We start from the raw sequence: 72,089 nt of genomic DNA, 5'->3' as shown, positions 1-72,089 counted from the left end.
AATAGCGCGTGAAAGAGGAAGGAGGAGAGAGAAAAAACGCAGGAGTTTTGTTTGACCGGGATTTAATTGTGGCCGTTGCATGTAATTGATCCAACGGTTATAATTAGTCCTCACATATAATAGGGTTCTCACATAAGGGATGTGGTCTCATATGATCCCATTTCTATATATATATATATATATAAAATAAAATATATAACCAAGTCGTGTCATAACCCAAAAAAATAAAATAATACTCACATGGTATACAATAAAAGAGTGCCTAAATTTAATTAGTGACTAGTATGTTCACCAAGATGTTAAAACAACACTTATACAAAAAAAAATCAGCTCTGAGAGGTCAGCTCTAAAAGATACACAAAGACATCATGTTACAATACTAATAGGGTTGGACAAAATATCTCAGAGTTAGTAAAAAAAAGGAAAAAAAGAAATAACCCCTGCCCTCATTAGATGGTACATATAAACTTACCCAAGCATATCTAAACATACGACAAAACCTTATACATATGAGCATTTCAAATAATAACCCTTACTAAAAAAGTAGATCGTATAAACTCACAAGATTGACATGGTCAACGTGAAAATATATCATACAATATTAAGTCATACAACATGAATTTAAGGTGGTCAAGAGTAAAATATATTCCCTTGACCAAATGACCTTAAAAAAAAGGTGAACTCTTATCTTGCTTTACTCTACTAAAACACAAATTTATATCTATCATAGTCGTAAAAAACAAAGACAAAAGATACAAAACTAGATCAAAACAACAGAAAAACAAATAAAACGGAAGACCAAATTCACGTCGGCAAAGCAAATTAATGTAACGGAAATTACTATTTGGAATAGTGTCAAATAGTGTTTGAATAGTGTCAAATAGTATTTTGAATAGTGAAATGCAATACATGACACGTCTGAAATCTACCTGTCCCAACTAGAGTCAGATAAATATTGATGCAATTGGTCCAAATTGAAATTTATTGGATACAATATTAACCGCGGGGGATAAAAAAAAGGTGACGTTATTTCACTATTGACAATTGCTTATCAAAACTGAATAAAGAATACACAAACTAGACTGAGTAAACAAACCATAAAAAAATAAGACAAAAAAAAAAAATGTGAATGTCAGAACTCATTTTTGTTTTTGTTGAAATAAAAGTCAGAACCCATAAGTTATAGGAATTCTCAGAGAAGCAAAATGTCATTGAAATGATACGAAGCACGATCCTATTTTTTAGGAACAAACACTATTCATCTATACGTGCAATTATACATTTGTTAGGAAAAATAATCAAAGCGACGTGAAAATCACTGTCCTTAAAGTATTATTTGCGCCCACTATGTTTGCACTTGGGAGATGGCAAAGATACTTCCAAGATTTCCCTAAGAACTAGTGTTTTATGACTGCAAAAATCAATACACACTGCATGAACGTTTTTCAGAAATTTTATAGAGAAGAAAAAGAAAAAGAACGTAGTTTAGTAAAAACAATCATGTTTTATTTATAGAGAAAAATAAATCAGATAAGAAGATACAATTTTTTTTTTAAATCTTATCTTCTTAAATCACCAACTAACATCATTATCCATAATTAACTAATTAATTACGAATTTATTTAAAAAATAATCAAATAAATGAGTATTTACGATTAGGCGAGTCTACTGCAAAATAGGCGTTGTATAAATTTTGTCGCAACATTATTGAGGTATTTGGCGGGCGATACTTAAGGCGACCCAATGCAAAAGATGTCCAACGCTTACTCCGTATTCTTTATGAGCGCCATGGCTTCCCTGGCATGTTAGGTAGCTAGCCTTGATTGCATGCATTGGGCATGGAGTAGTTGTCCAGTTGCATGGGCTGGTCAATTTACTAGAGGCGATCAAGGGTGCCTTACAATTATGTTAGAAGCTGTAGCTTCACATGATCTATGGATTTGGCATGCATTCTTTGGAGTTGCAGGCTCTAACAATGATGTAAACGTTTTAAATCAATCTCCATTATTTAACGATGTTTTACAAGGATTTGCCCCCCAACAAATTTTACTGTTAATGACACATAATATGCACAAGGTTACTATCTTGTTGATGGTATATATTTATCCAGAATGGGCAACTTTTGTTAAAAGCTTTTCACATCCTGAAGATCCAAAGAGGAGTTTATTTAAACAAAAGCAAGATTCTGAAGAAAAGATGTCGAAAGAGCATTTGGTGTTCTCCAGTCTCGATGGGAAATTGTACGAGGTCCATGCAGGGTATGGCATCGAAAAATAATCAAAGATATAATGTACGCATGCATTATATTACATAACATGATTGTTGAAGATAAAGGAACAACAATAAACGAATAGAATGAAGGAGGTTCCTCTACTCCATTTCCAGCAAATCATGGGTCGATTCAACAATTTCAGCAAAGTTTACAAAGACATGTTCAATTACGTGACCGTGAGGTGCACCACCAACTCCGAGTTGATCTGGTTGAACATATATGGGCAAAATTTGGAGGAAACTTTGACCAATAATTGTTAATTATGATTTGTTGTATAATCGTGTTTTTATGCTGCATTAATGTAATTCGCTTTAATGATAAGTATTAAAATTATGCATTTTGAGTTGTCTAATGATTATAAGTAAAAATGAAACTAATTAAAGACACGTATGGATACACAAAGGTTCGTATAAAAATTGTTTAAAAATATAGTAGCTGATTTTTAACCAAATTTTATGCTTAAATATTTAATACATAATTAATCAATTTATTAAAATAATAATTATTATATTTAAACATTATTTTTCTTTACTTTTGGTTTGGATGAATTAATGAGTTGTATTGAAAGTGGGTCCCCTACATAAACTTGTAAATAGGTTTATCTATTGTTAGTGAAAGGTTTGTTAGCAGAGAGGTTTGTGTAATGATGACATGTCAAGTGAAGAGGTTTGTTCTATTGTTGATGCCCTAAGTTTAGATACTCAAATTTGAGTCTCATTTTACAAAATGTGTGGGACCCTTGTCACTATTCTAATATATTTTGTAATTTATTTAAGTTTTACTTTTTTTTTTTCATCTTTTAATCTTATAATATTTGATATTAAAAAATAAATGGATTCGGTGGGCCATAAATTAAAAGTGACATTTGTATATTTTTTAGTGAGTCACACCATTGGGAAATTAGACTTTACATGAATTGCTAAGTTGAGAAGTGAGTATGGTATCATAATTGGAACTAATAAAAAACAACTCATTTTGTATTTCAATACTCAAACTTGAGTCTCACCATTGGAGATGGTCTTATAGAGAAACCTTACCACAATCATGTTCCATACATCAATTAAAACTTCAATGAATAAATACCACACTTAATACCATCTTAGCTACAACCAAATCATTCTATACATCTACATAATTATATAAATACATTTTACCTCATGCTGGGTAAAAGAAAGAGGAGCACAGAAGTGAAATATATAAGGTGGGAAGTGTTTCGGGGGTTTTAGTCCCTTGGGAGAGTTACAACACTGAGACTGGATTCAGCAAAGGACGCCTGTACCTGCAAAGCAAACGGACCGTCGGATGGTCGGTAGTCCACCTCCGATGATTAAGTTAGTAAGCGTTCGGTAATAAAACGTGCGGAAGTAAAGTTTATCTGCTCGGATTCCAAGCTCAGGTAAAGTGTTGTCTGTTCTTTGAAAATGACAACTCTGTAGTAAGTGACGTATTATCTCGTATTGCGTGTATATCCGTGTATATCCGTCATAAATGTAAGAATGTCCCTATTTATAGGGTCCTTTTGGAAAGTATGCGCTCCCTAGGATCTGGTGACCTAGGAATTAGGTCACGCCGCAAAACGGCGCCTCAGGATTTGGGCCCTTGAAGGCCGCCATTCTAGAGGCAATGCCTGAGTGACACGTGTCACTAATCCCAAAAGGCCTTTGGGCATCCTTTGGGTGACACGTGTTGTCGTCTGAATGGTCCATGCTGGATCATCAGTCTGTTTAGGACAGAAGAATGTCCACCCTCCACGTGTCATCATCTCATAGGTCCAAATGGCACCTTTACTGAGGACACGTGGCGCTTTCTGATTGGGCCACCTGGCCGGGTAAAAATACCCAAATCATTTGCCCCTCACAGGGGTCACGTGCATTGCACATGGCGCCTGTGACAGATGTCATCATGTGACTGGGCGAATTTTCAAATTACATTTTGGAGGGAAAAATTAGGGTTTCCCCTTTCTATAAATAGGAAGGTTTGACTTCATTTTTGTTTTCACACCTTTGCGAATCTTGGAGAATCTCTGGACTTTTGACTCTCAAAGACTCTTAAAGACCCTGACTTTTGTCAAGCATCCGACACTCGGCCTTTCCTACCGACTGCTTCAGCCAACCAGGCGTCTCAAATACCTTCTTCTAAGGTAACCGCATGCTTTTTTCTTTTATTTTTTCTTGTATTTTTTGTTTATTCAAATGGTTTCCCAAACGTACACGACACGACCTAGGTTAGCGATCAGCCGGTCACCGAGGACGGCTGAATCTAGAACTAGGAGTGTCGAATGCTTGTTCGAGAACTTTCCTTTAAGTACATCTCCAAATCCGACAGTGTCTCTGCATCTGCAGGACACGATGGCTCGAACAAAGCAGACAACAAGGAGATATAGGCCGGATGGTACCTTTTACCATTCGGACAGTGAGACTCCAAATTCAGATGGCTCCATTAGGGTGCCAGCTAGTGAGATTTCAAAGCACCCCCCAAACCCCTCTCCTGACCTTCCCCCAACTTCAACTTATTATTCTCCCTCTTCTTTAAGCGGCACCCCCAGTGATACTATACTGCGGGAAGCCAACAGTCAGTACCAGGCCGAGCCTTCAGGACAGGCGCCTGAGGAGAGTCTAGGGGAGGACCCTGCTAGCCCTAGCCGGCAGTCCCTTAGCTCTGAGGAAAGCTCTGATGACGATTCGACCTCGTCATCTTCTGACAGCGCCTCTGTTGAGTCAGAGGAGGTCCGAGCAAAAATAGATACTGCAAGGGAGTCCTTGTCAGTAGAAAAGGGGGAAGGCTGGGCGGAGCCGAGTGCTTCCAGGCGCTTGGAGCACGCCCCCTATTTTCACCATGTCCCGCAGAGCAAGCGGGCCTCCATGACATCCGGCCTTGCCAATTACAGGCGCAAGGTCGTAATGGGGCATGGCTTCTCCTTGAACGTCCCCAACAAGGAGGATACTATAACCTGGCCCTCCCTGGCCAGCTATAAGGACAAAGCCTTCGGCTATTACGAGGCGGTCCTTCAGGCTGGCTTACGCTTCCCTTTCCATCCGGCCGTGGAAAGGATACTGGATGGATACCAACTGGGTATCTGGCAACTCGTCCCGAATTCATGGATAAATATAATCGGGTACGTTGCCGCATGTGAAATGCTGGAGGTGGATCCCAGCTTTGAGGCATTCGCCCACATGCACTATCTCAGTCGAGCGCCTGCCAAGGGCGGCGAAGGCTGGTACACCCTGACCACCTGCAAGGGGTACATGATGGCAGTCGGCAAAGAGAACAAATGGAAGGATTGGAGAACTAAGTTCTACATTGTCCTTTCACCTGAAAGCCGACTGAACCAAAAATACTATCGGTGGAACAAGGATCCGCCCCTCCTGGCTGGCAAGAGTGCCTTGCCCCCTCTCCCTAGGCGGGCCCAGGAGGAAATTTTTGACCAGGGTCTGTTTACAGTGTCTGTTCGGACAAACGAGCATGGGGAGAAAATAATCGTCCCCCAGAGCTACATTCCCCTTTACAAGTGGCCAGAAGATGGGGTGTTCTTGGCCGCTTGTGGTCTAAGTTCTGAGATGCCGAGAGGTAGTCGGCCGTCTGTCTTTAAGTAAACTTAAAATTGTTTTCAGTGTATGCTTATAAAGCCTAACTTCCTCTTTTTGGTGCAGACAAAGCAATGGAAAAGCTCTCGGCAACAAAGAAGCCGGATGCTGTCTCTGCAGCTAAGTACCGTACCAACGTCCTCAACAGGGCGAGTGACGAGCAAAAGGCAGCCGGTACCCCCAAGGTAGTGATTTTATGATACTTGGTATATTTTTTCAATAGAGGTTACATTTTGCCTGCCTGCTTTTCTGACGCTTTTCCTCTAACTCATGCAGAGCGTTTCTACCAGGCCTTCTCCCTCCAAACAACCCCAACCCAAAATCCAAAAAACAGGGGCGGGTGATGTGAGTGCATCCGGCAAGAACCGGAAACACATCGCTCACAAGCCCAAAAGAAGGGACGGCTCTAATCTCGAAGCTGACAGGGAGGTCAGCATACCGGATGCCACTTAGGCATCAAAGGGTGGATTTAAGCAACCCAGCACTGCTCTCGGTTCAGCAGGAGAGAAGAGACGTCAGGGGAAGGAGAAGGAGGAGGAGGCCCAGCCGGACGGTATGAGCCGCATCTTTATTAAACTTCAATGCTTAATTTTGCTTCTTGGAACTTGACTTACATATAATTTTGCAGCCCCCCCACGAAGGCCGACCGTCGTCCAGATGGCCAAGGAGATGCTACGGTCGCTTGATCTTGAGGACAAGGCGTCCGTCAGGGGAGTCGACACCCTTAACTTGGATGCCATCTTGGGGAACCTCTGCGAGGTAAAAGAGTTAGCTAAGTTTTCCTTCACTTTTAATACATATCCGACTGGTTTTGACCATTCGGTCTTTTCTTATTTCCAGGCCATGCTGCGCGTCCAAGGGCTCAGACGGCCAATCTAGGAAAAATCAAAAGAGGTAACAGCCGCTAAAGCTCGAGCCGAGTCCGCCTTAGACTGAGCTCAATTTGAAATTGCTCAGAATGAGCTTCTAACCCTTGATATGATGTATTCCCAGGCGGACGCCAACTTGCAGGTGAAGAAGGACCTGGATTCGGCCCGCTCAAGAATCAATGACCTTAAGGCCGAAGTTAAAGGCCTTAAGGAAAAGCTTGAGCCTCTTCAAGAGGCCAAGAGGCCAAGAGGGCCAAGGAGCGGGTTAGCCGCCTGGAGGGGCGTCTGGAGAACCAGCAGGAGCAGCTAAAGGCCAAGTTCCAATCTCGGGCTGAGGAGGAGAAGCAGGTCCTTGTCAAACAAATGATGGAAGACTACGAATCCATCATGCGGGCGACATGGGAGGCGGTACAGCCGGGTGCTGATTTTGGCATCTGGAAATCCAAGTTTGATAAGGCAAACGAGGATTAAAATGATGAACTCCTTCGCAAGGCTGAAGAGGAGGATGCGGATGGTGAAGAGGTCGACTCCTCTTCAGGCTCCTCCGGGGACGAGGACGGGGAAGAGGATGGTGATGACAATGAAGAGCAGCCGACAACTGATGATGCGGCTGCCAATGCTGACAATCCCTCTGCCCCTTAAAGCTTTTGGCAGTTATTTCTGCGGCCGAATGCCATTCATTTCATCTTCCGGCCTGCGTGCCGAGTATTCATGTATCTTTACCGACCGAGGGGTCGGGTGATTTGACAATTCCTTTGGCTTTGCCAGCTAACAATCTTACCCAATCGTCTGATGGCGGTTGGGCCTTTTTAATTTAAAATCATTTGGCCATTTGGCTGAAGTTATTCATATTGTTGTTCTTAAAATTTTTTATTGCATGTTTTTTGGCTAAGTATTATAACCTGTATAGCATGCGAATGTTCTTGCCCCTGGACGAATGTCGAGTGGTTTCGGTTGAGTGGATTGATTGACTTAGAAATTATTGATACTTAGAAGAGTATACATGGTTTCTAAGTCAATCAATCACTATGGTGATTGCCCCAAACCACGCGACAGACGGCCATCAGGAGCGAATGAATAATTATTTTCATTCAGCCACTGGCTCAATCGAAATACAACATTTTGACTTAGCAAATTTTGCTAAAAAGAAATCCCTCGCCTGTTTTGTTCCAAGAACTAAAAGCAGGCGCATTCGGCCTTAGGCTTTGACGAGATAAGGTGCTAAATTTTAACTTAGTCTTAATTTTACTTTAGAATAATCCGCCTGTCTTTCCCCAACAGCAAAGAATAGGCGCATTCGACCCACAAGTCTCTTTTTAATCTGCTAAGTGTTTAGGGTAATTTTACCCTGCCACGTGGCCCAATCAGAGGGTGACACGTGTCAGCCTCAGATTGGTCCAGAGCGGACCAACCCCTGCTTGACACGTGTCACTCCAGAAATAAAGGGAAAAAGGCGGCCTTCAGGCCTAAATCTCGAGAACGCCGCAAAACGGCGCAGCCCACCAATGATTAGGGTTCAATGACCTAATCAGGGGCACAATTCCCAAAGACCCTATAAATAGGGAGATGTCCCTCATTTTGAGGGCACGTTTTACCATTTATTACACTTGCACTCTCTTACATCAGAGAAACACCTGAGCTTGGAATCCGAGCAGATACCCGCCTTAATTTCCGTTCTCTTTATTCCGTTTCAAGTTACTAACTTGACCGTCGGAGGCGGAGCTCCAACCACCCAAAGTCTCCGTTATTTTGCAGGTACAGATCGGCCGGATCAGACTTCGTGACGTAACTCTCCCGAGGGACAAAAACACCCAAAACATTTGGCGCCGTATGTGGGGAGAGTACCTCGAAGATGGTTCAAGAGTCTGTACCACCCCCTAACCGTCTGGGTGAAGACCCAGAAGTTTTTACAGACCATGAGGAGGATGAAGACCCTCAGGTCGAAGCCTTTACAGCCGAAGACGACTCTCTCAGAACCAAACGCATCCGGCCCTAAGACACTCTGGAGCGGGGTGCCTCCCAAGCGGGTCCAAGTCGACCCTCTGGGCAGCCGAAAGGGGAAACCCAAACGGCCGCTGGATCAACCCCTGTCACTCGAGACGAACTCATGAGATTTATGACAAGTTTCAAGGGTGAAATTACAGAGCTGATCACCAAAAGCCGGGCTGGCCCAAGAAAAGGTCAGTCGGCGAAGAAGACTCCTCCAGATAAGGGGAAGTCAGTCAGAAACCGGCAGCCCACTCCCTATCCAAAGGAGAAGGCAGCCGGGACCATTGATTGGTAAAAAATTCTCCTTCCTGAGAAGAACACCAATAACACTCGCCGGACTCAACAGCCGGTGAGAAGTAAAAAATCAACTATTGATGCCCGGGAGATCATCAACCGGAAGAGAAACCAATCGCTGTCTGAGTCGGCTTCAACGTCGAACTTTCCAAGCAGCTTCAACAACATTTCTGCAGGGAGTGCACCCTCCTTCCATGAGAGTCAGACAGGCGGTAATACCGTCCATTCTGGCCCTCATATGATTGGAGCTGTACTGTATGTGCCTACTCAGGCTTACGGACAGTATCCTCCTCACTTCATGCAGCCGACCTTCTTTGGGGGTCAGGCGGCATATCCAAATGTCCAGCCACTGGACTGACAGCTTCGTCTGCTGCGCCTGGGTGAACAACCTTCTGCGTTCACTCGGGAGATAACCGAGGCTGCTTAGCCAGCCAAGGTTAAGAATGTGTTGGTTGGTACCTATGATGGTACCACCAATCCGGAAGACCACCTCATGGCTTACACCAACCTCATGTACCTGCAGGGGTTAGATGATGCCACTTGGTGCCGGTGCTTCCCGGCTACATTGAAGGGCATCGCCCAACAATGGTTTGGCAATTTGCCAGCCGGGTCCATCGATAGCTTCAGGAAGCTCGCCTTCCTGTTTGCTTCCAACTTCTCAATGAACATCCCTGCTAAGAACACAAGCCTTGATTTGAGCACTATTAAGCAGGGAGAGAGAGAAGGGCTGCGCTCATATGTCAGGCGGTTCAATCTGATAAGAATTCAGATTCAAGGACTGTCTGACGAGGTAGCTTTTACAGACTTTTTCAAGGGTCTGAGAGACAGGTCGACTTTTAAGTTTGACCTCGTCAGAAAAGGGGCTTTCACCTTACAGGCGGCCCTGAGGGAGGCGGAAAGCTATATCCAAGCTACCGACCTCTGCTCGCCTGGAAGCCAGTCGGACTCCAAGAAGTCCGACAAGCAGAAAGACAGCCGGTCAGCTCAGCCGGCCAAAAACAAAGAAGAGAGCAAGAAAAGAAAAGAAGTCTGGGCGGTTACTGACTCTGACCAGCCGTCCCAGAAGAAAAAGAAAGAATTTAAACCGTACGTCCCCAAGTACGAGTTTAATAAAGACTGCAACACAATCCTCATGGAAGTAAAGGATCAGCTGTACATTGAAAAACCGAATCCAATGAAGAGTTCTGTACAGTCGCGGAACAAAAATAAATTCTGTCAATTCCATGAGGAGGTTGGCCATGACACCAACGACTGCTTTAGTCTTCAGCGTGCGTTGGACTGTCTGGCTGACAAAGGGCTGTTGAAGTCCTACATTTCTAAGTCTCCAGCCGGGGCAAAAAAGAAAAACAAGGGTCAGTCCTCCAAGACTACCCCCCAGCCTGCTAGTAGTTCGGATACCGATAAGGAGCCGGTCTACACTATAGCAGGCGGGTTCTCATGTGGTGGCCCTACCATCCGGGGCACCAAGAGCCATCTTCGAAAGATGGACAAAGATGATGATGAGCAGGTGTCTGCCAGCTCCTCCTTCCCAGACGTCTTGATTACGGAGAAGGATAGGGGCAGCGTCCGCCACCCGCATGATGACCCGATGGTCATTGAATGTAAGGTTGCCAACCAGCTGGTTGGACGGATCCTTATAGACACCAGCAGCTCATCAGACATCATCAGCCTCCGGTGCCTGCAAAAGTTGAAATACAATGTCAGCAGCATGCATCCGGTCACCCACCCCTTGGTTAGATTTGGGGGTGGGATGGTCTACCCAGCCGGAAGAATTGACTTACCCATCCGGCTGGGGGAGAAAGGCCAGGGACGGCATATTGTCGTCAGATTCTTGGTCGTTGAGGAGCTAACCGCCTACAACATCATCCTTGGCCGACCAACTCTCAACAAAGCCAAGGCAGTAATCATCCCGTCCCTCATGCTCATCAAGTATGAGAGAGATGACGGCTCTGTTGGTTCCTTGAATGAGGATCAGAAGACGGCCCGAGAGTGCAATCTCTCAGCCGTCCGAGATACCGTGGCCCCAGGCGGTCAGGAACCAATAGACCTTGACAATGTCAAGGATGCCGACCCAGCTCCTGCCCCACCAGCAACCGGAAAGAAAAGAAAGGCACCTCTGCTGGTGGAGGTGAAGAAAGAGAAAAAATAGCAATCACTGACCGGTGAACGGTCAGATGAGCTCCGTCCCCAACCGGCTGGCGAAAGCATTGATCTCGTTCTGGATGACAGCCGTCCAGAACGTACTGTCATCCAGAACGAGATCAATACGGTCTTCATTAATCAGATTGGGAGGAATGTGGAGGCGTACATTGATGACATGATAGCCAAATCCAAGCAGCAGGCGGATCACCTTGATGATCTCTGAGAAACCTTCACCACACTCAGGCGGCATAAGGTTATGTTAAATCCTAAGAAATGCGTCTTTGGTGTTGAGTCTGGGAAGTTTCTCGGATTCCTGATTGATCAAAGGGGGATAGAGGCTAACCCCGAAAAGATACAGGCGGTAATTGACATGAAGTCACCCCGTTCTGTCAAGGAAGTTCAGAGACTCACCGGTTGTCTGGCCGCCTTGGGGAGGTTCCTCAGCCGGTCAGGCGACAAATGCCTCTATTTCTTCCAAGCAATCAGGAAGAAGACCAGATTTGAATGGGGGGATGATGCTGAGGCGGCGTTCCAGAGGTTGAAAGAGCATTTACATTCTCTACCTAGGTTGGTCAGTCTTTTGCCTAGGGAGACGTTGTACATGTACTTAGCCATCTCAGACCATGCCCTCAGTGCCGTTCTCCTTGCTGAACGAGACGGCGTGCAACTCCCGGTTTACTTCATTAGCCATGTTCTTAAAAATGCTGAACTCCGGTACCCCATGGTTGAAAATTTGGCCTTGCTTTGTATATGGCATTCAAAAAATTGAAGCCTTACTTTTTGGCACATCCGGTGGTGATCTACACTGACCAGCCACTCAAGCGGCCAATGTCCACCTTGGACTCATCCGGGAGAATGCTGAAATGGGCTATTGAAATGCAAAGCCTTGAAATCACTTACGAACCCAGAAAGGCAGTGAAGGGTCAGGCGTTTGCCGACTTCATTGTTGAAATGACTCGTCCGGTGGCTCCGGATAATCTTGATCAGGTTTGGAAAGTGTACGTAGACGGGAGCTCTACAAAGAACGGCTGTGGTGCAGGCGTAATTTACGAGTCTCCTGAAGGAGACAGATTTGAGTATGCACTACGCTTCAAGTTTCAGGCCTCTAACAATGAGGCAGAATATGAAGCCCTGCTAGCCGGCATACGCATGTGTAAGGCGGCAGGGGCCATGAAAATTGACGCCTACTCTGATTCTCAATTGGTTGTTAGCCAGTATGAGGGAAGTTATGAGGCTACCCATCCGGCTATGATCAAATATCTTCAGGCAGTCAAAGAAGAGGCCGGGGCACTTGAGGAATTCCGACTAAATCAAGTGCCTAGGTCTGAAAACAACCAGGCGGATGCATTGTCAAAACTAGCGTCTTCCGCCTGCCATGATACGCCTCGGTCTGTCTTTTGGGAAGTACTTGAAAAGAGAAGCATCTATGAAGATCCCATTGGAGTTCTGGACCGAAGCTCTACCTAGATGGATGGCATCCGGGCTTATCTTTCAGACGGCACACTTCCTGATTCGCCACAGGAAGCAGTCGTCCTGAAGAAGCGAGCTGCGAGCTTCGAGTTGAGAAATGGAGAACTCTTCAAGGCGGGGTTTCTTAAACCCCTGTTGAAGTGTGTCACCCCAGAAAAGGGGAGGGAAGTTCTCGAACACTTGCACTCGGGATTCTGCGCCTCCCACATAGGCGGCAGGTCCCTAGCCGTCAGAGCCAGACGACATTACTTTTGGCCCACTCTTGAGGCAGACGCCAAGGAGTTGGTGAAGAAATGTGACAAGTGCCAAAAGTTTGGCAAACTTATTCATCGCCCGGCTACTGATCTGACGGCCATCCACAGCCCAATCCCGTTTGCAAAATGGGGCATGGACATTCTAGGCCCTTACACGCCTGCTCCAGGCGGAAAGCGCTACATTTTGGTGGCTGTGGACTATTTCACCAAGTGGGTTGAGGCTGAGGCGGTTAAAAACATCAAGACATCAGACGTAATTTCCTTCATCTGGAAGATTGTTATCACCCGGTACGGGGTACCTATGTCTATGGTGTTTGATAATGGTCCTCAGTTTGAGACGCCTCAGCTAAAAACTTGGTTGGGAGATCAGGGGATCTCAAGCTGTTTTGCATATGTTGGCTGGCCCCAAGAAAACGGCCAAGTTGAAGCCTTCAACAAACTCATCTCAGACGAAATTAAGAAGAAAATAGAAAGAGCCGGTGGCTTGTGGGCAGAAGAGTTAATCCATGTCCTATGGGCCATCCGGACTACAGAAAAAGGGGCAACCGGTGAAACCCCATTTCTCATGGTTTACGGTGCTGAAGCTGTCTTGCCCATCGAACGTTACGAACCGACTCTTAGAGTCATGCTGTGTGATGAAGAGGCAAATTGGGAAGCAATGCGCCTGGCATTGGATTCACTCCTAGAACGCAGGGGCAATGCTGCCTTGCGTCATGACATTTACCGTCTGAGAATGACTAGAGCCTACAACAAAAAAAGTACACAAGCGTCCTTTAAAAGTTGACGAATTAGTGTTACAGAAAATGGAGGCAACCGGTAGGGCCAATGAGCTGGGAAAGCTAACTCCAAATTGGGAAGGCCCCTACCGGATCTATGAGGAAGTAAGGGACGGCACCTACCGCCTGGAAACCCCAGACGGCAGGCGCCTGCCTAGAACTTGGAATGTAGACAATCTCAAAAAGTACTACTTCTGAGAATGTAAATTTTTGTAAACAAATAAACCAATCAATGAAATCAGACTTTGTTTGCAAAATTGAGTTATTGTTTGATTATCCATCCGGGTAATACCCAAGCGGATTCTTCTTTACCTAACTAAGTTTGACACGTAGTAAAGGTTACATTTGTTGGACCGCCTGGGTAATACTCGGATCCCTTGTTTATTTAAGTTTGATACTTTGTTTATTCAACCGCCTGATTATCCGCCTGGGTAATACCCAGACTGACCCGCTTGCTTAAAAAACTAAGTTCGATACTTAGTGTAAATTCAATACTGACTAAAAACTAAGCACAAAAACGTTTAGTGGCTATACAACCGGTCTCAAACAAGACCTGAGGCTAAAATGGCCGGATGGTTGCCCATTTTATAAAATCGTCTGTCCCAACATGGACAAAGGCGTCTGACGACACCCCTCTAGGTGCAATCGTCGCAGAGAACAAACTATTTGTCGGTTCTACATATCCATGCAGACGACAAAAATTGAACGACCAAATTGGTTAACTCATAGCCGTCTGACCAAAATAACCTACGAAGAACGAACAAGTTTCCAGATACCGGATGCCCATAGGCATCAGTCGGTAACCGGCTGAAGTTCTCACTTAGGTTATTTATTCCTAAATTGCACTTCCCACCCCAATTGGGGCAAAAGAGTTGTTCAATGGCTATGAAATCGCTACCAAGACGGACAAACGCCGTCTGTGTAGTGACTGAAACGCCTGTTGGTGTACGGCTGTGCACTTGGTTTGGGGCAATCACTACTGTGATTGATTGACTTACAAACATATCATGCTCTTTGCAGCATCAGACGTTTTCAAGTCAATCAACCAACTCCACTCGAAACCAATCACACAGCCGTCCAGGGGCAAGGACAGCCAGACTATTGACTAGTTAGGTAAAAAATCGCCGTATGCCTTTGATAAGTTAGGCAAAAACGAAAAATTAAAAATTTTGCACAAAATAAAAATTCAAACGCAAAATGATCAAAACCGACTTAGTCGGTGCAATTCATAAAGTCCACCCAACCAAACGGTTGTAGTGGATTAAAATGTTAACCAGACCCCGTCCGGGAGAAAGCAAGAAATTGTTAATTAACACGGCTCCACAGCCGGTAAATACAAAGATACTCGGCACGCAGGCCGGAAAAAGTAAGTTTTGGCATACAGCCGCTGAATAAAAGAAAAAAGAAATAAAAAGCAAAGATTGGCATACTGCCGCAGAGTGGTCACTTCTGGCCTGCAGACGGAGCCTCCTGGTCCTCCTCCTTCTCCTCATCATCTGAGGGTATCTCCTGCGCTTCACCAGGACCAGGAAGCTCAGGCGCGGACGGCTCGTTGGAGTTGACCCAGGCTTCGAAAGAGGCAGGCTCTGGCTCGCCTTGCTCTCTCAAGTACACCACGTACTCGGCATATCTGTGCGCCAGTTCCCAGATGCTATAATCCGCGTCTGGGTACAAGGCAGCCCAGGCAATCTTCATACGGGCGTCGTTGTCAGCGTCACTCTTAGCAACAAGGCGGTTTTGCTCCGCCTCCAGGGTTGCTGCAAAGTTTGTCCGAGCTTGAGCAGCCTCCTTCTTCAACCTCTCAACCTTGGTCTTCAGTTTGCCAAAGTCCGCCTGGGCCTTCTTGAGCGCCTCATTAGCCTTTTTGGCGCTCTCGTCCGCCTTCTTCTGGGCCTCCTCCGCCTCCTTCTTGGCCGTCTCAGCATCCATCGCCCGCTGGTTGGCCGCCTTCAGATCAAACTCCAGCTGCTGGATTTTAGACGCCTGTGTCATAATTATTGCTTTAGTTTCAAGTTCATTCACGATAGTCGAGTGTAAAGCAATATTATCAGCGTCTATGGCGGACTTCTTGGCCCGTTTTACCTCTTCCCGTTTGCGGGAATAAGGACGTTTGAGCCCGTCCACCCGCAGCATGGCCTGCAAAAAGTTAGGCGGCATAAGTATTGCAGGCGGGATAAAACACTTGGAAAAAATAAAATTGAATTAACAACTCTTACCTCAGCCAGAAGGGATAGAATGCGTTCAAGATTGAACGTCTCTATCCTAGGGATATTGTCCTTATCCCTCTTTCAAACGGCTTCCAGCATGGCCTTGGCATGCTTTTGGACGTCTGGCCAGCGGGGAGATTGATCTGCACCACAATCAATACGTGATGAGTGCGAAACTAAGGCAGCACCTATTTGTTGTCGGCCGTCTGAGGATAACGTCTGTTGGGAGTGGGATTTCACCCGCAAAGGCCACCCCAGCTCAAGCGGGGATTCAAAAGGGTTCTTACCTTCAGAGTCGGCCAAGCGGGAACCGCTTGCAGGCGTGGAGAACCCCCCGGTTGCTGTAACGAGGTTAACGAGATCGAGGCCCAGGCTGCCGCCTACCTTCTCGTTACGCCCCGCTATCCGCATCTTCTGAGGTCCGGCTAAGGCGCCAGGAGTCGACGCAGAGGTGGACTTTTTTATTTTGTTGAGAACGGCTGGGGCCTCCTCCCTAGCCCGCTTGAGGGTTTTCTCAAACGACTTCCCAACTTCTCCCCCCTACGAAAAATAACCAAGTCAAGTTAGCATCCGGGCAAAATAGTTTTTAAAATCAATTTAAGAAAGGGTCAGGCGGCTAGCCCTAGCCCGCAGGCGGCTAGGAAACATTCGTCCCTAAACCAGGCGCTCTTGGGAATTCAATTCTTAGGGACTTTTATTGTTTCCCCGGTTGACAGAGTTGCGTCTGTGAGGCCGAAAAAGTCTGCCTCAATTATCTTGTCAAAATCTTCCTCTAGGATCCGGGGAAGAGCGCACTTCCTGCCCAACAAGTCAGGCTTCTTATTGTACAGACGGAATTCATAATTTTCCCGTCTGGTTGGGGCTGACATCAGGTAGAACCTGTGCTTCCAGCCATCGAACTTTGAGACCTTGTCCAAGGTCATCATATATTGCGGCTGCGTGGTTAGAGTGTACCACGCCCTCCAGCCGCCTGGGCTTTTGCTAAGACAGTGCATGCTAGCAAAAGCCTCCCAGCCGGGGTTAAGCCCTTGAAACTCGCAGGCGGCAACATACCCCAGAATGTTGGTCCAAGAGTTGGGGGTAAGTTGCCAGACCCCAAGGCCGTAGCCTCTTAAATTTGCCTTCACCGCCTGGTGAAGGGGGAAGCGAAGGCCAGCTTTGAATGCCGCCTCATAACAGCCGAAATAGCTGTTGGCGTTCTGTTGATCGTCCCCCCAGGCGATGGTGCCCAGCTCAGGCGGCACCCGAATACTATACCCGTCTCCTAGCGGGTGCATTTTCTTAAAATTTTCTAAGTTTTCCTCCATTTGGATCCGGTCCTTGGAGGAGACGTGGATGCTGAAGGGATCATCTTTCTCGCTCCACTTTTTCCTTTCTTCCTCCTCGCTATTCGGAAGAGGGCGTAAGTCATCACTGCTCTCAGAGGTAGAGGCGGAGCTGTTACTCTCCGTCTCCTCCTCACTTTGACCCAAGGGGGCAGAGACGGCCTCGTCGCCGCCTTGGTCGCACTCTTCCAAAAAAGAGTCAGCAGGGGTTGAAGGGGCACGTAGAGGGGATCTCTCCAGAGCCGTCTGGTCTCCCTGACCAGACGTTTCTCCCTCAGGCGTTTGGCCGCCTGAGCCTTCGCTCCTGTAATTTGGATCAGTGGTCGTCTGCATTGTCCGAGCCATGATGTCCTGCACAGACACATAACTGGTCGGAATCCGTGGCAAAGGGCGGTCCCAACACCCCGAGACGGCACTCCCAGTCCTAGACTCAGCCGTCCCTGGTGGCCGGCTGGACTCTAACCTAGGTTGTGCCGTGTGTGTTGGTGATGCATCCATTTATTGCAAGAAATATGTACAAGCGGTGAAAAAAGAAAAGAGCTGAGAGAGACAGAGACGGTACCTTTAATTTGATATCTGAAGGTAGGCGGGTCCGGCTGGGTCGCTGAAGAACAAACTTTCTTGCTCGCGTCGGACTCAAACGGATGACTTCTGCTCTCTCAAAGTTTCTCTCTAGAAAATTTTTGTAAACGTACAAAATTATGAGGGTAAAACGGCTATATATAGAGGGTAAATATGGGGGCATTTTCGTAATTTACTCGGAAGGTGAACGGTTACTCTGTAACGGTAAAATCACCGCCAACCGGAGCGTGACATGTGTCACAGATGCCACGTGGCGTGCCACGTCACATCTGTGAGGGGCAAATATTTAGGGTAATTTTACCCTGCCACGTGGCCCAATCAGAGGGTGACACGTGTCAGCCTCAAATTGGTCCAGAGCGGACCAACCCTTGCTTGACACGTGTCACTCCAGAAATAAAGGGAAAAAGGCGGCCTTCAGGCCCAAATCCCGAGAACGCCGCAAAACGGCGCAGCCCACCAATGATTAGGGTTCAGTGACCTAATCAGGGGCACAATTCCCAAAGACCCTATAAATAGGGAGATGTCCCTCATTTTGAGGGCACGTTTTACCATTTATTACACTTGCACTCTCTTACATCAGAGAAACACCTGAGCTTGGAATCCGAGCAGATACCCGCCTTAATTTCCGTTCTCTTTATTCCGTTTCAAGTTACTAACTTGACCATCGGAGGCGGAGCTCCAACCACCCGGAGTCTCCGTTATTTTGCAGGTACAGATCGGCCTGATCAAACTTCGTGACGTAACTCTCCCGAGGGACAAAAACACCCAAAACACTAAGTATTTTAGCTTGTGTTCTTGATAAGTAATAGTCCGCCTGTCCTGTGTTTGGGCAAAAACAGGCGTATCAGGCCAAGGGCCGCATTAGTTGTCTTGTAAATCAGTAAAGATTTTCCGCCTATTTTGCATTAGAGCAAAAACAGGCGCATCCGGCCTAATGCCTCAATAGCCTCTACTTATGAAACAGTGACCCTTTTCCGACTGTGCTAGAACAGTTAGAAAATTTCTGGCCTTTTAGATCTCACTTTCGATTAAACCAAACGACTGTGAATTCTGCCTTAGCATTCGGTAGGGCCGCTTAGTGTATTTGTAGAGCAATGTGCCACCCAAATGGGAGATGCTTCTCCTCGACGAATTCGCCCGAATGGACGTCGTCGGTTATCTGACTCATGTTGGAGCAGACGGTCATACTCATGTTGGAGCAGACTGTGACCATTCGGCCTCTATTGTGACTATGTTTTTCCTAATATCTGGCCATTGGCCTCAAAATGATCTTATCTGGCCTTAGGCCTTCTAAAGAGTTAAGCAAACATTAGTTAAGTGTTGGCGTAAATTTAAAGAGTTTCGTAGAAACGACTGTTTTAAAGCAGTCGGCTTCTTCAGAGGGATTGGGACGTCTGGTGTTGGGACAGACGCCATCCAAATGCATTGGTCGTCTGTATTTTGTACAGACGCCACTAATAATAAGAAAAGACAAGCTGGAAATGAAGGCATATTCTCATTAAACAAATTTTTAAATGACAAAATTTGAGGTATTTACATTCGTACTTAGAAGTAGTACTTTTTCAAGTTATCTACATTCCAAGTCCTAGGCAGTTTCCTGCCGTCTGGTTCTTCCAGGCGGTAGGTGCCGTCTCTTACTTCCTCATATATTCGGTAAGGGCCTTCCCAATTTGGGGTTAACTTTCCCTGCTCATTCGCCCTACCGACTGCCTCCATTTTCCGTAGCACAAAGTCCCCCACTTTGAGAGGACGCTTGTGTACTCTCTTGTTGTAAGCTCGTGTCATTCTCAAACGGTAAATCTCATGGCGCAAGGCAGCATTGCCCCTGCGCTCTGGAAGCGAGTCCAATGCCAGCCGCATGGCCTCCCAGTTAGCTTCCTCGTCATATAACATGACTCGAAGAGTCGGCTCATAGTGTTCAATGGGCAGGACAGCTTCTGCACCATACACCATGAGGAACGGGGTTTCTCCAGTTGCCCCTTTAGCAGTCGTTCTGATGGACCAGAGGACGTGTGGTAATTCATCCGCCCAAAGACCACCAGCCCGTTCAATTTTCTTTTTAATCCCGTCTGAGATTAACTTGTTGAAGGCTTCAACCTGGCCGTTTGCTTGGGGCCGGCCGACTGATGCAAAGAGGCTTGAGACCCCTTGCTCTCCTAGCCAAGTCTTGAGTTGAGGCGTCTCAAATTGAGGACCATTGTCAAAAACCATAGACATGGGCACCCCGAAGCGAGTGATAATGTTCCTCCAGATGAAGGAAATAACGTCTTTTGTCTTGATGTTTTTGACCGCCTCCGCCTCTACCCACTTGGTAAAGTAATCCACAGCTACCAATATGTAGCGCTTGCCGCCTGGGGCCGCGGTGTAAGGCCCAAGTATGTCCATGCCCCATTTGGCAAAGGGAATTAGGCTGTGGATGGCCGTCAGGTCTGTGGCCGGACGATGGATGAGCTTGCTAAACTTTTGACACTTGTCACATTTTTTGACCATTTTCATAGCGTCCAACTCCAGAGTTGGCCAGAAATAGAGTCGCCTGACCTTGGCAGCTAAAGACCTTCCGCCTATATGGGAGGCGCGGAAACCCGCATGCAAATCTTCGAGGACCTCCCTACCCTTTTCTGGGGTAACACACTTCAATAGGGGTTTCAAGAAACCAGCTTTGAAGAGTTCTCCTTGTCTCAGCTCGAAGTTTGCCGCTTTCTTTTTCAGAGCAGCCGCCTCCTGGGGTGAATCAGGTAGCGTGCCGTCTGCAAGATAAGCCCGGATGCTATCCATCCAGGTAGAGCTTCGGTCGAGAATTCCAATGGGGTCATCATTAGATATACTTCTCTTTTCCATAACCTCCCAAAAGACCGACCGAGGCGTTTCACAAGAGGCGGATGATGCTAATTTTGACAGAGCATCCGCCTAATTATTTGAAGACCTAGGCACTTGAGTTAGATGAAATTCTTCAAGTGTCCCAACTTCACTCTTGACCGTCTGCAAATATTTTATCATGGCTGGATGAGTGGCCTCGTACGTTCCATTAACCTGAAGTACGACCATTTGAGAATCAGAGCAGGCGGCTATCTTCTTTGCCCCTGCCGCCTTGCAGTACCGAATGCCGGCCAGCAGGGCCTCATACTCGGCCTCATTGTTAGAGACCTGGAACTTGAACCGTAGTGCGTATTTGTACTTATCTCCCTCAGGAGACTGACAGATAATCCCTGCACCACAGCCGTTCACAGTGGAGCTCCCATCCACATTCACTTTCCAAACCTGGTCTGTATACTCCGGTACAACCGGCCTTGTCATTTCGACAATAAAGTCGGCGAATGCTTGCCCCTTTATTGCCTTCCTTGGTTCGTAAGTGATTTCTAGTCCTTGCATTTCAATAGCCCATTTAAGCATTCGTCCAGAAGACTCCAGGGTTGTGAGCGGCCGTTTGATCGGTTGGTCAGTATAGACTTCTACCGCATGCGCCAAGGAGTAGGGTTTTAGCTTCTTGATGGCCATGTAAAGGGCAAGGCCGAATTTCTCAGCCATGGGGTACCGAAGCTCCGCGTTTCTCAGAACATGGCTAATGAAATACACCAGGAGCTGGATGCCGTCTCTTTCAGCTAAGAGAACGACACTGAGGGCATGATCAGAGACGGCTAAGTACATGTAGAGCTTCTCTTTGGGCAAAGGGCTGACAAGCCTTGGCAAAGAGTGCAAATGAGTTTTCAGCTTTTGAAAGGCCGCCTCTGCATCATCCCCCCATTCAAAGTTGGTCTTCTTTTTGATTGCCTGGAAGAAGTAGAGGCACTTGTCGCCTGACCGACTGAGGAATCTCCCCAAGGCCGCCAGACAATCTGTTAGTTTTTGCACTTCCTTCACAGTACGGGGCGACTGCATGTCGATTACCGCCTGTATTTTCTCAGGGTTGGCCTCTATTCCCCTTTGGTCAATAAAAAATCCGAGAAACTTCCCAGACTCAACACCAAAGACACACTTTTTTGGGTTTAGCATGACCTTGTGCCGCCTGAGTGTGGCGAATGTTTCTCGGAGATCAGCAAGATGATCCGCCTGTTTTTTGGATTTGACTATCATGTCATCAATGTACGCCTCTACATTCCTTCCGATTTGATTAATGAAAACCGTATTAATCATTCGTTCGAAAGTAGCGGGCGCATTCTTCAAACCAAACGGCATCACCATATAACAGAACAACCCCTGATCAGTGACGAATGCCGTCTTTTCTTGATCTTTTTTCCACAGGGGGATCTGATGGAAACCTGAATAGGCGTCCATAAAACTCATCAAGGCATGTCCGGCTGTTGAGTCGACCAGACTGTCGATCTTAGGCAATGGATAACTATCCTTTGGACATGCCTTGTTGAGGTCTGTGTAGTCAACACATATCCGCCAAGTTCCATTCGGCTTTTTTACTAACACAACGTTAGCTACCCACTTAGGGAAATTGCGCGGCCGAATGAACTTGGCATCCAGCAGCTTTTTTACTTCGGCAGCTGCCGCCTGACTTCTTTCTTCGCCGTGGTTTCTTTTCTTTTTCCGGATGGGCTTCTTTTTAGGATCCACGGCGAGTTTGTGGACAGCAAGATCCGGGCTGATGCCTGGCATCTCCTCCACTTCAAAGGCAAAGATGTCTTTGAATTCCCTCAGCAGCTGGTGAAGACTTTCACCCAGCTTTGCAAATGCAACCGTCCCCACCTTAACAGTCCGCTCTGGACGGCTGTCGTCTAGAGGGATATCAATGTGTTCACCAGCAGGCTGGGGACGGAGATCATCTGACCGTTCCCCGGTCAGTGATTGCTATTGTTTTTCTTTTTTGACCACCACCAGCTGATCAGTTTTTCTTTTCTTTCCGGCTGGTGGGGCCGATTGTTCTTCCTCGACATCATCGAGGTCGATCGTTTGCTTGCCCTGACCGGATGCTACGGCCGCGGGCTTGACGTCCGAGAGGTAACACTCTCGAGCTGTCTTTTGGTCCCCATTAAGGGAACCGACTGTTCCATCATCCTTCTCATACTTGAGTAGCATGAGTGCAGGAATGATGACGGCCTTGCACTCATTAAGAGTGGGGCGGCCAAAGATGAGGTTGTAAGCTGTGAGCTCTTCAACCACTAGGAAACGGATGGTCATGTGCCGACCGTCTCCCCTGCTTCCCAGGCGGACATGTAAGTCAATTCGTCCGACTGGGTGCACAAGTCCTCCCATAAACCCAACAAGGGTATGAGAGACCTCCATCATGCTATCTGGTTTGTACTTGAGATTGGATAAACATTTGAGGCTGATGAGGTCAGAGGAGCTTCCTGTGTCAATCAGAATTCGACCAACCAGCTGGTTGGCGACCTTGCATTCAATGACAACAGGGTCATCATGCGGCCGACGGACTTTGCCTCTGTCCTGCTCGGTGATGACAACTTTAGGGAAGGCGGATGTGCCTGTCGCATCCCCTTCCTCAACAGAGATGACCATCATCCTTAGATGGTCCTTCGTGCCCCGAATGGTCGGGCCACCACCGGCAAAGTCGCCTGCTATGGTGTATACCGGTTCTTCATCAGTTTCGGCACTCACACCAGGCTGGGGAGTCTTTTTCTTGGACTGCCCTTGATTTGCCTTTGAAGTCACTTTGGACTTCACATAGGACTTCAGCTGTCCTTTGTCGGCCAGACGGTCGAGCTCCCGCTTGAGACTAAAGCAGTCGTTCGTGTCATGGCCAACATCCTCATGGAAATGGCAATGCTTGTTCTTGTTCCGATTTTCAGCGGAACCTCTCATAGGAGTCGGCTTCTCAAGAGTCAGCCGATCCTTAATTTCCAAGAGGATGGAGCAGCAGTCCTTGTGGAATTCGTACCTTGGGACGTACGGTTTCCACTCTTTTTTCTTCTTCTGGGCCGGTTGATCAGAGTTATCAATGGCCCAGACTTGCTTTTTCTTTTTGCTCTCTTCTTGCTTTGGAGCCGGCTGAGCAGGCCGACTCTCTTTCTTCCGGTCGGACTTCTTATGGTCCGACTGCTTATTGGAGGAGCAGAGTTCGGTCGCCTGTATATAGGCTTCCGCCTCTCGCAAGGCTCCTTGCAGAGTAAAGATTTGTTTGCGGACGAGTTCGTACTTAAAAGTAGATCCGTCCTTCAGACCCTTAAAGAAGTTTTTAAAGGCGACCTCATTAGACAGCCCATGAATCTGGATTCGGACCAGATTGAACCGCCTGACATAGGAACGCAAGCCTTCTCTATCTCCCTGCTGCACATTGCCCAAGTCAAGACTTGTCTTTTTGGCAGGGATGTTCATAGTGAAGTTTGAAGCAAACAAGAACGCAAGCGTTTTGAAGCTATTTATGCAACCAGCCGACAGATTGCCAAACCACTGCTGGGCTATGCCCTTCAGGGTGGCTGGAAAGAAACGACACCATGCGGCATCATCCAACCCCTGTAGATACATGAGGTGGGTGTATGCTAACAGGTGGTCTTCCGGGTTGGAGGTCCCGTCATAGGCTCCAACCAGAACGTTTTTAACCTTGGCCGGCTGTACGGCCTTAGTTATTTCCCTAGAGAAAGCAGAGGGTTGATCTCTAAGGTGCTGCAGCCTCAGCTGCCAATCCATCGGCTGATAGCCGTATGCCGCCTGTCCTCCAAAGAGGGCAGGTTGCATGTAAGGTAAAACCGGCGCCTGGTACAATGGTTATGCCATGTACTGGGCCGACTGGATCATATGAGGACCAGACTGAACCCGTGGGCTGCTTGCTGGAGTCTCATGTACAGACTGGGAACACCTCATAGAGGTATTCCGAAAGCTATCATGATAAGTCGACGTTGAAGCCGACTCTGATAGCTGGGTCCTCTTCTGCTCAATGTATTGCCGAGCGTCAGAGAATGTTTTCTTGCTACCATCCGTCTGTATGTGCCGGATGGCTTTTCTTGTGCCCGTTTCTGGGAAACGGAGCCGAGTAAGGTCAGATTGGGGTCGGGCCTTCTCCGTAGGGGCAGGATGAGGAGTCGGCTGACGGTCTCTGACCGACTTCTGTTTGCCAGCTTGGGCTGGCTTCTTGGCCGACTGCTCCTTTCTAGGAGTAGGCGACTTCTTTGAGGCGAGTTGTTTGATTTCACCCCTGAGGCTGCTTAGGAGTGTCACTAGTTCATCTTGAGTGACGGGAGTTGATCTCGCCGCCTGGGAAGGATCAACCGGCCGCCCAGAGGGCTTCTTTGGCTGACCAGCAGTTTTGCTTGGCCCTGCCTGGTCATGGTGACGCTCCCGCCTCTCCTTACTGCGGATGCGTTTAGAGATGAGGGATCCATTTGGATCCACATAGGTTTCGACGTCAGCGTCGTCACCTGAGTCATGGTCCGTTTGGACCACTATGTCCTCTGGAGGCCGATTGGCATCTGGGTTCGGTACAGGTACTTGTAAAGCCATTTCAGAGGTACTCTCCCCACAGACGGCGCCAAATGTTTCGGGGGTTTTAGTCCCTTGGGAGAGTTACAACACTGAGACTGGATTCAGCAAAGGACGCCTGTACCTGCAAAGTAAACGCACCGCCGGATGGTCGGTGGTCCGCCTCCGAAGATTAAATTAGTAAGCATTCGGTAATAAAACATGCGGAAGTAAAGTTTATCAGCTCAGATTCCAAGCTCAAGTAAAGTATTTGTCTGTTCTTTGAAAATGACAACTCTGTAGTAAGTGACGTATTGTCTCGTATTGCGTGTATATCCGTCATAAATGTAAGAATGTCCCTATTTATAGGGTCCTTTTGGAAAGTGTGCCCTCCCTAGGATCTGGTGACCTAGGAATTAGGTCACGCCGCAAAACGGCGCCTCGGGATTTGGGCCCTTGAAGGCCGCCATTCCAGAGGCAATGCCTGAGTGACACGTGTCACTGAGCCCAAAAGGCCTTTGGGCATCCTTTGGGTGACACATGTCGCCGTCTGAATGGTCCATGCTGGATCATCAGTCTGTTTAGGACAGAAGAATGTCCACCCTCCACGTGTCATCATCTCATAGGTCCAAATGGCACCTTTACTGAGGACACGTGGCGCTTTCTGATTGGGCCACCTGGTCGGGTAAAAATACCCAAATCAGGAAGCTCCAAGGTTGGGGTGGGTGAGACTTAATACAGATGGAGCTTCAAGGGGGAACCCAGGTGTTGCAGGGTGCGGGGGTATAATTAGAGGTCATAGGGGTGAACTCTTTGAAGTGTTCTCTGCTAAGTGTGGGATTTGCTCTTCTACAAAGGCTGAACGTCTAGCTGTTATTCGTGGGCTGGCAGTGGCTTGGAATGCTGGTCATAAGCAAGTTCAACTCTCTTTGGATTCGGAAATAGTTGTCAACCTATTAACGAAACCATCTGTTCCTAATTCTCCTTTCTTTCATATCATTCGGAGATGCAAGTGTATGATGCGCAGAGAAGGCTGGAAGGTAACAATTCAACATTGCTATCGTGAGGCCAACCGGGCTGCGGATTGGCTTGCTAATGAGGGGGTGGAGTTGGACTCCCGGTTCATACTTTATGAGGCGGTCCCTTCGGATCTTCGTGCTATTTTATTGGAGGATTTGGGGGGTGTGACTATAGCAAGAATGGTTCCGGCTAGAGCGGCTTAGTTCTTGTTTGTAGTCTTTTATGTTCTTGTTCTGTTTGCTTTTGTGTGTTCTGGTTTGCTGTTTTTTTTTTTCTCTTATAGTTTGCTAGCTTTCTCTTTGACTTTTAGGGGCTTGCCCCTCCCCTTCACCAAAAAAAAAAAATAAAAAAATATAAATACATTTTAGAATCTTATATAATGTATATAAGTAATTCAAAATAATTTATTGTTGTCATTGTATTATCATAATTCACTGTCAATTAATAAATCAACAAGTCTTTATTTAAAGCACTTTAATTAAAAAAAAAACCTTAAAGTAACACCCGGAGCAACGCTCGAGCCATACATTAGTTTCTTCTTATTTTCTACAATTAATGCCTTACATAAAATTAGGGTTCAATCTCCTTCCCCCAAAAGTTCAATCGAATCAAATCTTATCTATTCTAGAATTTCGTCATCTTAATCAAGGTTATCAAATGTGGGAGCTAAGATGGTAATACCGTTCAAATGTGGGGGCTAAGATGGTAATTAAGATGGTCATCTTAATTCTTTTTCATTTAAGATTCACGGACGATCCTTAGAAATGGAACAAACAAAACTTATTTCTTGTGAGTTTACTCTCAATACCGTTCAATCGAGGCGTAAAGCACCGAGTAGATTGACGATAAAATATAAATCATATCAAAGATTATTAGAGGTGATCCTCCTTGCTTCGAAGGTGTTGCAACTAGCAAGCATAAGAGTATATAGAAAGGAAGCAAAGGAAGGGAGTGTCCAAAACTTGTAAAATTGAACAGAGTCTAATTTAATGGGCTTTTTGGGTCTAACCAAAGTAAATTAAATAAAGTCGGGCTAGTTCCATCTTGATCATCGCTATTAACAATGCGAGACAAGTGCGTGAAGTGTTATACAGTCTATGGAAAAAAAAGAAATTCTTACAACTCTTAAATCTGTTGACTTTAAATAAGGATGAGATCAACTACGAGTAACAATTATTTTTTTATACTATTATACAACTAGTTATACGTTTGGTAAAAGTTTTGTGTAGAACAGACTCACGTGAGTCCGTTCATACAAACAAAAAAAAAATTGAGGAAAAAAAATCTTAATGGTCAGAAATTAGATAATAATAGTCAGATGTTAGATTATATATAATGGTCAGAAATTAGATTATAATGATCAGATATTAGATTATAAATATCAAATACTATATTATAATTGTCAAAAAATAAGTAATATATCAGAAAATAGGTTAAATATATCAGAAATTAGATTATTATGGTCAGGTATGAAAACCCTTCTTTCCTTCCTCTCTCCTCAACAACCCACAATGGGTGGGTTGTTGAAGAGGTCCAATAGTGAGTTTCGTCCTCGACTCGATGAACTCGGACATTGATTCAACGAGTCTCGAGAAGTCACACTGATCCATGTGATCCGAATTCTTGAGATTTTCGACATGGGGCGAAACGCGAAACGAGGTGAATGTGGGGGAGTGAATTAACCCCAAATAAGCTGAAAGATAATTGGGATCTAGGGAGTCTTTGTTGTTGTGGATCGGAGGAAGGATTTAAAGAGAATTGAGAATTCAGATTTGAGGGTTGGAACTTGGAAGTTAGAGTTCAGATTTGTCGTGGAGTTAGGTTGCCTCGAAGAAGATGAGGAGAGAGAAAGGGCGAGGACAACGGAAAGAGAGGATGCGGTCGAGGAGGTGGTCGGTGAGGCGGAGGACGCCCGTTGGGTGCGCCAAATTTGAGGTGTTGTTAGTGACAATGGGTAGGAGATGAGAGTATGCATTATAATCCGGACTCACGTGAAACAGACTCACATAAAACTTTTTGATAAGTTTATAACAAGTAAACATGCAAATGACTTAAAAAAAGGAAAGATGAAATTTATTCTTTTTTCACTTGTTCCATGGTGTGCATATATGTTACTTGTTCCACTGAACTCTATCTCTCTTTTCTTTTGAAGTTAATTAAGAAGAGTATGCCTTAGGATTAATTTTTTTATTTTAAATAAAACTAGAGTGATTCCGTGCTAGCGCACGGTATACATGTAACATGTATATTTAAAAAGAAAATATAATACTTCGTAGGAAAGATAGAAGTTTTTCTAAAACAATGATGGACGTTACTTAATGGGAGGTTATTAATAATAATAATAATAATAATAATAATAATAATAATAATAGTAATAATAATAATAATAATAATAATAATAATAATAACAATAATAAAATAAAATAAAAAAACTAAACTCATGAGAGTTGAGGATTGAGGTTTTTCCAAAACCTCATTAACTGACTCTGTAATCTATTAGTATATACTAAATTAATTCCCATAAGTATCCCTAAATTACACTTGGCATTACCTCATAAAAAATTTTTCAGCTAAAAAGTTTGTTACTTTTATTATTATTAATTTTTTTTTTGAAAGAAGTTTGTTAAGTTTAGCATTATATTTAGGAAGGGAATGTACGCAACCATAATAATTTAAAATAAAAATATGAAAGTGTGGTAGTAAAGTATATATATAAAAAAATGTTATGTAATACTATATAATACAGAGTACTACTTTCCTCCTAGGATCGGGAAGGAAGCTCTAACCACTTGAGCTATCCCTCACTCTCAATACAGAGTACTACTTAATTGAGAATAAGATTAAACTTTAATATTATGAATACTAGAAATCTTATCACTCAATATTTCTTCCTTTTCACATCACTTGCATATCACAAATATAATGTTTATTATAAATTTTTTATGTTTTTCTTATAGACAATGGTTTTGTTTTACACGTTTTTAAATAAACGAATAATAAAAGTATTATTGTAATTTAAAACCGTGCATAACACGGGTTCTAAACTAGTTATAATATAGAAATGCTAACATTTCATGATGATTGGTCCTTATTACCCTTACTAACTCCCTATCTGCTCTCTGGGAAATTCACTAATCCTCTATTTTCTAATTTTCTTCCATCTTCTTTCCCTCTTATCAACCAACAACTACCACTTCTCTCTAACCACCACTACAACCATCACCGGAAGTGGTCATCGTAGACGGGCCCGGCAAACAAGGAGGTAAGCTTTTTAGTTTTTTTTAAATAATTTTTCTCGGCCAACATTACTTGAGGCCAAATGACTATTGCCGGTGATCAAGGTCAATTACCGACTAACGATGGCCGTAGTAATGGTGGTCGTTGCTTTAGCTGTTCACGTGGTTGTGATATGATGCAGAACATAAAAAAATGTAAGTGGTTGGGTTAAGTGGAAGAAAGGAAGCTAGTAAGGGTAAATTAGAACTTTCACTGTAAAATGTCGACGTTTTGATTAATTTTGTTGACGGTATTTAGCGTTAATTAAACTCAAATTGAAAGCAATTAAAATTGTGGTTTGTACTTTGTATTTCGGTTAGATCAGATCAGAGTAAAGTATATTACTGGGGTCCAAACTTTGCCAAAATGTAAGTTTAGGGGACTGAAGTTACAGGAGTTTGATTTAGGGGACTCAAACCTGTCGTGCAAGTTATCACCAGTTTGCTTACCCTCGATTACCAGTTGTCCCAAATTTTCAATTTTAAAAAAAATTAAAATTGTCTTAATTTTTTCTTTTAAGAAATAGAATTGTCTTAATTGTTTGAGTTAGCCTAACCTTTTTCACTCTCTTCTCCCTCATCCTCCTTATTCCATATTACAACCGCCATCTTAACCCTTTTTCACTCTCGTCGCCTCTTACGTCGCGCCACCGCTCGTAACCCCGCCCCGTTCAACCTCACCCTTTCGGCCTTTCTCATTTTTATTACTTTCTCTACTCCTTTTTTTCAATTCATTACCACCAATAAAGCTTTAAATTTAACTTTGAAAAATCTAGAGTGGAAATTTTGTTGGAGGCTCCGGTAACAAAGAACTCGAACTCGGCCTACCTCGTAATGCGGACCCATTATTTGGTAGGTTTTGACTTCAGGTGGGGCTGCGGTGGTTGTGGCGGCGGCGGTAATTGCTCAGCCGTTACGGGATTCATCCCCGAATTAAATTCCCCTTCTCTCTCACCTTTGTGATTCCCACTATTGCATTTTCAGAGAAAATCAAAGAAAACCATATTTGAAGTTTTGTAAGGTAAGTTTGGGTCTGGATTTTAGGATTTGTGGGTCGTTTGGGGTTTGGGTGGTGGTGGTTTGTGGTGTTGACAGGGTTTGATGGGTGTATGGTGGTATGGGTAATAGCTCATGGTGGTTGTGGGCAAATGAATTACTTTTGTTTATCAACAATTTTTATGTTTCCCAATGAAATGAACTTTCAGTGATTTAGAGGAAAAAAAGAAAAATAAAATTCTAATTAGCTTTGTAACCGGTTACTGAAGGTCAGCTTGGCCAAAATAGTAGCCTTAGTCCCCTCTTTCAAACATTTGAAAGGTGAGTCCCCTAAACTTACACTTTGGCAAAGTTTGGACCCTTGTATTGAGCTTTACTCGATCAATAAATGTGGGGCAGAGGCAAAGGCAAAGGCAAAGGTAGTAGTTTGGTGAGAAATTGGTGTGATGAATGTTAAATCAAATACTACTACACTACACCACATACTTTTACAGTTGGAAAAAAAGAAGAGGTAAAAATATAAAAATAATAATAAAATAGTGTTCTGTTAATATTGAGATCCAAATCTGAATTTCATGATATTTTAAATTCATTGTATTTCATTAATTATAACAAAAGGCAGCCTAAACTCACCGACATGTTCTAGTCACCCTCACTCTTCCCTATTACTCACTTGTTTCATTGTTTGTTCGTGTCGTGTTATAAATTAGTGATTGACCCGGGCGATATCTCGAGTTATTGCATAAATTAGCGGTACCGGGTTGTTATATCACTTGTTTATGTCCTACACTTTTATGTAGTGGAGGTCGATTACTGTTTGATAAGTAATTGCAATATTAATTTTCCAACTTCTATTTCTGATTTGAAGTATTAAGTTCACCTCCATTGTTATTGTTCTGAAGAGAGATGACGGAAATAGCAGCAGCAGAAACGACGACAGTAGCAACAATGGCGGATAGTAATGGCGTCAATGCCATGGCTGCATCACCTCCTCAAGCTCTGCTAGAAAGGCTTAAGGATTACGGTCAAGAAGATACTTTCGCCTTCTGGAATGAGCTTTCTTCTGATGAACGCGAGCATCTTATCAAAGATATTGAGGTTTTTTTATTAATTAATTTTTATGTACTGTGTTGTGCAATTATTCGATCATGCATCTAATAAAATATGTGTTGTTGATTTTATTGAAATTTTTTGATGAAATTTGTTCAGAGTTTAGATCTTCCGAGGATTGATCGGATTATTCGATGTTCGTTTCGTTCTCAAGGTTTGTGGATTTGTTTGTTTGATTAGTTATGAATTAGATTAGAAAATTGGAGATTGAATATATGTATATATAGTTCTAATTTCTAAATTGATGCAAAATTTTGGGTTAAAAGGATTGCCGGCTGCGGCGATTGAGCCGGTGTCGGAGGACATTGTGTCAACGGTGGAGCATCGGACGATCGAGGATAGAGAAAAGTGGTGGAAGATGGGATTGAAGGCCATACATGCCGGCAAGTTGGCTGTCATCCTTTTGTCCGGTGGTCAGGTAATTTTTTTTTTTTTTTTTTTTTTTTTCAATATGAATATTATTTACTTGTATTTATTTTCTTGTCGATTATGATTATTTGTTGGTGTTGTTGCTGTAATTGTCAATGAGCAATCGAAATCAGATACCAAATTATTGGTGGTGTTATTTCATAGTTTATGTTATTTGTTGATTAAGCTATAAAAGTAATGTTGAGTGATAGAAATCGGATACCAAATTATTGTTGTAGGATTACTTTCTGATTGTTTGTTGTTGTCATCATTTAGGATTATATATTTAAATTTTTTAAAAGTATATTTAGTGAACAATAAAAATCAGATCACTAATATAAAACTGTAGGTTCACTTTTTGAGTGTAATCATGCTTAAGCTTTACATTGTCTTTCTTTGTGTTATCTGCAAGTTGCCTTTTATAGCGCAAATGCAATCATGATAATCTGTTTATAAAATTATTTATGTTTATCTGAGGATCTTTTATGGTTGACCTTTTTAATTAATCTACAATACTCAGTATTAAAAGGCATTTTGTACTCGGTATAATATTAATTTCTAAACAGGGTATGTAATAATGTAAATAATGCCCCGCCCTACATTATTTCAAATGCTGAGGATTTTATACTGAAGGACCTCTATGCCATATTTTAACTGATTGTATGTCATAGTTGAGAAAACTATACTAGTATGGAAGCTTAAAGGATACCATTATCTTCAAAGACGGAGCATAATCTTCTGCACAAAAGGAAGAACCAAGAGGAAATGGGAGAGAGAGAGGAGAATTGTAGGAGTGGAAGAACTACGAAGGGGGTGGATACAGGATGGCTAATTACATTTGTATAGAGAATTAGTTTCAGCTTAATATAATATGGAAATTAAAAATGCCTTTGCTTATTAAACTAAAGAGTTTAATTGGAGGACAGTTGATATTAATTAGGATTCTTGTCATAAGTTAAACTTTAGAAATTTGGGGGAGGGTGAAAGAAGAATTTTATTTAAAAAAGGGAATGGAAGTTTAAGGAGAACGCAGAGTAATATCTGTGCAATGGTGACTTTTGTTATGTGTTTGTCTAGGTAGAATGATGGGTCTTCACGTTATGCTGTCTCCATTATTCTCGAAGTGCATATTCACTTAATTTTGTTGTCTGTATGATTTGTTTTAATTTGACACTTGCTAAGATCCGAATATACTAATGTCTCAAATGCTGATACAGGGAACTCGGCTTGGAAGCTCAGATCCTAAGGGTTGCTTTAGTAAGTGACAGCACTATTTTTATCCACTTGCTGTATATTAAATTTCTCATATAGGGCAGAACTTTTTACTTAATGTCATGAAATCTTCTTGCACCTATATTTTTGTTATTCATTTGCCTTATTCCTAGATAATCTGAATCAATTATGAACCACAAACTACAGTCACACTCTGTCACTTGCTTATCATGATGTGCATCGGTCTATAGCATGAGATAAGTAAATGCTATCCTGTCTGTGGCTGCCATGTGAATTTTTACATAATTAGCATACTACTGAATTTGATCTTACAAGATTATAGTCCATGTGGTAAGGGACATTAGCCTTTCTTGTCTAGTGATGAGTGACAAGTTCTTTTTCACGCCTTTTGCTATGTTGAAGTTAGTTATAACTTAAGATTGTTTGTTTTTTTTTTTCTCTCTCTCTCTCTCTCTCTCTAGCCTTGAATAAGACTTCTATTGCTCTAATTTCATCCATTTGCCTTCTGTGTCACATCTTATAAACCCCTATAGCATACTATTTTTCTTTAAAATTCTAATTTATTTACTGTGTTCCTTATATCTGCAAGTATGCTTATGTAGTGTGGATTTCATCATAATTTGTGTCAGATGTTGGCCTTCCTTCCAGAAAGTCACTTTTCCAACTTCAGGCAGAGCGAATTCTGTGTGTTCAAAGATTAGCAGCTCAATTTATGAATGAGGGTAAGATATTTTGAGTTGAAAATGCCATTTCAGTTTTTTTGTTTTTATAATGGTATTCTAATTGCTTTTCAATTTGCACCCTTCAGGATCAGCAGATGTTGTACCAATCCACTGGTACATAATGACTAGCCCTTTCACGGACGAAGCAACACGCAAATTCTTTGAAAGCCAAAAATTTTTTGGTCTTGAAGCTGATCAAGTATGAGTTTAACATCTTGCTTCTCCACTTTTCTTTGACTAGCTTCACTATACAATTGGTAGTTTAAAATGTAGTTTTTATTTTATTTTATTTATTTTTAAACTTATATGAGACGCATCTTCGATGTAGGTGACGTTCTTCCAGCAGGGAACAATACCTTGTATCTCAATGGATGGAAGATTCATCATGGAGACTCCATATAAAGTGCGTTCACTTCTTTTTCTTCATGCCTTCAAATTTTGATAAATATTGTCATATTTTGTATGTTTTAGTGTCAATTGTGAAGTTTGTAACCCAAGTAACTTCATAATGATTTCACAGTATGTTTATTTTTTGTGGGTAAAAATATTGAAATTTGGTTTAATTCTCTAACTCACAGGAATAGAGAGTGTTTTATATAGGAATCTGGACTGAGATTATGAGGATATTATGAATCGAATCTCAGGACAAGTACTAAGTTCAATAATTAGCTCAACATGAGGGTCGTTGGACTAGAAAGAGTTTTTTTTTTTTTTTTTTTTTTTTTTTTTTTTTTTTGAAAAGTTTAAAAACTTCCTTCATTTCACGAAGTTCTTCTCATGTACTAATTAATTTAAATGTGGTCAAATTCAAATTTTGACTATCTTTGGTTATAAATATTTCCTTCATTTTCTTTTATTCGCTACATATTCCTTTTTTGGAAGTTGTAAAATAATAGCAGCATTCTTTTATTTGGTCAATGGTTCTTGCTATCTCTTAATTCATCACATGAATTATGTTGGACGTTAATTCTGGCTATATTTGGTCAAACCAAATCAGCACTCACTCTCCAGCTTCTTGCTGCAGTTGAAAATCTGTAACTCTTAGGAATGTAGTGGGCTCTGTCCAACCATAACAAATTTGTTCCACTGTGTAGCTTTGATGAAGACCAACTCATCTATGCAAGTTTGCATAGGCATTTGAAACCTGGAGTGTGCCTCAACTCTAGTTTATTTCAGAAGCCTTTCTTCCTCTTATGCAAATCATGCTTTATCCCATGTCATATAGCCCAATGAGGTCATGATCCGTAAACTCAATAACTCAAGTAGTCCAAATGGGGCAAATGACTAGAAGAGTACCCTTGCCCTTCAACTTATGCACATTAAAGCAGAGCTTTCAATTCTTATGACCGACAATAGGAGAGGGATTTACCTTCATCGCTACACCCACATCAAATGCTACTATAGCTGCTATATAGAAACCTACGAGTGTTTAGATGCTGCCAAATGCTCTTGCTTTCTATGCATGTGGTTGACATTTAGACTTGTTAAATAAATATATTTCTTAAATTAATGGCTCAAGTGTCTAAACTCAGATGGCAAAGGCTCCTGATGGGAATGGAGGAGTTTATACAGGTAAGGCATTTTTCACATATCTACACCTTTTCTGATTCAATGAATTCCGTGTATCATAATTTCAGTACCCATATCATGTCCGAAGTGTCTGATTACTTTTGCTATATGAACCAGCTCTAAAGTCTTCGAGGCTGTTAGAAGATATGGCTGCACGAGGAGTCAAATATGTAGATTGTTATGGTGTAGACAATGCACTCGTAAGCTCTCCTAATTACTCTTTTTTCTTCTCCTTTCTTGTTGATATATGTGTTAGTTATCTTATTTGCTATTATATTGAATTGCTGATAGGTTCGCGTTGCTGATCCCACTTTCTTGGGTTATTTCATTGATAAAAATGTTTCAGCTGCTGCCAAAGTTGTAAAGAAGGTAATTTGGATTCATATCATCGAGGTTTATAATTTGCTAGTCTATATATATATATATATATATATATATATATATATATATATATTTTTTTTTTTTGTCTTATCTGTCTTCTTTAATGTTTCATGTCCATGTCTTGTATATTGACAGTCTGATCTTATGTTTTAATATCCCATTAAAAGTTGTGTAACCTCATACAACCATCTTCACCTCCACGCAAAACTGCATAACACAGGAACAAATATTCATGAGAAAATTTTCCATTGAGCTTTGGCAGAGCCTAAAGATATACCCCCCCCCCCCCTCCCCCCCAAAAAAAAGGACTGCAGTAAATACAGACGTAATCTAGCTAGATTATGTACCTTTTTCCATCAGGAATTCAGGATCGCCAAGGCATTTATAGGCCCAAAATGCTCCTTAACACCTCCAATTTCTTCTGTAAGAATATAAAATTAAAATAACATAATTGATTACATTCTTGAATTCAGCAAGTCACTGAGAATATTGGCTTTTACTTTGCAACCATAAAAGTAATGGCTTAATTTACTAGGCAAGAAAACCTGTAATATAGAGGACTTACGTGTTTTAAGTTTTTGGTTTTCAAAGCAATGTTACATATTTGCTGCAAATCTACTGAAAGGTGTCGAGTACAAATTCAAATGAAATATGATGTGCAAAGCCAAAGCTTATAAGATTCTCATATAGTATGTAAACTATAGCTAATTATTACTACAGACATGAACATGGGGGAGATTGCTCTTCTTTGACCAGTTATTCATTAAAATGTAAAAATTGACTTGAAAATGCAGAAATCTGCACGAACAGACATTTTATACGATTACTATTTGTGGACCAAGTGTATTTCAAATTATCAGTAAGCTGATATGTCTTTCAGTCCCTTTTTTACCCATTCATAATGATAGTAAAAGCAGTTCAAAGTATCAGTAAGCTGTTCAGTCTTTCAGTCCCATTTTTACCCATTCATACTATTACAAAAACAATTATTCATTCACATATTATTATTTGTAATTTACCTTCATAGACTTTTGCCTCAAACTTTCCTGCACGATGATCTGTTTTCGTCATAGCTATTGCTTCATGGTCACCTTCAAGCACAACCTATAGGAGGGAAAAACACTATATAAGCAATGTCTAATGCTGTAGGTGCCCAACAGTAGCATTATATATGAGAATATTACTGAATATATGAACAGTGACTCACCGAGAAAGTGATCTGGATTTTCATGGAGAAGTCATAAACCCTCGTCGAACATGTTTCTTCTAATCTCTACTGGTAATGTTTGATGCGTCCACATTTCTTTTCAAAACGGTCGTATTGGCTGAATTTGCGTTTCTTTTCTAGATACATATATGTTACATACTTCGTATTGTTCCTTTATTGTGGGATTTTAAAAAGCAGCGTGCTGAACCAGTAAATATCAGAATGATTACATGGAAATCCGTTACGTTTCGGCCGATTCGCAATTTATTGGCTGAGTTTTCGAGCCATGCTCTGTCTTTTTCTTTCTTGCTGCAATGAAGCAAGAAAGAAGATATAATCTCTATATCGTTACCAAAGTATAAAAGCTGCGACTTAAATGTGTTTTTGTCCTTCTAATGTGATACGCTAGAGTCAAATGGTATTTAGAGATAAGAAGAAAATTAAATATTTGCATATATAAAATTCTGTTGGCATCTTTATTTGATGAGCCAGTATTCAGTAAAATATCTTGTCTAGGAGATTATTTTACTTGCAAATTGAGAAGGGACTCTTGACTTGCATAAAAATTGCACTATTATGTGAACAATAAATTCTGTCATCTTAGTTCCCATGTATTATAGATACATATATGTTACCTTTGAGTATATGTTTGTCTTGGAGTATATTTCATGTTCATCTGATGTGCAGGCCTATCCCCAAGAGAAAGTTGGTGTATTTGTACGACGAGGAAAGGGTGGCCCACTTGATGTGGTTGAATACAGTGAGCTAGATCCTTCAGTGGCTAGTGCAGTCAATCAGGAAACTGGGCGTCTTCGCTTTTGTTGGAGTAATGTAAAGTACTTTTTCCTTATGCCTGTTTTCTTAGAATGTTAGCTTTATGAGCAATGCGTAATGAAATATATATTTCCTCATAGTTTTTAGGAAATTCACATTTGCTACCACCTAAAACGCCTCGCTTCAGATTTGCTACCTATTTAAATTTTTTTTTTACTTTGCTACCACCTAAATCAGACTTTGTTAAAAATCACTACCACTTAACGAAATCCGTTAGGATTTCCGTTAAGTTTATTTAAAAAAAAAAAGAAAAATTAAAAAGATTTTAAAAAAATTAAAAAAAAAAATTAAGAAAAACCAGCAACCCCACCCACCCCCTCCCCTAATCTGCCACCCTCCCCCTCCCCCCTTCCGGCGGCCGGCGCCGGCGACCTCACCCCCTCCCTTTTCCCCACCCAAAATTGACAATCCTAATCCTAAGCCGACACCCCCAAACCCAGACCACCACCGCCACCGTAACCCCCAAAACCCATACCAACACCACCGTAACCCCCTTTCCCCTTCCCTCCACCGGAAATCGGCCCCCCTCCCTTGATTCCCCCACCGAAATCGACCCCCCTCCCCTTCCCCTACCCTTTTCGGCCATCCCTAACCCTAAACCACCACCCCAAAACCACCACAACCGAAACCCTAAAATTCGTTTAGGGTGGTTTTGGGGTGGTGGTTTAGGGTTAGGGACGGCCGAAAAGGGTAGGGGAAGGGGAGGGGGTCGATTTCGGTGGGGGAATCAGGGGAGGTGGGCCGATTTCCGGTGGAGGGAAGGGGAAAGGGGGTGGTTTTCGTTCGGAGTGGGGGTCGGAGCTCAAGAACGGGAAAGGGAAAGGGGGGATTGGATGCGCATAGGGTGGGGGAAAGGGAGGGGGTGGGTTGGCGCGGCGGCGTCGGCGCCGGCAGGGGGAGGGGGGAGGGGGGAGGTGAGGGGTGGCAGTGAGGAGGAGGGGTGGCTGCAAGGTGGTTGGAGGGGTGGCTAAACGGTGGAGTGGGCCCACTAACGAAAATAGTAACAGAATAAGGCATTTTGGTAGTGATTTTTAACAAACTCTGTTTTAGGTGGTAGTAAAATAAAAAAAAAATTTAAACAGGTAGCAAATGTGAAGTTTGGTGTTTTTAGTGGTAGCAAATGTGAAAATTTCCTAGTTTTTATAGTCGCTACATTTCTTCTTTCACATTTTCCAAATCATATTTTCAATCACTAACATCTCTAAATATAACTAGTAAAAGTAAAAAAAAATTTATTGAGGAAGTATAAATTGAGACGAATCCAACAAGACCCCACATTGCTATATATTTCATTAAGTACAAATTGTTAAAAGAAATTCAAAGTGGGTATGTGACTAGTGCAAAGGTCAAACCGTTGCAACTAAAAATAACAGAGGAAGTAGTAAATTATGCTTCCTATTAAATGTTTTGCTTGATTTTTTTTTGTTTTTTTTTGTTTTTTTTGTTTTTTGTTTTTTTGTTTTTTGTTTTTTCTTTTTTCACATATCAGGTTTGCATCTTAACTTCAATCATGTTGTTTAGCTTCATGCAATTCCTATAATAAACAAATTACAATTATGTGGTTTAGTTTCAGTTTTTTGATTTTTTTTTGCATATATGCTTTTTATATGGCCGTATAATCCATGCAGCTAGCACCCTTAGTTTATATTTAAGGGGTAGTGGTGATGGACCTAGGCCTTTTCTTAGGCTGGTCTAATGAGCTCCTCCTTTGCCTGAAGACCCGTCATCCAAGTCGATCCAGTCGGATTTGGTTGGTTAGCCTAATTTTCTGGGTTTAAAGTGTTTTTAATACCAAATGTTTTGCTTGCTTTCAAGATTCTGTTTATGTCGAAAGAATGGAGTTACATTGCTTTTAGTTCATCTGGTCGAGTCAAACTATTTCTATTAAAAGTTAAAAGTGCATATTTGTCAACATTTAAGGGCATTTTATGTATAATTTTGTAAAGTTAGTTTTAATTGGGTTCAGGTTGGGTCTTGGTCAGGTCATTTCTCACAAGGCAAGCTACATATCTCTTAGACTCTTAGTCCTGTCATTGGGACTTGGACTTGAAAAGGGCTACCAGACTCCTTATGCCTTTAGAATTTTAAGCGAATTACTGCTATAGTTTATGAAAGAATTAATTGTAACGTGTCCTGCAAGTTGTTCTTCAGGTGTGAGACATAGGGTCTATTGACCAGAGTGTTTCGTGCTGCTATATTTAACTTTATGTATTACAAAACAATCTTAAAATTTCCTCTCCCTCTAATATATGCCTTTAGAGTTAACCTTCCCTCATAAATTGTAATTAGTTGATGTTCTGAACTTCTGATAGGTTATCAAATAAATTTCAGGTTTGCTTGCATATGTTCACCTTGGATTTTTTGAATTCCGTAGCCAATGGACTGGAGAATGATAGCATGTAAGTATATATATGACGTGCGTTATTTTTTCAAACATATGGTTAATTTTTTTTGTTTATAATAGGATATCAAAAGTTTTTCTTTTCTGATATTTAATATTTTTCAAAATTCTACTCCTTGGATTATGCTCCATATTTTGGTGGGTTTGAGCTATTACAATTGTTGGTTTTCTTGAAAAAAAGTACAATCCTTAATGAATCACCATTTTGGATGGATTTTGTAGTTTACAGAAACAAATTTCAATAGGCCACATTGATATGAAGCCTAATATGCTTTTATAAGACAACTATTTACTGGATTAGCTTTATTGTACTCACTAAGGTTGTAAGTACACTGAATAAGCCTCAAGACTCGCTAAGATATGATATATAAACTTGTTCTGTACTTCATCCTAGGTCCTAACTCCCAAAGATCAATGTAAAACTTCTAAGCTTAAAGCTGCAAGTAGCCCCTAATCAAGTTTAACAATATAAACTAAGATGCTGACTAACAAAGCCATAACTCACAAAAACAAGACTTGTATGTGTAAAGAACATTGCCTTCAAATTCTGATTTATGGTTGACTGTATGTGGGGGTTTTGGGGGGGGTTGTGGGGTGAGTGATTTTTTTTTTTTTTTTTTTTTTTTTTTTTTCTTCTTTTTCAATATAGCTGTTGGAATTTTCATACCATGGTTGAGGTTGCCGCTTGAATTGTTGTCGTCATGATTTCGTTGCAGTTATCATTTGGCAGAGAAGAAAATACCATCAGTTAATGGATATACAATGGGACTAAAACTGGAACAGTTCATATTTGATGCCTTCACATATTCTCCTTCTACTGCACTGTTTGAGGTGATCCTTGTCTATCTTCTTTTTTTTTTTTTTTTTTTTTTTTTTTTTTTTTTTTTTTTTTTTTTTTTTTTTTTTCCTGACAGACCTCTAGCTATGAATGAGAATATAACACCCTTTTATTCCATTCTCAGGTTTTACGAGAAGAAGAGTTTGCACCTGTAAAAAACGCAAATGGGGCAAATTATGACACACCTGATAGTGCGAGATTGCTTGTTCTCCGTCTTCATGCTCGATGGGTGATTGCTGCTGGTGGCTTTCTTACCCATTCGGTGCCTTTATATTCAACTGGTAATTGCTCCTCATTTTTCCTTAATAAATCAATTCATTCCTTATGCTGGTGGAGCAGAAATTGCAAAAATACAAATGTTTGAAAAATATTTGAATTATCAATGTTGTTAAAAGTGGTTTGTTATTTTGTGCCTGGCTAAAGTTTGAAACACTAATTTAAAGGTAAAATCACTGCCTTAGCAAATTCAAATCAGAAAATGGCCTTTTGCCTTCATGATAAAATCGACCTTTAAGTTCAAACAACTGAACACCATATTTATTTTCTTCAACTACTAGAACACCTCTAGGAACTCCACATATCCTTCCCCTCTTGTGACGCATATACCTGGAATTGTAGGCTGATAGGTGGTCATGCACTCTAATTATTATATTATATACCTTCTAGATATTGAGTTAAAACACTAGAGTATGATGCAACTATTAATTTTCTTAGAGCAGCATGGTGTTGGCATTAAACGTAAGGTATTGTATTCGTCATTGCTCACAACTGTAAACCTGGTAGTGGTTTTACCTTTTTCTATTTGCAAACTCTGTGGTTTTACATTGTTTTAACTCCTCTCTCCTTCCCCCCCCCCCCCCTCCCCAAAGCACACACACAGACAGACACAGAAGCTGTCGACTTTCCGAATTTTCTACAAGAATAATCTTCAAACCAATCCGTATTTGGGAAATTTTTTCCCTTGAGCGTTAATAAACTTATTTACTTTTTGATGATGGTATGTGCTCAGGTGTTGAAGTTTCTCCGTTGTGCTCTTATACGGGGGAAAACCTTGAAGCTATTTGCCGTGGAAGAACCTTCCATGCTCCTTGTGAAATCACATTTTGAATTTGATTTATGATTTGTATATCAGGCATGTCATTTTTTATGAAAAAAGATTAGAACAGATATAATCATACGAGTATGTATATACACTCAACTTTATGAGTCGAGAGTTTGAATCATTTTGGCAGATATATTGTTCAATAAATAATGAGCTTTTTTTATGCACAGCTTGATATGTGTTTTGAATTATTTGTTTGAGGAAGGCTGATTACTTGATTAGTGGTAGTGGCTCTCATCTTCGATGAAGTCTGGAGATTGGTTCAACTCATTAGCCCAAATGTTGAGACGATTCTTAGCTAGAGCCCCTAGCATGGTTCGAAAATGCGGTTTCGAACACAGTTTCGGTCGCAATAACGGTAATGTGTCGCGGTAACGGAATTGATGCGGTTATCGCGGATGTAGAGACTGAATTTTAGTTTTATAATTTTATATGTTTTATCAATTCTACATTTCTACAACTCCTAAATTTTAAAAATGAATTTTTAATCATTTTCCAATATTAAAAATTAGTATTATAATTATATTCAATTATTAATTCAATTCCTCTAAAATAAATTGTCTTCTAGTGTAAAAGAAACTAACTTGTTAAGTTATTGGAGTAGTCAAAAAGTCAAAAACAAAAGGTAATGGTAAATAAAATGACACTTGTCCAATACCCAATTTCCAAACCTCACTTGTTTGACAGCTCATTGATCACACCCAGTCAAATATCAGAGCACCCCACTCTCTCTCCTCTTCTTGCCCTTCTCTTTCTCTTTCCTTTTCTCACTGTTTTTCAATGGAGTCGAAGAGAAATTCACGAAATTATGCGATTTCTTGGGTAATTCATAGTTATAACGGTGTATTGACCGATTCGGTCCAAAATGCGTTGCATTTTTATAACCCGCATCAAATCGCTAAATATCGGTTCGGTAAAATGGAAAACCACTACAACTCACCCGATACGTTATGATACGGTCGCATTTTTGAATCCTGACCCCTAGAGGAACCAATCTCCATGTCAAATTAGAGAAGATGAATAGAATGAATGATTTTCTTTGTATTGTATTACGTTATACACAATGTATTTATACAATCTAAGAGTAGAGATTAGGGCTTAAACATAGGTCCGTATGCTATACATAATATTAGGCTTAGGCTGAACACCCCCCCTCAAGTTGGCATGCAAATTGCATGTGCCCAACTTGCCAAGTAAATACAAGAGTTGGTGTTTGCTCAACGCCTTAGTGAAAATATCCACTAGTTGATCCGTTGTCTTCACATACGATGGACTAATAACCCCGTCCTGAATAGCATCTCTAACATAATGACAATCAACCTCAATGTGCTTAGTACGTTCGTGAAACACCGGATTCTGCGCAATGTATATCGCTGACTGACTATCACAAAACATGCTCATCGCTCGTGGGTGTGAAACTCCCAAAATTTGAAGAAGAGCCTTCAACCATTTTAACTCATCACTGGCCTTAAACGTTGAACGGTACTCTGTCTCAGCACAAGATTTATAAACAGTATCTTGCTTCTTAGTCTTCCAAAAAATAGGAGAACCACCAAGAAACACCAACCAACCAGTAATCAAACGTCTTGCCAAAGGACAATTAGCCCAATCCGAGTCACACCAACCTGTCAAATGTAAATTGCAATTTGAATTCAATAGAATCCCTTGACCCGGACAACCCTTCAAGTAACGAATCGTACGAAGGGCTGCCTCCCAATTATCTTGACGAGGTTGTTGCATAAATTGGGATATAATATGAACTGTGTACGCCGGATCAGGTCTAGTGAAAGACAAATAAATCAAACTACTCACAAGCCACCGATACACTTCAGGGTTTGCAATAAGAGAAGTTTTTGAGCTAGCGAGAGTAGATTTTTCTCAATAGGAGTACCTGCTGGACGTGCCCCTAGAAAACCAAACTCTGCAATAATATCAAGAGTATACTTTCGTTGACATAAAAATATGCCCTCCGGACTCCAAGCAACCTCAATACCAAGAAAGTACTTCAACACACCCAAATCTTTCATATGAAAACTGTTACTCAAATATGATTTGAATGATGAAATTGCAGAGGAATCATTCTCGAAAATTATTAAATCATCAACATACACTAGAACACTAAGATAAACAACTCCATGATTTAGAGTAAATAGAGAGTAATCAGAGTACGGTTGTAGAAATCCGTACCTTTTTAGAGAATTGGCTAATTTAGAGAACCAACAATGAGGGGCTTGTCGTAGGCCATATAGAGACTTCCGGAGTCAACATACCAATCCAGATTGAGAACCATGGAAGCCAGGAGAAGGTTTCATGTAAACTTCCTCATCAAGGTCTCCATGAAGAAATGCATTGTGAACATCCATTTGATGCAGTTCCCAGATTTTCGCTGCAGCAACAACTAAGAAAGCACGAACGCTGACCATTTTAGCAACGGGAGATATGTTTCATTATAGTCAATACCCTCAACCTGATGATTTCCAAATATAACAAGGTAATCCTTTAATCTTTCAACTGTGCCATCAGAATTATGCTTCACCTTGTATACCCATCTACAGCCGAGAGCTTTCTTCCCTGGAGGTAATTCTTCCATTACCCAAGTCGCATCATCTTCCAAGGTCGAGATTTCTTTTTGCATAGCCTCCTTCCAACCCTCGTGTTGCATAGTCTCTTTGAAATTAAGAGCCTCAACCACCGTATCTATAGTTGCAATAAATACACAATGTTGCAAAGAAAATTTATCATAATTCACAAAGTGTGCTAAAGGATGGGGAGTAATTGAGGAGCTTGGAGGAGACGGTAGACATGGAGAGATAGATGAACTCGGAAGAGATATAGTATGTGCAACATAGTCACGATGCCAACCCGGAGGATGTCGTTCCCATTGTCCACAACCCAAATCAATAGAAGTAGAAGAAGAGGTATTCAGACCAGCAACGAGGCTGATGTCCGAGGCGGAACCAGTACCAGCAACGCTAGCAGAACCAGCAGCAGTGTTCGTAGTAGCTGATGTGATGGAAGAAGCAGCAGGGTCAAGGGCTGCAATAGCAGAAGAGGCAGAAGGATCAGTAACAGAAGAGGCAGAGGCAGCATCAGCAGAAGTAGTAGCAGCCGCAACGGAGTTGCGGTGGGGATTGTGAGCCGCAACAGGGTTGCGGTGTGGGCTGTCCGAGGCCTCAGTGTCAAGGGCAGCCTCACCAATTGCCAAAATATGCTAAAGGTCGTCTAAGAAATCAACATCAACCCCATTGGTAGCATTAGACACGGTGGTACCATCAATACTTGTATCATTAGAGGTGTAACTAGTACCAAACATAAATTCGTTCTCATGAAATTTGACATCCCTTGACACAAAAACTTCACCCGAGTCTAGATCATATAGCTTTCAACGAACCCTTTTTTCCATGAGGATAACCCAAAAACATACACTTTCGGCTTTGAGGTGCAAATTTATCACCCTTAGCCCTTTGATTATGAGCAAAACAAAGACAGCCAAAGACTCAGCTCACATTTCATAAAAAAAAAAAGGTTCTTTGCCAAACAAGACATCATATTGTGTTTTATTGTCTAGTACACGAGAGGGAGTACATATATATATATGTGTGTGTGCGCGCGCATATAATTTTTACTATATATGCATTTTTTTATATTGATTTTGCATAAATGTATTTCAAATTGCTAATTTTTTTTATTTTTTGGAAAAACGAAAATTATGCACATTTGTTAGAAAATAATGCACATCAAATTTGACTTACATTTTTTTTTTCCACATTTAGTTTAAAAAAATATGCACATTCAGTACAAAAATTATGCACAAAAAATCCTTCTCATTCTTCTCACTTTAAGAAACTTCTCATTTGACCCTATATATATATATATATATATATATATATATATATATATATATATATATATATATATATATATATATATATATATATATATATATATATATATATATATATATATATATATATACATATGTGTGTGTGTGTGTGTGTGTGTATTTGGTAGGGAATTCACCTTGTGACTTTGAGGTCACAAGTTCGAGCCATACCAACTACTAAATGCTTGTGAGTGGCAACATTTAGAAACATTTTTGAATTGTCTCCTTAGATGACAACATTTTTCATTTGTTGTCTTTGTAAAAGTGTTGCCTTATGTATCATTTTACCTTGGCTTTCAAAATTGTTGCCTTTGAATAAAAATGTGTTTCCTTATGAATAGACAACGGGGGCATATATTACGCCTCATATATGTAGCCTTAGCTACAAGTCAACACTTTTTTTTATATTAGACAATGGTTTTGCACTGTTACCTTTGCTTTATTTTGTTGTAGTGATAGTAAAAAAATAGTGGGCACCACATGTAGACAAAGTCTTATATGACCCCCAAAAATCATAATGAATCAGTTCAAAAATGCGACTAGCATGATTATCACTTATAGGAAAGCTATCACGAGTTTGTTTAGCTTGAGGACAAATTTCACATGTCTTATATATTGACTATGAGAACTACCTCGAATAGCATGAAGTAACTTGACAATTCTTTCTGACGAATACCCCAAAAAACGATGCCACAACTCAAATGTAGAGACCTCCGGACCCGTGACCGCACATACTTTTGGAAGACACCGGAGATAGTACAGTCCATCTATTCGTTCACCTCCTCCAATCAGGCTCCCCGAACTTTGATCTTGTATAGTATATAAAGAATTGGTGAATCGTACATAACAATGAGTGTCATCAATCAATTTAGACACCGAAATCAAATTGCAATTTAATTTAGGAACAAATAGGACGTATTCTAGAATAATTCCATCCGCCAAGAAAACACGACCCTCTTTTGTTGCAATTGCTTGAGCACCATCGTGAAGACCAACGGGGCATGGTAAAATTGATTGAGTATCAAGTAGAGAAGACTCGTCACCCATCACATGATGAGAGGCACCTGTGTCAATAATCCAAGATAGGAAATAATCACCAAACCAGTTGTTTGACAAACAATCGATACCGAGTGTAGAGTAGGCTGCTGCCATCGCATGAGCAAGGAAAACAACATCAGGTTGATTAAAGGAGGACAGAGAGTTGTGGGATCAGAGCAGGGAGGTTAGAGGGGGCTGATTAACAGCAGCAATAGTGGTGTGAGGAAGGGAGCAGGGCTTATTAGCAGTGGCGTGAAGAAGAGAAGTGGTTGTAGAGGTAGGAGATAGAGGGGCAGCAGTTGGATATTGTCCGTGGTTGTCGTACTTAACAACCACCAATCAGGGTAGCTGTGGACCAAGAAGCAAGCATCATAGTCATGACTCGATCGTTTGCAATGGGTACAATATAAATTTGATTTATCACGTCGTGGCGATATAGAAGTAGTATATGTCAAAGAATCAAGTGAATTTCCTTCACCCACCATTGTTGATTAAGCAATCAATAGAATAAAGGAGATTAGAAAAATTAGAGAAAAATAAATAATAGAGTTTTTAGGGTTTAGAGTGATTTTGGCTCCGATACCATGTCAAAGTAGAGAAGATGAATAGAGTGAATGATTTTCTGTGTATTGTATTATGTTATGCACAATGTATTTATAATACCTAAGAGTAGAGATTAGGGCTTAGACATAGGCCCGTATGCTACATGATATTAGGTTTAACACTTCATTTTGACTTTTTGCACTATTCACATACTTTTCTATATTAATGTTGATGGACGATACTTAAGATATAACATTTTCATATGGATACTTGTTAGGAAGATACTACAACTTCCTATAATACCTTTTATCCCTGTAAAAAGGGTAAATAGATACCCAACTTTTTTTAAAAGTACCCAAGTTTAATTTGACTGGACACTTTTGCCAATACAGAATTTTAAACAATAGTATTTTTAATTAGCAATAACTATGAGTTATAAAAAGTAGATAGTTAGAAATTATACATTGAGATGATTCTAACAAGTATCTATATGACAATATTATATCTTAAGTATAAATCATCAACTTTAGTATAGAAAAGTTGTGAATAGTGCAAAAAGTCAAAATGGAGCAGTTAAAATTTCCAAAGGATAATTCAGGAATTCATGGTTCCAAGCAAAGGATAATTCAATCATGGTTCATGGATTATAGTTTTATATCGTGCAAGGAGTGACTCTTTAAATATAAGTGGAGTATAGAGTATATAATTTCAGTAGGACAATAAACATGACTCCCTAAATTCTAATTTGCGTAACCTAATTTTTAAGACGATTAAATTTTACAGTACTTATAATTGCGTATTCTTTGAGTAAACCGCCCCAGTTTCTCAAAATGAGAATCAAAATCTGTTTCTCAAAAGGTTAAATCTGCAAAATTCCAAGAAAAAATTTCAAGTTTCTCAACAAGAGAAACATGATATGTTTCTCAAATGGCAAAGTGGTAAATAAATGCATTATTTTACAGTTCATCGGCAAAACCACTACTTGAAGTTGTGATTTCACCCTAAATTGTTATCCCCCCCCCCCAAAAAAAAAAAGATTTAGGGTGAAACCACTGAACCACTACTTTATTTTATTTTTTATTTTTCAAGTAGTGGTGTTTGCCGATGAACAATAAAATAATGCTTTTATTTACCACTTTGCCATTTGAAAAACATAGCTTGTTTCTCTTGTTGAGAAACTTGAAATTTCTCTAAGTTGGGATTATATTGAGAATAATGATAGTTGAGATTATTTGGAGCAGATCACTAATTAAAAGTTGGGATTGTTCCTGTAGGCGTCGTTCGAAGTGCGCCTACGTTAAAAGCATATTGTGAATATGCTTGGCAATCATAGGAAGTGGGGAATCGACATACGATTAGGGACAACGATTAGGGACAAAGCAAAGTAGGGAGCCGCCAACAAGTTTTTAAGGAACTTGTAAACCATTCACGAATCATAAAAGGCAACCACGATAAAGGGACAACGATAGGCAACCACGATTGACCCGTGAAGGTTACACCCCATTCATAATCCATGAGATTACTAACTCCATATGGTTCGGAACCACGAAAGGAGGATCGGGGATGATGGTACAAAGTGAGTCATGGAGTCACAGTCGCACGTATTGGCCTCTACTCGATTCTTATTGTGAAAAGTGATTCCTGCGATCTCAAAGGGTGCAAACAAAATATTCAATTTGCTCCAATCTATTATTATGCTAAATTGGTTGAATATTAATGCAACACATAATTCTAAAATATTTGTGATCACTTGATTAAACAACAAGGTTAAAAAGGAACCTAAACCGGTTGTCCAAATTATCTTATTAGGCGTGATTTTCAATTACATATTCGCTTTAAACATGCATTATAGTGATCTTAAAAAATATAATAGAATAAACATTAATATTGGAAGCAATTTAACAATGATAACGTTAGTCAAATCAAATATAAATAATAATAACCCTAATCATGATACTAGCAACAAGAATAAAAATAAGAGTAATTAAGTGAATCAATTACTCACTTTCCGCGCGTTCCTTTAAATTGCTACATCATGAATAAATTGTTAGTAACTTCAATAAAAAATATAAATCAAATGAAAATTAAATTAAATAAAATTAAAGTTGATTTGGTCCAAACCCTCAGTTATGTGTACCTTTCACGCCTTGGTTTAAGGACGGAACATCGGGTTAAGTATGGACTCCTTGGAGCGCTTAGGGGAATTATTATGGAAGAATAAGGAGGCTAGAAATTAGGTTAAAGAGGGAAAAGAGAATGATTTTTGGTGTAAGGTGAGAGAGAATGATTATTGGTGCCCCGAACTGCAGAAAGGGGGGTCCTATTTATAAGGAAAATGAGCAGAGAGAACACGCGGAGCCCTAAAAAGATAAAATCCCTAAAAAATAATACCGTGTCACGGCAAAGAGCACCGCGACACGGTGACAGGCACCGTCAGACAGGGGAAGATCCCGTGACACGGGGAAAAACTGAGTGACGCGGGAAATAATTAGGTTATGGGAAGTGAAAATGTGTTTAGAGATTACGCGGAGAAAACACGGAGCAATCCCGTGCCACGGGATGTGCACCGTGACACTGGAAGAAATGTCGTGACACGGCATTGTCCACCGTGGCACAGTGCAGTATGCCGTGTCACGGTGTAAAAAGTACGCGGAAATTACACGGAATATCCCCGTGTCACGGAATGGGCACCGTGACACGGGAGAAAATTGTGTAGAATTACAAAAATGGGCACCGTGTCACGGGAATAAGCCCCGTGACACGTCAGCATTTTCCGCGTCGCGGTAATTTTAGTTTTTTTACCCATTTTTAAAATAATCATAACTTTTGATCCGTAACTCAAAATAAGGCATATAATATATAATTGGAAATCTTATCAAGTCTACTTTCCAACCCAATGAAAATCAGATCAAAATGGTCTGTATATTTTAATATATGGCCGTTTTAGTGGAAGGGTGTCGGTTTTAGGCCGAGTTTAGTGTTTTGCTCATATCTTTTTCGTTATATCTCGGAATTGGGCTTATGATATATGGTTGGAAAGCTTATTTAAAGGCCTATCCAAAAAAATAATAATTATATCAAAATTATATATCCATAAAATCAGTTTCTCTCGGTTTTGCGATGTGAACACGAAAAGTGGAAAATAGGTTATGGTTTAGGGAAATGAGCTAGAAATTGGATTGGTTCATAAAATATATTGGATAGAACATGGATTTAAGCACTCTAAAGATTAAATACTCAACTTGACCAATAATGGCGGTGAAAGGTGTTCATCAACGAGTTTGGTTTTGGGGAGACATTTTTAGGTGTCTACAGAAGCCCCCACTTTGACTGAGTTTGTAGAAACGTCAGTTTCGAAAACGATAGTCAAAGTAGCCGATAGGGACGGAGAATGATTAAGACGTTCTGCGATCCTAAATCATTCTGTATACGCCGATACCTGCTGAAAAATGTTAGTTATACAGATAAAAGAGTAAAGGGATAGAATGCTTATCTAACACCAGTGTATCGGTGACAAATGAGCTTGGTAGCTTCCTATGCTTGAAGGAATCCACCGAATGACGTTATGTTGAAATACTTTCCATGCTTGAGGAAAGTCGACTGACGAGTTTTGTAGCTTTTTATGCTTGAAGAAATCTACCAGATGATACTTTCCATGCTTAAGGAAAGTCGACATATGAATTTGGCGGTTTTCTATGCTTGAAGAAATCATCCGGATAATACTTTCCATGCTTGAGGAAAGTCGACAGATGATGAGATTGCAAGTCTCTGTGTATCGAGAACCTTGCGCCGTGAAATGATGGTGGTTTGATTGTCCCCGAACGTGGGCTGTAGATGGTCCACTTGTCCCCGAAAGTGGGCTGTAACTGGTCCGCTTGTCCCCGGACGTGGGCTGTAGATGGTTCGCTTGTCCCCGGACGTGGGCTGGTTGTAAATGGTCCGCTTGTCCCCGGACGTGGGCTGTAGATGGTCCGCTTGTCCCCAGACGTGGGTCGTAGATGGTCCGCTTGTCCCCGGACGTGGGCTGTAATTGAGACCTGGAAAATAAAATTTGCCAGGGGACTCGTATAGACTTTGATTGACTTGACCAACTGACTTGACCAAGTTTGACTTGACACGACATGACATGCATGACATGAGTATGACTTGTGATTGTGTGTGTATAGTTTGAGTGTGTGTGTGCAGACACAAGCAACCGAAAATGCAAAAACAAAAATTTTCCATCATTTTTGTCATGAGACGAGTGGAGGGTACCGACTTTCTCCCGAAAAAGAAAGACGTGAAAAATGAAATTTTATTTTCGAACTTCCCTCGATAAAAATTTTGAAAAAGTTTTTAAAATTCCCCAAAATAAAATAATGAAAAGGAAAGAAGTTTTGAACTTCCTCCTTGAGCAAGACGAAATGAATCCTATGGATTGAATTGCTTGTCCTGAAAATAATGTATGCATGATGCATGTTCTTAGTGTAGGAGATTATAGGTACTATGCAGCGGAAATTAACATGAATCATATTCATACAATACCTATCCCAAGATCTAATGCATAACACATAAAGAACATATAATCGTACCTTTGAAGTGTGATTCCACGTGCGATCGAGCAAGAACAATGGGAGATAAAGAACCCCAAGCGTGATTCCTCTAGTTGGTCCACGGGCACAAATTAAGACCTCCACTAATGCTAGTTAGTTGCAATTGAACCCTTCAATTGACCTTCTACGGAGAAGAACGAGCAACGAACCAACCACGAACCACCACACACGCCACCAAGGGTGGCCGGCCGTGAGTCCAAAGGGGAAGGAGAGGGAGCCGTGAATTAGAGAGGGAACTAGGGTTTTGGGATTGGTTGCCTTGATGTCAAAATACACTATGTGTGAATTATGACTGCTTGCTTACAACCCTAGGCATGGATATTATTTATAAATCTCATCTCTAAATAAGAGCCCATGTCAAAAGCCCAAAACCTAATTCTAATCTAACTATGCTAGCCCAATCCATTTCATGATTAGTTAATTGCTCATGAGGCCCATTAATGGGCCTCTAACTTGCTTAACCCAATACCCTTGTGTGTGACCTCATAGGATCCATTCTAGCGGGCTTTGGACTATTTGACTAGTCCAAAGATCATCTCTCATAGTCTAGCAACAAATGATGACGCCCCAAGAGAACGAACTTATTATCTCCATAATAGTGATCCTTGATAAGTTGATATATCTAGTAATTGCACTTATCGAAGACACAACTCCTTCACTTAGGCCAGGAGGCTAAGGACAATTACATCATGTGACACGATAGATGAATGAACTTAAGTCATGGAGCTAAGCATCATATATGGTATAAAGAAGCGATCTTGAACGTCACTTAGGTCTGGAAGCTAAGCACGTATATAGATGAAGTGATTATGAACGTTGCTTAGGTCAAGGAGCTAAGAACGATATGCTTCTTATTCTTACAAATCATTGATATAAAAATGTTACTCAGCACATTATACTATGCATGAAACAATGAACATTGCTCAGGTCAAGAAGCTAAGCAAGTATACAACGTTTCTTCTGATGAATGTTGTCTTGAAAGATGATGAAGCATGCGCGGTAGGGAAACAAGATTTCATGATAAAGGGTTCCTAAGGGAAAGATGATATGGATATGTATGTGTGAAAGAAGTGTGTGAAAGTGATACTAAGGTGAGGCTGCAAAGGTTATGGTGATGGAAATATATGCGTGAAGAGTCAAAGATGATGACTCTCTAGGCTGGGTAAGCTAATGTGATGTGGGTTCAAGCCCCCAAGTCTAGCTCTAAATGGGTAGGGATATAGAGATAAGCATTGGATATTCTTTGACTCGATCATGCATAGATATGAATGTGAATGTGGCTGCACCTCAATGTGAGGTTGCCTACGTATCCGTTAGGAATCATGCCGAACGTAGCTCTAACCGAACTTTGCACAAGTGTGTGTACACCTCAAAGAGGTCTTTCAAGGGTTGTAATGTGGTTAAGATGAAGGTTTAAGGAAGAGAGGGGTAAAAGGCTCAAGACTCGAGAGAAGCCCCCAAGATATGCAATTATGTATTAGACTTTGCAAGTTTATTTTTCATTTTTTTTTTTAATTTCTTTTTTTTTTTTTTTCTTTTTTCCATTCTTGTGAATCAATGTAGGCAATCTCAGATCATGCGATGCATCACTCACTTAGCATTCATGTTTCTCAGGCACGGTACCAAGAACTCGATGAGAGACGCAATTTGAGACATGTTCATATCGGAGACATTGGAACACTTGCCTTTAGACATTGTTTTTTTTTTTTTTTTTTTTTATTTACTTATTCTTTTCCCTTTTTTTTTTTTTTTTTTTTTTAATTTGAACTTGCTTTCTGACTGTTACACAAATTGCACACCTTCCCATCCCAGGGTTAAGTGAATGTGGGTTGAATAAATAAGATCAATCGTTAGACGAGGCTCAAAGTGGTTGACGAAGAAATGGATATGTGATTAAATGGTTAATAGGGATTGACAGGGTTCTAAAGGTGCTTCAAGTCATTGGTGTACCTTGTGTTTAGTTTGGCAATTTTTTTTTATTTTTGCTAATTACGTGATCGAATGTAAGAAAGAGATGCTCATTTATGAAGAAGGTAAGAAATGTGACACATAGACACATGGAAAAGGAGAACCTATGCTAGACTTTTTAGGGGGAAGGGTTTGAAACAAAAGAAGAAGAAAACATGAAATCTTGGTGAGAAGCTTACATCGTGCTTTGTCTTCATGGCTGTTTATGAGTTACTTCTTGTCGCCTGGTAAGGAAAAAAGTTTCTTGTTGTTGATGTTTTGATTGGAAGGAAAGAAGGAAGGAGTGACGTTCCCCTTATTCTTCTAACTATTGCCTAGTGATTTTTTACTCAAGTACTGTAATGAACTCACCAAATGCATTCACTCAATACTTAAATTGGAAAGGAAGAGTGTATGAAACAATTTTGAAATCTGATGGGAAATACACCACTCATTCCTATTACGACGGAAAATGACGCATGCATGGTCCTAGTATACGATCATAAACAATATAGTGCATTACTTGAAGACAAAGTGTGCGCAATGACTCAACATGTGTGATTAGGTGAGTTTATTAGACTCGTGGTATGATCGTATGGCTAGACATGTAAACGGTACAAAAACGACTGACGCAAGGATCGAAAATAACACTGAAGAATAAAAAGACAAACTAACTTGATTAATTTTGTCCAATTTTAATGTTTATGCTATTTACTAGGTGAAAACGGTCCATTGGCAATCATTAGTCATAAATAAGATCAACTACAATCAAAGATTCAAAGACAAAGAACACATGTTAAGGTTAGCACAAAAAATCAATCACAAGAAACTAAGAAGAGGACTAGAATTCTAGAAGAGTTATGACTCATGGGTAAAAAAATAAAAAAAATCTATAATCCTATATTATACGAGTTGACACGGATTAACGGACTTGGCTAAGACTTCTTGACACGAAAAGATAAAAAAAAAAAAAAAGTTGACGCTAAAAAGACACCTAAACTGGACAGGTATATTGGTTATAACTTTTGATCTGTGACTCTGATTGGAACGAAACTAATTCCAAATGAAAGATAAAACTCGGGGCTATAGATCCATAGGTTTCACAACACATAACTCTTTCTAGAACTCCGGCTATGACCAAAACAAGTTGACTCTTGTGCAGGATACGATAATAAAAAAATGGGTTGACTCAAATTTAAAAAAAACATAATAATCTATGATTTGACTCTAAAAAAATAAAAAGGGTTTGATAAGAGAAAAAAAAAATTAATTAAAAAAAGTCAATAAAAAAAATGCACATATAAGCACATCGTCAAGCATGATGCAATGAAGTTTGCAACCTAAAGTCAAGATCTATATATGTTCCACTATGGTCAAGCTTTTGGGTGTCAAAGGATACCATGGTTAAGAGTTTGGACGCGTTAGCAAGGCAGCCTCTATTGAGGGTGTATGCCAACGGGCAGCTCCTCAAGTTCGTGATGAAATCGAACTCGACTCCATGGTTTGGGTGGATTTAAAAACTCGGATGAACCCTTATTGTCATGAACGTTTTTGGGTTGATAGAGCTTAAATCCCCCGGGCTAGCCACATACGTAGAACACGTACTATTGTGGAAAAATAGGTGACCTAAAATTGCATATGCATATGTGACAAAGCCAATTAAATTGCGGGAATACAATTCAAGAATCTTTCAAGTCTCATCCACTCATCTTAATTAAATATCGATCACTCAAATCGATAAATAACCAAGAATCCTCCCCAGTGGAGTCGCCAAATTGTAGGCGTCATTCGAATTGCGCCTACGTTAAAAGCATGTTGTGAATATTTTTGGCAATCATAGGAAGTGGGAATCGACATACGATTAGGGACAACGATTAGGGACAAAGCAAAGTAGGGAGCCGCCAACAAGTTTTTAAGGAACTCGTAAACCATTCAAGGATCATAAAAGACAACCAAGATAAAGGGACAACGATAGGCAACAACGATTGACCCGTGAAGGTTACACCTCATTCATAATCCATGAGATTACTAACTCCATATGGTTCGGAACCACGAAAGGAGGATCGGGGATGATGGTACAAAGTGAGTCATGGAGTCACAGTCGCCCGTATTGGCCTCTACTCGATTCTTATTGTGAAAAGTGATTCCTGCGATCTCAAAGGCTACAAACAAAATATTCAATTTGCTCCATTATATTATTATGCTAAATTGGTTGAATATTAATGCAACACATAATTCTAAAATATTTGTGATCACTTGGTTAAACAACAAGATTAAAAAGGAACCTAAACCGGTTGTCCAAATTATCTTATTAGGCGTGATTTTCAATTACATATTCCCTTTAAACATGCATTATAGTGATCTTAAAAAATATAATAGAATAAACATTAATATTGGAAGCAATTTAACAATGATAACGTTAGTCAAATCAAATATAAATATTAATAACCCTAATCATGATACTAGCAACAAGAAAAAAAATAAGAGTAATTAAGTGAATCAATTACTCACTTTCCGCGCGTTCCTTTAAATTGCTACATCATGAATAAATTGTTAGTAACTTCAATAAAAAATATAAATCAAATGAAAATTAAATTAAATAAAATTAAAGTTGATTTGGTCCAAACCCTCAGTTATGTGTACCTTTCACGCCTTGATTTAAGGACGGAACATCGGGTTAAGTATGGACTCCTTAGAGTGCTTAGGGGAATTATTATGGAAGAATAAGGAGGCTAGAAATTAAAAAGAGGGAAAAGAGAATGATTTTTGGTGTAAGGTGAGAGAGAATGATTATTAGTGCCCCGAACTGCAGAAAGGGGGGTCCTATTTATAGGGAAAATGAGCAAAAGGAACACGCGGAACCCTAAAAAGATAAAAACCCTAAAAAATAATACCGTTTCATGGCAAAGAGTACCGCGACATGGTGACAGGCACCGTCAGACGGGGGTGACACGGGGAAAAACTGAGTGACGCGGGAAATAATTAGGTTATGGGAAGTGAAAACGTGTTTAGGGATTACGTGGAGAAAACACGGAGCAATCCCGTGTCACGGGATGTGCACCGTGACACGGGAAGAAATGTCGTGGCACGGCATTGTCCACCATGGCACAGTGCAGTATGCCGTGTCACGGTGTAAAAAGTACGCAGAAATTACACGGAATATCCCCGTGTCACGGAATGGGCACCGTGACACGGTGCAAAATCCCGTGACACGGGAGAAAATTGTGCAGAATTACAAAAATGGGCATCGTGTCACGGGAATAAGCCCCATGACACGTAAGCATTTGTCGCGTCGCGGCATTTTAGCTGTTGTGCGGTAATTTCAGTTTTTTACCCGTTTTAAAAATAATCATAACTTTTGATCCGTAACTTGGAATAAGGCATATAATATATCATTGGAAATCTTATTAAGTCTAATTTCCAACCCAATTAGAATCAGGTCAAAATAATTTGTATATTTTAATATATGGCCGTTTTAGTGGAAGGGTGTCGGTTTTAGGCCGAGTTTAGTGTTTTGCTTATATCTTTTTCGTTATAGCTCGGAATTGGGCTTATGATATATGGTTGGAAAGCTTATTTAAAGGCCTATCCAAAAAAAATAATAATTATATCAAAATTATATATCCATAAATCAGTTTCTCTCGATTTTGCGATGTGGACACGAAAAGTGGAAAATAGGTTATGGTTTAGGGAAATGAGCTAGAAATTGGATTGGTTCATAAAATATATTGGATAGAACATGTATTTAAGCACTCCAAAGATTAAATACTCAAATCAATCAATAATGGCGGTGAAAGGTGTTCATCAACGGGTTTGGTTTTGGGGAGACATTTTTAGGTGTCTACAGTTCCCATCAATTTTTCCTTAAATTAATGGATATTTTGTATAATTGGAAGATTTCACTAAAAAAAACTCAGATATTTTACATGCATCACCTTTACCAGTAATTGCATCATTCAAAGCATTCTTCCGCACTTGTTGTAGATCCTCCCTAGTAACTTCATGCAGTCCAGCCGGGATTCATCTTAGAGATAGATGAATGTACCACTATACAAAATTAGATAACATTAAAACATTTTGAAAAAAAAGAAAAAAGTATCTAAACGAATTATTTATTTATTTATTAATAAATTTACCTTTCCTTAAATACTTTGTGTTGCTAGCCTCTCTAATCTTATCTCTCCTTTCGATACCGCTTTCTTGTTCTCTCAATATGGTAGGAGTTTATAGGTACTAGGCAGCGGAAAATCATGAATCATATTCAATCAAGCACCTAATCCCAAGATCGCATACATAACATACAAGATACATAATCATACCTTTGAAGCCTGAATTCCACGTAGCAATTTGACAGGAAAATCAAGGAGAGAATAGAGCCCCAAGCGTTGCTCCTCTACTTAGTCTACGAGCTTCGAACGAGCCGTCCACCAATACTAGATTGGTCGAGTGATTGAGGAAAACCGCGATCACCATTTTTCTTGGACTAATCCAACCACCACGAACCACCACAATGGCGCCGAGCAAGGAGTGAGAGTCGTGAAAGAGAGGAGAGTTTGAGAGGGCTAGGTCTTGTGTTTGCTAATTAGGGTTTGATCACACTGATTAGTTAATTGCATACATTCTACAAACCCTAGGCACCAAGTATATTTATAATCATATCATATTATAATTAGACTAGGTTTAGGAAGCCCAAAACCCTCAACCTTACTCTCGTGGTTACAAAGCATAAAACAAGTGTTAAAGCATAATCACGATGACAAAAACATTCCCTTGACTGGAAATTCCTATTCTCATGGTATTTCAAGTCAATTAAGCATAAGAGAGCTAACTCAAGTTCATCTCTCGATCCTTCGTTGAGAAAGCTTAGATAATAGTTCTAGCAATGGCCATATACAAGAACTAAGCAATTAAACCACTTAAGCTCAACTAATTAACACCTAACAATTACCAAATTAACACATGCAACAAGTAATTAGTGACTACATTGAGGGTTTTACCCAAACCCTAGAAAATTAGACTACTCACAATCCATGAAGATTAAAGCAATTAAGGATTTCAAGTAACTCATGAACAAGAATTAACCAAGGATTAAGCTAAATAACAATCTAAGCATACAAGAATTAAGCAAGATGATTAACAATCAAAGCAATTAAAATGGAAGAGAAAAGTGAGAAAATGTTACTAGAAGCTTCAACTTGAATATCAATGGTGGAACTTGTCTTCTACAATGATTGAGAATCAAATTTCCAAGCTAATAATTATAATATAGCTAATGATTTGAGAATATTTGTGTTTCTACAATTGCAAACTAAGAGGAGGCACTAAAAACTTAGATCCGTACAAATGAGCTCCCCAGGTTATTTATATAGACCCCCAAATAAAAAGGACGGAGAAAACAAGAGTCGGGCACGGCTACAGGTCAGCACGGACGTGCTGAGGTTGGCACGGACGTGCAGTTATACCTGCACGGACGTGCTGATATTGGCACGGGCGTGCACCTGGGAGGCAGAAGGTACTGTTTTACTCGGGGCATCCTGCACGGACGTGCCGATATTGGCACGGACGTGCACCTGGGAGGCAGAAGGCTCAGTTTTGGCTGAGCAACCTGCACGGGCGTGCTGGATCATGCACGGACGTGCTGAATAACCTGCACGGACGTGCAGGCCTTGAAAACAGCAAGCAGTAGCTTCTGGTCGTGCTGGAACACTTCTGCACGGACGTGCCATACTTTGCACGTCCGTGCAGACTCTCTAAGGCCTTTATCTTCACTTTTCTTCGGTTTTGCTCCATTGTTTCGGCTTCTAACCTCGGTTTATCATCCAAATGCCTCAAATGGTCGCCCTTGAACCTAAAAACCCAACAAAAACACTAACAACCCGTGAAGCAAGGGATACACAAAAGTTGAACAAAAATAGAGTAAAAGTGAACCAAAATGCCAATATACCAAGTAAACAAGGTTCGAAAATACTCTAAAATCGTATCAAATAACAAGTTATCAAAACTCCATGCACTTCTGCTTCCTCAAATAGGAAGGGTAAAACTTCTCTCTCAAAGCTTCCTTTAATTGAGCCCACCCAAAGTTAGGATTACTCAACAAGTCATCTCTCCTTTGACTCCACCACAAATCGGCTTCCTCCCTAAGGTAATAAACATCATTATTGACTTTTAATTCCTCAGGGCAATTAAAAGCATCAAAAAGTTTATCAAATTCTCTCACCCAATTTTCTAAGCTCGCTAGGTCTACTTTGCCAAGGTAAGTGGGTGGTTTGGTCGCAGATATTCTTTTAAAAACTTCCCCAAAAGCATCAAGGTCATTATGGGCTTTTCCCTGGTTTGAAAGAATACCAGCTATGTTTTCGGTTATTTTGGTTAGCCTTTTGATGACAGAGCTGACCTTGGAACTACTCCCTTTCTTAATTCGTTGCCTTAGAGACATGATCCTGAATAATGTGGTAATTAGACACATGAATTTACAAACAATTTATTCATCTACCAGCTAAGACTCAAAATTGTGATTACTGTTCACAAGATACTAAACGTTTTATCAAATTAACTGGTAAGTTTAAATTGCCATTTAAAAGCAACTCTAGATAGCATCTCAAAATAAATCATCACAAGATTTTATCATAATTTGCATGCAATTATGACACACAAATTAACAAAACACTTCATCATATAATTCACATAAGAGTGCAATTCACCTTCCAATCCTTTTCCAATTTAGGAATAATTATCGAATAATAATCCATAAACCTTCACTAATATACCTTTGGGATATAAAATTCCCAAAAGACTACCAATCTCAATGCAATTCGAATTTTAATTCGAACCTTTGTTTTCTAAAATATAGTTTGGACGTTTACATAGTCCATATGCACATAATTCACGTAAAGTTCGAAATTACTTTTTGAATACGTTTCAAATTCTTTTAATTTCGAAAATATTATATATAGTTATAAGTTGAATACTTTATTCATAATGTGGATTAATTGGACCAATGAGATCCCATGTAGGAGAGGTTAGGGTCGACGTTGCCCAGAGCCCAAATCCTGCCTTAGCCAGAGCTCATTGTCAATCCAATAATCCCTATTATTAATCTTTCTTCGTATTAAAATAGAAAGTAGTTTTTACTTAAATACATACTTAATATATATTTTCGGAAAAACAAATGCGAAACTCTATCCTATATGCCCTTCTTAGGTTTACCCATCAGTTTTATATTCCAATTTTTCTCTTTTTAAGACCCGAAAACTGATACCACTTTGTAACACCCCCAAATTACTCTCTAATATTTAAAATAATAATCCAACTTTAGGGAGTAACATGGGAGTATTACCGCCACGTGATTACGTAAGGCTTAACAGAGTTTTGCAGCGGAAAATAGTACTTAACTTTCATTAATGATAATAATAGTAGTAATAATAGTTTGATACATTTTCGAAGTAACTACACTACTAATACTATGTTTATTAAGTTAAACTAGGTGATCACCGCCCATCGTTCCCAATGCAGCACATAGTTCACGTCGTCCGATCGCCATCACCTATCTACTCATCAAAATAATAAGTAGGGCCAAGCCAAAACAAAACAAATACGTATTAGCCAAAATGCTAAGTACATACAAATGCTAGTCATGTAAAATCAATTTAATTAATTAAACATGTTTTCAAAGAGATTTAACTTAAATAAATCATAATTTACCCAAACCATTCATGAATAGAAATTCATGTATAAAAACTTGTCAAAAGAACCAATTTTCGAAACAACCAACTTTCCAAAGATAATTCCGAATAGGATGGATCAATCCTTATTTTCGTAAATCATTTTACCACCTAAGTGTGCACACCCCCCAAGCTAGTAACTCCTTTACATAGTGCTATCAAGAGGAAAGACTAGGTTATACAAATTCCATAGTCTTCAACTTACTCCGCATAGTGGGAGTTAAAAATCCAAAGATCCAAGGAGTAAATCCTGTTAAATAAACCTTCCAACATCTCATACTCGGGATGATTTAAACAATAAAACTTCCTTTTTAAAACATCTTGAATATCAGTACAAGTTTATAATCAACCATATAAAATATTATAACATTTGAGATTAAACAATTAAAACATGCTTCACCGAAATATATTTCACAATTATTTAAACATGGTTCGAAATCACTTAACGTGTAAAACACGTTGCATATAAAAGCCACTTTTTAAAAGATCTAGCCACATGTACGTACCTTGATCTATCTTAGCGTATCAAACAAACACGAAGGTTTAATTACGAACTCGACAATCCTCCTATATTAAACCAATAGTATATATCTAATCAACAACTCTTCCAATAATAAACACGAGAAAAGTATATTATAGACCCTTAACTAGTTGTGCATGGACAATGGTTTTATAAATTTACTTTTATTAGAATACCAAAGTTTAAAACCCTTTTTAATAATAATAATAATAATAATAATAATAATAATAATAATAATAATAATAATAAAAAATAAAAAATAAAAAAAATTGAAAAGTGTGTAGTACTAGTAGGTAGTATAAGGGTAGTAGTACTAAGAGTATTATCATCTTAATAGTAATAATAATACTTATATAAATAGTAGTAAAGTAGTAGTAGTCTTTAAAATAGTCAATGTAAGTACGTAGGAGTAGTATATATAATGTAAGTATTAAGATGAAAAGTAGTAGTATTAGAGTGACACCATCAAAATAAGGTAATAAAAATAACAATAATGATGATCATAAGTATAAAACAATAGTAATGTTAGTATAATTATAGTAATGATAATAAGTAGTATGTAGTTCATAGTAGTATAGTATTATCAAGAGTAATGAAGTAGCTACGGTAATCAAGGAATAAGGAGGGAGTTGGTGCTACCTTTGTTGGTTGATGGTTGGTGGACTCCGGTGGTGGTGGTTGGGCGGCAACGGGGTGGCTACGGAGGAGCTTTAAGAGAATAGGAGGAAGACTTTATTTAGATGACAAAGTGGGAATGATCGAAGAGGAAAACATGGGGAAGTAAAATGGAGTAGTAGTGAGTAGTACATGAACCATGGCTATTTATAGCCTCAAATTAAAACTATTTCAACCATCCTCATCAATGTAGGATGATTTTATCATCCTTTCTTAGCTACTTTGCCGTCTAACATTGAAGGCTTCCTTTTTTTTTTTTTTTTTTTTGAGGTAGTAGTACTTGTATTGGATGAAGAAATATGTAGTACAAGTTTTGTATAGTACTAGTGTACTACAATAAGTATTTGGGCTTAACCAAAATGCAATTGATAATTTGTAGTTCAACTCGGAAACAAGATTATTGAATCGGGAACATGATACTAAAGGTTGAAAAACAATTTCGACTTGACTTGTATAATATAATTAAATTCATTGCAAATAATAATAATATTTTATAAAATAATTTTAAAATATATTATATAAGATACTTTGAGAGTTAATTCACGGGTTAAAAATACGGGGTATTACAGTCTACCCCCCTTAAAAGAAGTTTCGACCTCGAAACTTAAGTCGAAAAAAAAAATGTAAATTTATTCAAATTGTCCAAATTGACTCATGCACAACTTAAATTAAACTCAAAATGACTGAAAAACTGGCCAAAAATGGAAAAGGCGCGAAACTCTATCGCATTCTACCCCCCTTAAAAGGAGTTACGCCCCCGTAACTCGGCCACTAACCTCAGAAAACAACTCCGGGTATCTTTTCCTCATATCTGCTTCAGCTTCCCAAGTCGCTTCCTCAGTTTTATGGTTTGACCATAAGACTTTAACTATCTTAACATCTTTGTTCCTGGTGCTTCTTACTTTACTATCCAAAATCTTAACAGGTCTTTCCTTGTAGGTCAAGTTTTCATCCATCTCGATGGTTTCAGGTTGTAAGACATGGGAAACATCTGGTATGTACTTTCGAATTTGGCTCACATGGAACACATTGTGGACTCTTTCTAGCTCGTTAGGCAAATCCAACTTGTAGGCTACCTTTCCAACTCTTTGGATGATCTCGTAAGGCGCAATGTATTTCGGACTTAACTTCCCTCTTTTCCCGAACTTCATAACTCCTTTCATCGGAGATATTTTCAATAAGACCTTCTCTCCTACTTCGTATTCTTCGTCCCTTCTCTTCAAATCTGCATAGCTCTTTTGTCGGTCTTGTGCGACTTTTATTTTCTCTTGAATCATCTTCACTTGTTTTACCGTCTCTTTGATCATTTCTGGCCCCAGTACAACGGTCTCACTTATGTCGTTCCAACATATCGGACTTCTACATTTTCGCCCATACAGAGCCTCAAATGGCGCCATCCCAATACTCGCATGATAACTGTTGTTATAGGAAAATTCTATCAAGTCCAAGTGATCTTCCCAAGAACCCTGGCACTCCATCACGCATGATCTCAACATATCCTCCAAAGTCTGTATGGTTCTTTCTGTTTGACCATCAGTTGCAGGGTGGAATGTAGTGCTCATCAATAATCTAGTTCCCATTGCCTTTTGTAAACTTTGCCAAAAGTTTGACAAGAACCTCGAATCTCTATCCGAGATGATGTCCTTTGGTACTCCGTGATACTTCACCACGAACTTCACATATGCCTTTCCCAATTGATCCATCAACCATGTACTTCTCATGGGAATGAATGTTGCAGACTTGGTCAATCTATCTACTATGACCCAAATTGTATCATTTCCTGCTCGGGTCTTCAGCAATGCCCCCACGAAATCCATAGAGATTGAATCCCACTTCCAACTAGGCACCTCCAAGGATTGAACTGTTCCTTGTGGCCTCTTGTGTTCAATTTTAACCTTTTGACAAGTCAAACATCTAGCCACAAATTCTGCTACTTCTCTTTTCATATTCGACCACCAAAACGTCTTCTTCATGTCCTTATACAACTTATCCCCTCCAGGATGCATTGAATAAGGAGAACTATGAGCTTCTTCCATCAACTTATGCTTCAAATCACTTTGATTATGTGGAACGCACCATCTTCCTTTAAACCGCATGCTCCCATCGTCAGCTATTGAAAAGTCCAATATTTGTCCTTCCTCGATCTTTTCTTTAATCTTGCTCAGCTTCTCATCCCCAGGCTGGCCTTCTTGAATCTCATCATAAATTGACGGTTTGATCACTAAGGCACATAACATTTTCTCCACTTCTCCATGCTCCAATACCTCTAAAGTCATCCTTTGGAATTCCACACACAATTGATCCGGGAGAATCATTGTGTTGACTCCGTGACTTGACTTCCTACTTAAAGCATCGGCTACCACGTTCGCCTATCCCTCATGATATTGGATATCCAAGTCATAATCCTTGATCAACTCCAACCATCGCCTTTGTCTCATGTTCAACTCCTTCTGTGTGAATATATACTTCATGGGGAAGTAAAATGGAGTAGTAGTGAGTAGTACATGAACCATGGCTATTTATAGCCTCAAATTAAAACTATTTCAACCATCCTCATCAATGTAGGATGATTTTATCATCCTTTCTTAGCTACTTTGCCGTCTAACATGGAAGGCTTCCTTTTTTTTTTTTTTTTTTTTTTTTGAGGTAGTAGTACTTGTATTGGATGAAGAAATATGTAGTACAAGTTTTGTGTAGTACTAGTGTACTACAATAAGTATTTGGGTTTAACAAAAATGCAATTGATAATTTGTAGTTCAACTCGGAAACAAGATTATTGAATCGGGAACATGATACTAAGGGTTGAAAAACAATTTCGACTTGACTTGTATAATATAATTAAATTCATTGCAAATAATAATAATATTTTATAAAATAATTTTAAAATATATTATATAAGATACTTTGAGAGCTAATTTACGGGTTAAAAATACGGGGTATTACAGCTCCAATTGTCCAAAAGAACATGTAAAGAACCCAAGGATTTTTCAGAATTGAATCAAGAGTCTCTATCACTAAATTTGATATTAAACTAAATCTAACAGTTTATGCGATGTTCAGACAAATAACATGAAAACAAATTGCCTTGTCACCACTTTTTTCCCATTTTAGATGAGATATAGAGTGCCCAAAATCACATTGACACCAACTTGATTTTGTAAAAAATTCAACGCCCCATCATCATAACAATAGGAAACATCAATGTCGACAACATTACTACATCCTTTTATCTTAATAACAGAACCATGCACAATTGATCAATTGCGGAGATTCCTCCAATATTTTTCAAAACACACTCCACATATATAGACTTTTTTGTGGATAAAAAAGGTAATGGTCACATCTTTACTTTTGAAGAAACCTTCAATCCTCAGGGTATATACATGATGCATTATATCATCATAGGCAGCAAGTTTTCTATAGTGTCGAGTTCCCCTCTTAAAAAAATTTCTCTTAACATGCACATAAAATTCTTATATCTAGTACTCAAGGGTTGTTGATCTTCGACTTCAAAATATATGTTCAAAGTGAGTCTATCTTGGATTCTTAATTTTTTTTAAAATCATATACCTTGGAGAATGACAAAGAACACTCTTGTTATATCATTAAAATTAACACATTACAATCATATATGGATTAATACAATAAATTCGCATTGAAATCAAAACAGTGCATATTAACAGACATTTGACATGTAAACAAAACTATGAAATATTAATTACTGAATATATATTAAATTCAAATAAACATCTCTATCATGTTCCTACAGGAAAAAAGGCAACGAGCATGCTATTATTTGAAAAGAGTTTTATTCTACGTAGGATTATGATCATTTTCTGATCTTTTCAGTCGTTTTTTTTCCCCTATAAATTGGGGACATTTTCCTCCATTTTCATGCACCAACAATCACCTAATTAAAATCACTAACAATCATCATCATTAATATTAATAAATTATGTAAATTTTATTCGTAAATTAACAAATTATCCTAGTCTAAACACACACCATATGAGCCTCCAATATACATAGCCAAGCTCAATGTTGTCTTCGTCCTCAACATGAAAGATTGATAATTATGAGGGATTCGTCCCAAACTATATTTCAATTAATATTTGATTTAATATTTTATTAAAGTTTACTAACGTATGTATTCTTTTAATAGATAAGGTACGAAACTTTAAAGTAAGTAATTAATTAGATTTATAGATAAAAGTTTAAAACTTACTACTCTTTAATGGACCAAGACATGTTAGTTTGTAGAGTAGTTTTTTTGTTTTTTCTTCATTTGACTTTTTATATGGAAGAAAATCTTTAGAGTAATTTTATTGGAGATAACGCTCCAATTGTCAGCAAGGCAGCAACCAATCAGCAAGTCAAGCATGGAGGAAGTATAAATGGAGGTTTGATATGTGTGGAAAAATACATAACATGACATTTATGTAAATATTTTCCAACTTTTTTTGAAACGGGTTTTGAAATTGGAGGGAAAATCTGAATGTATAGTAAAAAATTTGAAACAGGGTGGGGCACATGTCCTAATTAAAAAACAATTGAGGCTGAACCCTACTTGTACTTTGTTTAGGGTAAAAATACTCTATGTGCGTTGACCAATCTCGTAGCGACACATGGCCCAGTTAAAGGGCGACACGTGCCACTATGGGAAGATGACGCATGTCTAAAGCTCAAAAGAGCACGTGAAATCAACATTAAAAAGGGTCTTCTTACATCATGGCCCAAATCCCGAGAGATATTCATGAATGCCGCATTACGGCGCCCTTGTATTACACGTGGCACCTCCTGATTGCGCAGCCAATCACGTCACGGAAATTTAGGGTACAAACCTTAGAGGGGCACAAACTTCCTAAATATCCCAATCATTTATGATGAGTGGGGGGGGGGGGGGGGGTTGGATTACGACATTACAAAAAAGAGCATTAAATAGCTCCAACTTCTCTATACTTTCTCTTTCTAACCTTTTCCGTTTCAGATCTCTAACTTGATCGTCGGAGGCAAATATTCCGGTAAAGGAATATTCGTTCATATCGCAGGTGTCCGATTCTCATTGCCTGAAGAGCGTGACCAGTATCCGAGGGGAAAAAAACCCCTAAAACATACTTCTTTCTTTTAGCAGACCCACAAAACCTTCTTCCTTAAAAAAATCTGGTGCCTTTTCACCATAGTTTAACTCGAAAATCCTTGCAAAACTCCAAATCCTCCTAAACTACACCTTTTTCATCAATTAATGCTAGAAGACCAGGAACTCTAAATAATTTTAAGCAAGTAATGGAGTACCTTGAAACCACTGAGGATATCGAAAGGTACGTCGACAGCGAGTATGGGTTGAGCATGGATAATTTTTTACATTATAATCAAAATATTTGCCACAAAATTCGACTTTATTTTTATCATATGTTATTGTTAAATCGTTCATTGATGTTATGACCTATTTCCTCCATTTCTTTTTTTGTTTCGATTTTGATTTTACATGGTCAAACTTTTAAAATTTTGACCAAAAGTTCTTATATATATATATATATATATATATATATATATATATATATATATATATATATATATATATATATATATATATATATATATATATATATGTAAAAAAACAAAAAACGGAGCAAGTAATTAAAATCGGAGGGAGTATAAGGTAATTACATTGTAGCATTGTACATGAACAGCAGTACAAGAAAAACCTTGAGTGAGAAAAGTGGCGCGAGAAACAATAATTTAATTTAAAAAGAAAAAAAAATGCTCTTTAAAATTGCGACTGAGAAACCCTATTCCGCTGAAGAAAAGGATCAATTGATCCGCTCCAACAAAAACCCAAACGCAAAATTACTCAATCTATCTTTATTGATAATCGAGATGATGAAGAAATGGCTGATGTGAATGATGATAACCTAGGGAAAGATATGTTTGATGTGGTTATTCCACCACTGCAGCCCATGAATGGTGGACTGCTCTCTTTTAGAGTCAAGGTGCAGGGTGGACAAAATAGCAGGGATGATTTTCAACCTATTGTTGATCTAGATGAGGAGGACGAGGATCTTACTTCTGATGATGATGAAGAGATTCCAGAGGAAATCCTCAATGATGAACGATGTCCAATCATTAAGCTCTCTAAGGAGGAGAAAATGAGATTGAGAAAACCATGGAAGTCTTCACTGATCATTAAAATGTGGAAAAATGGGTTATATGGGACTTATGCGCAGGCTAAAAAAGAAGTGGAATATCAGAGGGGAATAAGCTTTCACTGACATTGGATGCAATTATTATATTTTGAGGTTCACTAATCAGGTGAATTACAATTATGTGCTTACTCAAGGACCTTGGCTAATCGATGACAACTACTTGACAATTCGAAAATGGATTCCTAATTTTGTCCCTGATGAATCATCGATTAAGGTCTTAACTGTGTGGGTGAGAATTCCTAATTTGCCTGTTAAGTATTTCGATATCAATTTCTTAAATAAAATTGGTTCGAAAATTGGAAAATTCCTACGTGTGGACAAAACTATAACTTAAGCTGAACGTGGTCAATTTACACGGTTGAGTGTTGAAATTGATATGTCAAAACCCCTACTAGCCAAATTCTGGCTGAAAGGTCGTGTTTGGAGGGTCCAATATGAAGGTATTAAGATGGTTTGTTTTAAATGTGGCAAGTTAGGGCACATTGAGGATGATTTGTATTCCAAATGTTGAAGTTGCTGATCATGGGCATATGACAGTTCATGAGAATCCTTTTCATAAACAGGGTGCCAAGCCATAGGAAGTTGAAGACTTTGGGTCATGGATTCTTGTGAAAAATCCTGGTAGGAAAAGAAAGTCTGAGAGTGGAAAAACCGGTTCAAGAGGTGGCCAAGTCCAATCCTAGTGGTGCTATGGTATTGAACAAGATCCCTGTTGCAACTTTAAGAGGAGAGGATGAAAAAGGAAATAATAATGTGGGAAATATTTCTGGCACAAATCAAGGAATTGGTTTGAGATTTTCGATTCTAATCAAGAAGAAGAAGAGGCTGAACAAAATATGCAACAAAATATGGACACTAAAGGCAATTCAAATATTTTCCAAGATAATGATGGAAGTTGCTTTGCTACAACAAATTTGGGTGATTTTTCACAATATTTGTTACCAAAAGATAATCTTTTACCTAATCATAAGTAAAAGAATATATCTTCTTCTCGAGGTCAACCAAAATAAAAAAAATCCCGTCAAAAAATTATCAAGTGAAGGAAATTCAAAATCTCTTAAAAATAAATCTGTCCCACTCAGAGATATTCATGCCAATTTCCAAGCTACCGTTGCCTTAACCAAGCCTAATTCCACGTAAGGAAGGGAGAATAACTCGTTTTTCCTTACAGAAAACCAAGGATCCATACCAGAGGACACTTCATTACACATCTAGGATTTTGACAAATAGTCTAACTCAATCTCTGTGACCTCCTTGAGCGACATTCATGTCTCAAGCACAATCCTTGATCACACTAAAAATATCCCCGGAGAAGACCTTATGCGTGGGTCAACAACCTCTAGACCAGGTTTATCTGGTGACCCCCTGATTCATGTTTTAGAGATGCAACTAGAGTCGATGCTACCCCCAATCTCGGATCCCCTGAAATTGGTGGCAACATTGAAGATTACAATAAAATTTCAACGTTTGTTGAGATTCATTAGCCAAGCTTATCTATTGTCGTTACCCTCCATACCCGTTTCTATGGAAGATAGCGTACCAAATATAGCTCCGGATTCTTTACCTATCACATGTATGGTGTGGATGTACAAGGTGCAGGGAGTAAGAATTTTATTTCCTCTTTACGAGACTTAGTGAGAACAAACCAACCGGATGTTCTAGCTTTTGTTGAAACCCATATGGGAGGTGAGCAAGCTTAAAAAATATCCTTGTTGTTAGGGTACATTGGATACACACGAGTAGATGCAATTGGCTTTAGTGGCGGTATATGGGTTTATTGGAAGCCTGAGATTGTCAGTGTAACCCCAATTCTTCAGCACAAACAACATATTACTATGACTATTTCGAGAGCAGGAGCAATTCCTTGGTACTTCACTGCTGTTTATGCAAGCCCTGATCCTTCTACAAAAAAAAAAGAACTATGGGATGAGCTTCAAAAATTTGCGGCTTGTAGGGAATAATTTCAAGCCTTTAAAATCCCACTAGCTTGAACCCCACTGTGATCATACACTAAAGTACGGTGGCGTCCAAAAGGGAAGAAGATAGAGCAAAAGAGTCGCCAACAAGTTTTTTAGGAACTTGTAAACCGTTCACGAGGTGAAGGTTACACCCCTTAACGATCCAAGAGATCGTCAACTCCATAAGGTCATGAACCAAATAAGGGTTCGGGGATGATGGTACAAATCCAACCTAAAAGAGATTGAACCTGCCCTAATAATAGGCCTCTACTTTATTCTGATCGTATTCATGTGCGCTTTCTGATTAACATGCAATCAACAGGATTAACCCTAAACCTGTTTATCTATGTTGGTTGAATATAATGCACAAACAAACTATTATTGGCGATCACTTGAAATATAATCATATTAACCCTAACAAGATTATTAATTATCTTATTAAGCGTGATTACAAGTACAAATTCCCTTTAAACATGCATCAAAGGTGTGATCAAGCAATAAATAATAAATAATGTATCAAGCAACATAATAATAATCAATAATAATAATCATAAAAAATCATGACAATAATGAATATCATAATCATAGCAATCAGAAATATTAATAATCATAATTATAACAATATTCATGTTAAAGCATAATAAAAGTAAGATCCTAGGCATGATACTAACAAGATTAATAACAAACCCTAGCATGTCACTAAGCGATAAAAATCAAATCTTTAACTCTAACATGATACTAACATGAATAAATATTAGGAAGAGAATAAAAGGCATCATAGCAATCATATTTA

General features: G+C 40.0%; 2 protein-coding genes across 3 annotated transcripts; one reads left to right on the top strand and one right to left on the bottom strand.

The window, feature by feature from the left end:
* Positions 1-29,295: 29,295 nt before the first annotated feature.
* On the top strand, positions 29,296-42,383 carry LOC145623758 (UDP-N-acetylglucosamine diphosphorylase 1-like). 2 transcript variants are annotated; one of them, XM_081676623.1, is made up of 16 exons: positions 29,296-29,402; positions 31,314-31,509; positions 31,621-31,675; positions 31,788-31,939; positions 33,147-33,186; positions 33,792-33,884; positions 33,971-34,083; positions 34,213-34,287; positions 35,417-35,456; positions 35,571-35,653; positions 35,745-35,822; positions 37,729-37,872; positions 40,207-40,274; positions 40,993-41,107; positions 41,239-41,395; positions 42,124-42,383. In XM_081676623.1, exons 2-16 carry the CDS (start codon positions 31,318-31,320, stop codon positions 42,219-42,221), a joined length of 1,503 nt encoding a protein of 500 aa, XP_081532749.1. In that variant the 5' UTR covers positions 29,296-29,402; positions 31,314-31,317; the 3' UTR covers positions 42,222-42,383. The 2 variants fall into 2 exon arrangements, with proteins under 2 accessions (XP_081532749.1, XP_081532748.1); XM_081676622.1 differs by lacking the exon at positions 29,296-29,402 and adding an exon at positions 30,018-30,436.
* Positions 42,384-43,314: 931 nt separating this feature from the next.
* LOC145624758 (uncharacterized) lies at positions 43,315-47,251 on the bottom strand. The gene is made up of 5 exons (XM_081677850.1): positions 46,835-47,251; positions 44,677-45,427; positions 44,487-44,602; positions 44,108-44,219; positions 43,315-43,841 (listed from the first exon to the last, which is right to left on the bottom strand). The coding sequence occupies exons 1-5, from the start codon at positions 47,249-47,251 to the stop codon at positions 43,315-43,317; spliced, it is 1,923 nt and encodes a 640-aa protein (XP_081533976.1).
* Between the last annotated feature and the right edge of the window lie 24,838 nt (positions 47,252-72,089).

The sequence above is a fragment of the Chenopodium album genome, chromosome 3 (assembly GCF_948465745.1).
Source record: "Chenopodium album chromosome 3, dcCheAlbu1.1, whole genome shotgun sequence".
Taxonomy (NCBI): Eukaryota; Viridiplantae; Streptophyta; class Magnoliopsida; order Caryophyllales; family Amaranthaceae; genus Chenopodium; species Chenopodium album.
Note: the sequence above shows the minus strand (reverse complement) of the source record. Positions and strands in the feature narration are given on the sequence as shown.

What these genes read in the sequence shown, in the direction of transcription:
- LOC145623758 (XM_081676623.1), top strand. Translation starts at nt 31,318, where the DNA reads ATGACGGAAATAGCAGCAGCAGAAACGACGACAGTAGCAACAATGGCG. An exon ending in AGATCCTAAGGGTTGCTTTA is followed by an intron (nt 33,187 to 33,791) that starts GTAAGTGACAGC and finishes AATTTGTGTCAG; the next exon opens with ATGTTGGCCTTCCTTCCAGA. An exon ending in CTGCCAAAGTTGTAAAGAAG is followed by an intron (nt 35,823 to 37,728) that starts GTAATTTGGATT and finishes TCTGATGTGCAG; the next exon opens with GCCTATCCCCAAGAGAAAGT.
- LOC145624758 (XM_081677850.1), bottom strand. Translation starts at nt 47,251, where the DNA reads ATGGCAGCAGCCTACTCTACACTCGGTATCGATTGTTTGTCAAACAAC. An exon ending in ATCTCCGGTGTCTTCCAAAA is followed by an intron (nt 45,428 to 46,834) that starts GTATGTGCGGTC and finishes GACGACCTTTAG; the next exon opens with CATATTTTGGCAATTGGTGA. An exon ending in TCTAGGGGCACGTCCAGCAG is followed by an intron (nt 43,842 to 44,107) that starts GTACTCCTATTG and finishes TACATTTGACAG; the next exon opens with GTTGGTGTGACTCGGATTGG.